This window comes from Anomalospiza imberbis, chromosome 21 (assembly GCF_031753505.1).
Source record: "Anomalospiza imberbis isolate Cuckoo-Finch-1a 21T00152 chromosome 21, ASM3175350v1, whole genome shotgun sequence".
NCBI classification, from domain to species: domain Eukaryota; kingdom Metazoa; phylum Chordata; class Aves; order Passeriformes; family Viduidae; genus Anomalospiza; species Anomalospiza imberbis.
Window position 1 is genome coordinate 391,361 of NC_089701.1, and position 71,201 is coordinate 462,561.

At 50.9% G+C, this 71,201-nt stretch overlaps 1 protein-coding gene and 1 long non-coding RNA gene across 8 annotated transcripts; one reads left to right on the top strand and one right to left on the bottom strand.

Annotated features, from left to right (window-relative positions):
- Positions 1-5,042: 5,042 nt before the first annotated feature.
- MVB12B (multivesicular body subunit 12B) lies at positions 5,043-59,469 on the bottom strand. 7 transcript variants are annotated; one of them, XM_068210873.1, is made up of 11 exons: positions 59,220-59,467; positions 54,032-54,116; positions 52,873-52,995; positions 48,015-48,122; positions 44,892-44,988; positions 41,901-42,030; positions 41,493-41,615; positions 29,130-29,227; positions 11,686-11,741; positions 10,286-10,345; positions 5,043-5,199 (listed from the first exon to the last, which is right to left on the bottom strand). In XM_068210873.1, exons 3-11 carry the CDS (start codon positions 52,981-52,983, stop codon positions 5,113-5,115), a joined length of 870 nt encoding a protein of 289 aa, XP_068066974.1. In that variant the 5' UTR covers positions 52,984-52,995; positions 54,032-54,116; positions 59,220-59,467; the 3' UTR covers positions 5,043-5,112. The 7 variants fall into 7 exon arrangements, with proteins under 7 accessions (XP_068066974.1, XP_068066972.1, XP_068066970.1 ...); XM_068210871.1 differs by having other exon boundaries at positions 54,032-54,148; positions 59,220-59,466; XM_068210869.1 differs by lacking the exon at positions 54,032-54,116 and having other exon boundaries at positions 59,220-59,468.
- On the top strand, positions 40,587-45,063 carry LOC137486017 (uncharacterized). Its single transcript, XR_011005550.1, has 2 exons — positions 40,587-41,239; positions 41,321-45,063. It is a non-coding gene; the product is annotated as an uncharacterized lncRNA (long non-coding RNA).
- Positions 59,470-71,201: the final 11,732 nt, after the last annotated feature.

A 71,201-nucleotide genomic window follows, 5' to 3' on the forward strand; every position in this document is an offset into this window, starting at 1 on the left:
ACTGTCTGGGGTGAGAAGATGCCAGAGGTCAGATTGTGCACCACTAGCTTGGGTCAAGTTCAGAAGAATAATAATTTAGCCCAAAGAAAAACAATTTTCAGTGTAGTGCAGTGTTAGCCTCCCCCTGGCTGAGCAGCCCATTTCCCTCAGGGCCTGCTGCCCCCAGCCACGAGGTACCAGCCCGCACTGCTGCCAGTGTGGCCACTGCAGCCCAGGCCTGTGGCCACGGGCTGAGCCCAGGTGGCAAGTGCTGCCCGAGACAGCACTGCCCTCACTGCTGCCAGCACCATCGCTATGCTGAGGATTGCTCTTGCCAGGCTTCACCCAATCCTGCCCCATAAAACACATTTGAGTTTGTTCGGACTTTGCAGCATACCTGTAGAGCAAGACATTTTGGACACATTTTCCAGTGTGCTTTTTATATCCAATTTCCAAGGAAAAAAGCCCACAAACAAGAGCACGTTCCCTATGGGGCATCGTGTTGCCACCTCTGTATTTCACTCTTCTGATCCAGGTCACTGTTTCAGTCAGAAAATTAAAACACAAAAGCACACAGAATTATCTGATTAAAACAAGTTTCATTTAACAAATTATATTAAGAATACAGACAGAGTTATCACACAATGAAACTTCCCTTTGTAAAATACAGGAGGGTCATCTAAAATAAATATAAAACATAGTAACATTCATAAGATTAATGCACAGTAAAATCACTTTCAGTAATCCAACCATCTTAGAAAACCACTTTGCAACTGCATAAAAGGTTTCTCTCTGCCATTTGTATGATGACATTTAAGCCTGTTGCTGTTAGGAAACAATTTCACAACAAACGACCAGAATATCCAAAGTGTTTGGTTTCCCTGTGGTGAATGAACCGAGCAGCACCTCGCAGAGCTTGTTTGTGAGCAGAGGAGCAGCCTCTCCCCCGCTGTACCACAGCCCGGGCGATAAGGCTGGGCTGGCTGACACCAGCACGCCCGGCTGCCCCGCTGCTGGGGGATTCCTGCTGCTGGGAGGGGTTCCTGCTGTTGGTCAAGGCTCCAAGGCTGAGGTAATCATTTGGGTGTAGCGAGGCGTGCCTGCCCTTTGGGAGGAGCAGGAGCAGCTCTCCGGGCTCCTGGGGCTGCCACGGGAGAGCGGCTGTGGGCACACCTGGGGACACAGACCCAGAGTCACCCGGGGAGCAGCGGGGAGGTGACGGCCAGCATGGCATTGGCCAGCTCTATCCTGCTTTCCCTCCTGCCAGGACAGTCCAGGGCCCCACAGAAGAGGAGGTGCCAAGGCCCGCGGAGGCATGCCCTTGCCACTAGCACCTACCTGGCACATGCAGTGCCCAGGACAGGAATTCTCCAGGCTCGGCAGCACGTGGGTCCAGTCTGGAGAGCTCAGGACACTGAGGGAGCAGTGGTGGGTGCGAAACCAAACAAGCCCAATGCTACAGACTACCAACAACCTCCCACTGCACAGGAGGCTCCCAGGAAACCTCCAACAAACTGTGGGGACACGCAGGGACAGTCACAGGAAAAGTCTGACACAGTTCACTGCTATGGAACTACAGATACGAGGTGCTCCCATAAGGGAAGACACCTGCTACAACTATTCACACTTGAATTTTATCACAAAGTTCACACTCTACATCACTTTCTGGACTAACTTTTTGCCTTTCCATGATCAACACAGCAGACAGCAGAGCCTGGCCTGGGTGGCCACGAGTCACCTCGGCACATGACCGGCTTCTTGCCGTGAGGAATCCAGGAGGCAGTGTGTCACTAGGAATTCACATCAGAAGGCGTATTTTACAGTAAGCAAACCCCTCACTGCCGCTTTTCCGTCTCTGTTGCAGATGCATAGTAATTTGGCAAACCAACTTCTCCATCAGCCACAAGATTAAACTACCTAGAGACCAGTTTTGTTCTACAAATTCAGGCAAGGTAGCCAAGAACATCTGGTAAAGCTCTGCAAATTCACTTCTGTTGCTTTGCACTGACTCCTCTCCTCCCCTTATGCTCCAGAAGGCTTCTCCACAGCCAGACAACATCCACATCAGACTCGCTGAACATTTATTCCCCGGGCCAATTCTTCCAGTCGCCTCTTGGACAGGGAGGGAGATGCAGAGATGCTGGTAGTGGCCATGGCATGTGCCAGCATGGAGGACTCACTGTAGGGATGCAAGGACCAGCCTTGCAATGAGCTGCCCTGAGTACAAAAGTTATGGAGCAGCCAATAAAACCTTGCAGTGGAAATGCTGACCTGACACCCCTGGTCTCGGGAATTCAGCAGTGCAATAAAAAAAGCTTCCTCTGATCAGTGGGCTGAGAAGTTGACACAGTTAACCACCCTGCACAGTGTCTTGCTGTGCTTCCAAGCACTGGCTCCGAGCCCTCTCCCTTTTGGAATCACCTAGTTTTCCAGCCTGCAGCTAGCAGGGCTGAGAGCTCAGCTGGCTCTCAGCAGGTGCAGCTTTATGTTCAAAACACCTTCATTGTATTTGTCCCACAGGAACTGCATCTGTCCTGTCAGTGCATTTGAAACAGGCTGTCCCTGCAGCGCCATGGTGCAGGACCACACCATGGAGAGCAAACTCATCTCTCAAGGTTCTTTGCAGGTGAGTCCTGAAGCAACTTTGCTGGCCCGGTGTTAGAGAGGGAGAAGTAAGTATACAAATATATCCTGAAGATGTAGATGCCTGTCCCAGCCACGTATCCTGCCAGTGTTTCAAGTATCCAGTGTTTCCTGTAGGTCACTGCAGAGCAAGCTGAGCTTGTTATCTCCAAGAAGGCTGAGCAAACCTAGCAGTTGTTATAAATACTAAAGCACTGATTTTCTCTTACATAAGGGACTTGAAGCTCTGCACCCACTTTCTCAGATGTACCCAGGGAGTGCGGCACTGAGCGTGGGGCTCGGTGGCTCTCAGAACCTGCTCCTTGCTGAGCCCCCCGTCTGCTGCACAGGCAACCCTGCCCTCACGGGAAGAGGAGGGTCCAGGAGGGACTCAGCAGCTGTCTCTCAATCTCCCAGGGGCAGGCACTGCCCCTGGAGTTCTGCAGGCTGTGCTGTGCCCTGTGCTAGTCCGCAGCCCTCGTTCCTCCACCATGAACAGGGAAGGTCAGCTCTCATCTCAAAGCTATGAGGAACGCACTGCTGCAGATGGCTCCTGCCTACCTGCCATGACCACTGAGCCACAGGAGAAGCTATAAACGGATGTCACAGAAAACTACAGAACAAATTACAAGCAGAAAAATAGAAAGACAAAAGATGGATGAGATGGGCACAGCACTACAGCATAGAGTGGATTTGAACTTGAAGTGAACCTGAGCCAAATGACCAAGCTGCCATGGTATGTTCATTTGTCGATGTCGGCATCATCAATCTGGCCTTTGTGAAGCCTGGCAGTGAGGTCTGGCTTTTCTTTACTGCAGGATAAATAACAACTAAAAATGGTGGTGCAAGCTCCAAGTAAATGAGCATTTCCAGGGGGTCACCCAAGGGCTCCAGAGCTGGTGCACAGCTTTAACTCTTTTGCCCAAAAACAACATACATGCAACCAAACTGACCTCTCTCCAACCACATGGCCACTCTGCAGAAGCAGCTCCAGAAAATTATTTACCTGATCAGAAGAAGCTGAAGCAAAGATCTGGACTCAGTCTGTCCCAAATGTATTTTGTGCTCTTTATCCAGCAGTACAGTGTGGTGCCTTAAAACCAGAAATGAATCTTTGGACAAGAATTATTTTACTTATGCACAAATAAAAAATATTAGCCTACAGTACAAAAACTGCTGTTAGTTACTGCTCTGTGCAACTAGCAAATGCCAGATCAATCCAAGGGAGTGCAAAGTAGGTCAGGGCACATGTATGACCCAGGCTGAGAGCAACAGCACTGTTACCGTTACCATGGCAATTGCATTTCAGTGGGGTCAGGGAACCAGTATTTTACAATACAGAAAGTTGTACATTTTAACTCTTACTCCAAAATTGCCGTTTTGCTGCCATGATGTATCTTTGTTCTACAGCAGAGACTTGAAAGAACAGCACAGAGTCAGATGGGCACTTGTAAATAACTTATTACAGCAAGGGACTTCTCCAAGACATGCATTTGGCTTGGGACTAAGCCCGGTCAGCGATCACAGGGAGGCAGAGGTCAGGGTTTAATGCATCCCACTCTCATCCTGTGCCACGTCATTGTTCAGTGCTTCCCCATGAATGCCCAGGAAACAGGCACATCTCTTTTGTTTTAGCAGCTAGCGGGGAACAGTTAGAGAGCTGTCCCAATGACGGGCAGGTGATGGCATCCCAGTTGTCAGCAGGTCCATAGGCAGCTTGGCCGGGGTCAGTGGGCCACAGCCAGGGTCTGCCAGGGTGTCGCTGCCAGCATCCATCCAGAAGAAACGCAGGATGCTTGCTGCCCTAGATCCGTATGGACAGGCGGACACCCTGTGCAAAGCAAAGGTGCTTCATCTCAGGAGCTGCAGTGCACCTTGGGCATCCTGCCTGCCCTGCCAGTGCCCAGGGAGAGCCAGAGGCCCTGCCTCCTCCAGCCTGCAGCAAATCCAGTGACCACAGTGGATCTGAGACTGATCCCAGCCACAGCAGAACTTCTGTGCCCAGACCTCGGCAGAGGGCTTGGCATTCACTGCAGCTGAGTTCTGCACTGGACCGAGGGGCGCAGGAGCCTCCTGCTGCAAGGGGTCGAGAGCCCAGCAGCTCCACGGCAGCTCGTGTGGCAGTGCCCAGCCGTGCCTTTCGTTGCTCCTTTCAGGGATAGGATTTCTCCACGCTCCGCAAGCTCCCGGCCGCGTTCGCAGAGGTTTGCTACAGCTCTGGATTCTGTGACTGTCCTGCAGCAGGGTCACCAAGGGGGGATGAGCAAGGGGCTGCCTCAGGCTCCCAGTCCTCAGTCCGTACTCACGTGGAGAGGGGTCGCAGCAGCGGGGCAGGGGGCTCTGCCGAGGGGCAGGGCCGCGGTGCCCAGGGCGGAGCGGTGTGCGCAGGGGCGGTGCAGCGCAGGGTGGCGGCGGTGGCCGGACACGGGGAGGCCTGCCGGGGTGGCTCCATCGCTGTGTCCCGTGTCCCGCTCAGTAGTACGCACGCACACCCGCTCCGGCCGCGGCCCCTCAGGACGGCGGGAGCGGCGGGCAGCGGGTGGGGCTGGGCGGCAGGCGGGCGGCCGCGCTCTGCTCCGTCCGGAAGCTGTAGTCGTACTGCGGGGCAAAGCAGAGAGGGGACCTGAGCACCGACCCACGCACGGCACCGCCCGTGCCTGCGCTGGGACAGCGTAAGAGGCAGAATGAGAGGAAAACCGGGCCTGACAACAGCCGGCCCAGGCAGGACCATGCCAGGTGAACCTGCTGGTTCCACCTGACCCCACATCAGTGACCTCCCCAGGTAGGGCTCATCCCCTCCCTCAAAACCCCGCATTAACACAAACGTGACCACACTCATCCTGTCCATAAATCAGCTAGTCAGAAACATTCCCCCTGGCAAGTTTACTCAAGCCGCTACCATCAGAATTAACATTTTTAGTTGGCAAGAGGGTGAAAATCCCTATATGCACATCCCCGTGCCCCGGTGCACGATGTCACTGCAGACAGGGGACGCCCCTAGAGCCGAGGGACATCCCTCGCAGCCTGCAGTGCACTGTAGCAGTGCCATCTCGTGGCACGCTGCGAGCCGCGCCCGCCGGCCCGCGGCCACCCTGGCCGCTGCCAGGGCACCCCAGGAAAGGCCGGGGGAGCGGTGGCTTTCCCGTGGCAGGCGGGTGGCGAAAGCAACACCATATGCTGGGGCTACTGAGGTAGGAGCTGCCCACGACCCTGGCACACCCACTGCGACGGCCCCGCACACGGACTCTCCTCCCATGCATCTCCCAGTGTCACATTTGTGGCTCCTGGAGTGTCACAAACACGTGCCCCTGTGCGCTCCTCACAGCCGGACTGGGATACAGGATGTGCTGCCAGCAAGGTCGGGGCAACCATCAACCATGCCGGCACCTGGGCAAGGCTGTGCCAGCTGTGCAGGGGCCGTGCCAGCTGTACCAGGGCTGTGCCACTTCCACCCAGCACCGACTCCCTTTTGATGCCGGCTCGGGAGGACACCGGGGCTTCGCTGAGCTAAGGGCGTCCCGCTCCTGCCGAGCACACAGGGCCGGCCCCGGCGAGCGGGCCCGGCGAGGCGGAGAGCGGCCGGCAGGGGGCGCCGCGGCTTCGTGGCGGGCCGGGCCGGGCGGGAATGGGGCACCCCGGGCTGTACCGGGAACGCACGGGGGCTGTACCCGGGGCTTGCCGGGGCTGTACCGAGAATGTAGCGGGGGCTGTACCGGAGCTGTGCCCGGACTGTACCGGGGATGTACCAGAGCCTTCACCCGGGGCTGTAACCGGGGGCTGTACCAGGGATGTACCAGAGCCTGTACTGCAGCTGTACCGGAGCCTGTGCTGGGGCTGTACCGGGGATGTACTGGGGCTGTACCGAGAATGTAGCGGGGGCTGTACCGGAGCTGTGCCAGGACTGTACCGGGGATGTACCAGAGCCTTCACCCGGGGCTGTAACCGGGGGCTGTACCAGAGCCTGTACTGGAGCTGTACCGGAGCCTGTGCTGGGGCTGTACCTGGGGCTGTACCGGGGGCTGTACCCAGGCCGTACCCAGGCTGTACCCGGGCTGTAACCAGGCTGTAACTGGGGGTACCCGGTGCTATACCCAGACTGTACCCAGGCTGTACCCGGGGCTGTACCCAGGGTTGTACCCAGGGCTGTACCCGGGGCTGTACCTGGGACTGTACCCAGGGCTGTACCTGGGGCTATACTCAGGCTGTACCCAGGCTGTAACCGGGGCTGTACCCAGGGCTGTACCGGGGGCTGTACCCAGGGCTGTACCGGGGGCTGTACCCAGGCTGCACCCAGGCTGTACCTGGGGCTGTACCTGGGACTGTACCCAGGGCTGTACCTGGGGCTATACCCAGGCTGTACCCGGGGCTGTACCCAGGGCTGTACCCGGGCTGTACCTGGGGCTGTACCTGGGGCTGTACCCAGGCTGTACCCAGGCTGTACCGGGGGCTGTACCCAGGGCTGTACCCAGGCTGTACCCAGGCTGTACCCAGGCTGTACCCTGGCTGTACCGGGGGCTGTACCCAGGGCTGTACCCAGGGCTGTACCCAGGCTGTACCCGGGGCTGTACCCGGGGCTATACCCAGGCTGTACCCAGGCTGTACCCAGGCTGTACCCAGGGCTGTACCCAGGGCTGTACCCGGGCTGTACCCAGGCTGTACCCAGGCTGTACCCAGGCTGTACCTGGGGCTGTACCCAGGGCTATACCCAGGGCTGTACCCAGGCTGTACCCAGGCTGTACCCGGGGCTGTACCCGGGCTGTACCCAGGCTGTACCCAGGCTGCACCCAGGCTGTACCCGGGCTGTACCCAGCTGTACCCAGGCTGTACCCAGGGCTGTACCCGGGGCTATACCCAGGCTGTACCCAGGCTGTACCTGGGGCTATACCCAGGCTGTACCCAGGGCTGTACCCAGGCTGTACCCAGGCTGTACCCGGGCTGTACCTGGGGCTGTAGCCAGGCTGTACCTGGGCTGTACCCGGGCTGTACCCCGGCTGTACCCAGGCTGTACCCGGGCTGTACCTGGGGCTGTAGCCAGGTTGTACCCGGGGCTGTACCCAGGCTGTACCCCGGCTGTACCCGGGGCTGTACCTGGGGCTGTACCCAGCCTTTACTCCCTGGGGCCACACCTCCCTGTCGTGATGCTGCAGCCGCTGGCACGCAATAGGCCTCATTTTTCAACACCCAAACGCATAAAGATGTCAGCTCAAACTGTTTACTAATTAACACTTAAAAAGACACAAATTAGATATGCGTGGCTAAGAGCAATTATAATCAAGACGAATCTCTCCAGTCATTGGGGAACTGAGGAAACTCCTAATTGCTGGAACCAATGTTTTAAAATCTGAAATCATGCCAGTTAGCAAATATGTTCATTTAAAGAACATTTCATGTGACTGCACTCAGGAGAATTGACTACAAACATGCAAACAAGGAAAAATATTTCTGTGTAAAATTAAAATTTTAAGCTCTTCTAGATTTACAACTTCTTCATTAAATATATTTGCAAAAAGCAGCCCATGAAAACATGTAGCAATTCAGTGGTTAAATGAACTGCCTTCCTTATCAGTTTAAAAGGAATGATGAATATTGGACGCTGCCTTTACTAATTAGACTCTCTCTAGACTTTTTACACCACGCCAAGTGCAAAAGAAGACAGGGTGCACCCTGCCAGCAGCCAGACCGCTGCCCTCGCTGCCACAGCATCTGCCACAGAGCTGGGAACAGTGACAGTGCCACCACCTTTGCTATCACCTGCACCTGCCCAGGTGCCCGCTCAGTGACTCTACCTTACCCAGGACAGGCAGGGGTAGCAAGGACAAACCCCCAGAGCCCTGCTGGGAGACGTGGCAGCAGCACTGTCCGTCCTACACTCTCCTCTCTGTCCTACATCCACCAAATTAGCCATGAAGTGATGGCACGTGCTGCTTAGACCTGCACTTCACCACCTCTCCATAGCCCAGCTCTCTGTGCACTCTATCCCCGGACACAGCTGTGCCATCCTGGGGCAACGAGAGCAGTTCACGTGCAGTCCAGGATTTGCACCTATTTCCATAATTTTCCTGACAGGGTAGAGTCCTGAAATTCAGCTGCCTGCAGCTTGGAGGATGGGTGCATACATCTGCAAATGTGGTGACAGAGAACAGTAATTCTTGGAATTCTTTGGGAATATTTTTTGCAAGGCATCTTGCTCCAGGGAGAATGTTCTGGCTGCTTTGGATATCCAGAAGATTTGCTGTAATGGTGCTATTGCTTGCAAGGGAAATAAAGCCATGCCGAAATTCACAATATTTATATGTGTAGCTCTCTATGTGCAGACAAGATGCTTCATCAAGGAATATGGGCTGCATAATCATACTTTTCATTACGCTGGAACGCACACAGCCTGCTACAGAGCAGGAGCTGTGGGAGAGCAGGCAGGGCTTGGCCTCTCCTCCCTGGCCCACACAAATGATTCCAGTGCTGGTGTCCCCCCACTCGGCAGGCCTGCGAGGGCACAAGCAGCCCAGCCCCCTCCAGGCAGCCCCCAAGCTGCCAGACCTGTCCCACACCAGGCAGCACACAGAGACGATGCAGAAGCGAATTCAGCACCACACGGATTCCCCTTTGGCCAAAGGGACCATCTGCTCCCTGGCCAGCTTAGGGCAAGAGTGGGAAAGCAGCCAGGCATGTGGAAGGGCTGCCAGCCCTGAGCATCCCTGCTCCCAGGGTCCCTCCTGACAGACACAGGCAGTCCCAAAGAGAGAGGTGGCATGTGTGCCACGTGGCAGACTGCAGTGCCTGAGGCAGTGGGTGCATCGGTCAGCATTGCCCCTGTCAGGCAGCACCTTCAGGTCCACTACTGCAGCCACTGCAGTCCCACGGGGCGCCTGCAAAAGCCCTGGCAACTGGGCCTGACCAACTTCTTCTACTCAGACAAAACTTTCAGGCAGAAGAGGGTGGATCTGGGCAACTGGACTCAACTGGAATAAAGAAGTGGAGAAGCTTTGAGGAATCTGGCAGCTTTGCAATGTCATCTTCTCACTCTCTCCCTTGAACCCAGCTAGATGGCACAGGAGGAGGCCTTTGTGACCAATGGTGCCTGAAGAAGCATGTGCTGAGACAAGTTTCTTCCTAGTCTGAGACTTCAGATCTGAAGTGCCCTTTGCAGAGCAGACAGCTCCTCGGCACCGTGCCACACACGTCATGCATGTGCCAGAACGCTCCCTCAGAACCACCCTTGGTTTGGTGGCTGCCTCCTCCCTGCGCTCTTCAAACATTCACTCCCACTCAAGTGCAGCCCAGCTCTCCCAGCAACAACTTCCCAGCATCAGCAAACTAAAAGCTCATCAAGATGTTTACCTGACGTTGCTGAGTCAGGTCCATTTGCCTCCCTGACATGCAAGAGGCACCTAAGAGTGTTCTGCCACTACCATGTATTGTTAATACATGAGAAAGAAAGGCTAACCAAGACAGACATCTGGAAATAAACAGAAGGCCCCACACTTTGCCATTAAATTCACCACCTGAAGTGTCTTCACTCATCACAGATCACAGAGGGCATCCCTGACCTTGGGCTTACTGCTTGACTTTATCCATCCTCTGTGACTTGGGAGAGACAAGAAAAGTATTTTCCATAAGGGAAGGGTTCTTTAAAAGAAGTGAACACAGCCCTCGTGATGTGCTCAGTGCCTGGCTGGCTACTTACCTCCTTCTCGATTTCTGCAAGGGTTTTGATTGTGATACCCAAGAGATCAACCGGCTGCATCTGGCAAGAAACAACAATGTCAAGTTCAGGGTCAGGCAGGGGGTGTGTGTTTGTTTGTTTGCTGTTTTATTCTGTTTCAAGTCAGCAAACACTCCATCACTAAAGATTTAGAGGCACCATCTGTAAACACAGGCACGATCCTGTTCCTCATTCCAGTAGGAGACTGGAACAGCAGACGGTGGGCTGGGGCTACCAGCTTCAACACTGCTCTCCCTCAGCACGACAGCTGACACTCACCTCGTGCTGCTCTGCTCAGGGAGACCTGCCACCTCCCCACGGCAGGACGAGTCTCCAACACCGGCTGGAATTCCATGGCTGCAGCACGAGGTGTGAACGGCACCAGCTGCAGGAAGCCCTGACCGAACTGACCATATGGTGGCAATGGTGTCTAAAGGATCTGCGGGGAGGATTAGCACGACCTAATCTCTCTGCATTTGTCCTCACAGCAGGGACTTCAGATTTCTGGGAATAATGGCCCATAAACAACCCTCTCAGAAAGCAAGGGATGTGAAAAAACGCTGTCAGCAGGAAGAAGAAAGCAAAAAGCTGGAGCACTACTGAAAAATCAGACACAGCTGATGGCCCAGTGTTTGCCTTAACAGCTTCCTGCAAATTGATTTTTAAAAAGGTGCTGCTTTAGGATCAGATGGATTCGGGAACTCCAAGTGGGATGCTGAATCTTTAAGCTCTGGATCATCAACCTTAAGAAGCACTGGTCCAGTGACACCCAGAGGTCATTCTGAACGAGTAGCAGTGTTTCTGTTTGGTGAAGCGGACGTGCCCTGCCCGTGCTGCTGCATGCTCCGCCAGCCCTGCAGTGCCCGCTGTGGAGCAGGCACCACCCAGTGCCCTCTCCAGCTCGCCCACAGCCAGGCAGGACCCTGGTGGCAGCTGATTGCACTGGAGTGCACTGTGCCACTACCACTGCCCTGAACTTCTGGAGTGACAACGGGAAGCAGTAAAGCTGTTGGCACTATGCCATCCTCACAGCAGGTAAATGCAGGAGAACTCCACCTCTGCAGCCTTCTTTACAATCTATGCTAAGAAATTAGAAATGCTTTCAGCACCAGGGAGTCCCATTGCCATTCCTATTTCTGATGGTAATAAACCTTGAAACCCCAGGACAATTCCATTTTAGAAGCAATCTGGCAAAAGCCTTTCCCATCTAACGGGCAGCTATCGTGACACGCAGCCTTGGCCCATCTCAAGCACTGGGTATGTATTTGGCCCGCACTGGGTATGTATTACCCCAGAAGCAGGTAATTTGTCTTGATGTTTTGTGATTGCTCCCCATGAAATGATGGATTTCAGACACTGGGAGAACAACAAAGGCAACTCACCCCTTCAGGAGCGCAGGCAAACTTCTCCGAAATCATAAAAGGCACTCCATCCATTGCTGAAAGGGACAAGACATCACATGTGACGTTTCCAGCTGCCTTCTGACATGCAACTTCACACATTCCCAGTGACAGATCAAGTATTCACAGCACTGACACATGACTGATTGCTCCCAAACGTTACTGCCAGCCTTTTTCTCCCTCCAAACTACCAGTGGTTTCTTTCCACTTAAGACATAGCTGGGTCAGTCCCTACCAAGCCAGGAATCCAACAAATTCTCCTTGCTCTATCCATATACAATTTCATGGCCTCAATTTTGCATTTTCCAATTTTGTGCACCTGGCAAAGCAGGACAGTATTTGAAACTAGAAGGACACATCTCTATTTATCACCTCCTCACCAAACCAGTTCAGCACCTGGTGGTGTCTGAGCAAGAGAATAAGGAACAGCTGGTTCAGGGGACTTGTAGCCCCCAAAGCAGTCAACACCACCACCTGTGTACCAGGCAGTAAGCTGCCACCACCTGGGTAGGATGATGACAAACACCTGGGGGCAAGCACCCTCCCTGGCCTGGCTGTTGCTAGTGTAAACTCAACAGTGAGCAGTGGCTCAAACACTTGCAAACCACATCTGGAGGATGTAAACCAGTGGAATATGAAGACAGACATGAGGACATGACACCACATGGCCCAGCCTCATGTCACATGGCCCAGCTTTTTCTGTAGCATAACCTTAATGGTACTCAGAGCACTGTTTGCCTTTATACCACCTTGTATATTCGTCCTAGTGCAATGATGTTCAGTGTTTGTGTCTTGCTATCACCATGTCACAGGAAGCCTCCCACAAGATGTGGAAGTACAAGGGAGACAATTATTTTTAAAACATGTAACTCAGCAATTTGCACAGAAGACTGAAAAGGGCATGTTTCGAAGGCAGCTCACACCCCAGATACACCCCCTTTATTGCACTTACACCTTTAACATCTGAAGTCTTTACATTTCAACTCTGAAAGAAATAAAGCTTCAAATTAGAGCAAATTTAAGCCCTGAGAGGCCCTCCAGTGATCTTCAAATAGGGTTTTCTTTCAGAAAGCATCTGCGCCCACAAACCCAGTGCTCCTCTGTCTGCTGTTTCTAACTTCTGCAGCACCACTGAGTTACCATGTTAGTGATTAAACAAGAGTCATTTAAGAATACTCAGCCTTTTACGTTTGCTTTGTCTATTTTCAATTTAAAACCCCCCTCCACGGGAGTAATTTTGTTATCAAAGGTGCTGCGTGGCAACCACAGCGCAAAGGAAAACAAAAGGAAACAGATGAAAAGCAGCATCACCGAATCCAGGAAGTTTTAAACCTGAAAGACCATCTGCACTTGTTATCCGACAGAAACCCTCTTTGATCAGCCACACGCCAGCTTTTGTAGAGTAATCTAAAGGCTGAGCTAGGGAGTGTGCGCGTCCCCCCGCCCCAGAGCCCCCCCGTCCCTGGGCCACGGCTCAGCCCACCCGGAGCTCAGCACTCCAGAGCAAAGCAGCAGATAAAAGCAGGGTGAGCCAAGGGCTCCGCAGCGCAATTAGCGCTCTCCTAAACAAACGAGCTTCAACAGAGCTGTAATTAAGCAGGCCTGTAATTAAGTATATGCCCTTTATCATAACGATCATGCTTAAAAATGGCACGATGCATGGAAGTGTGTTATTAATGCTGCACTCCCCGAGCGCGGGAGTGTGTGCGGAGCTGCCGTGTCAGGCCCGTCACCAGCCTGCTGCTAGAATGCATTAAAGGCAGAGAGCAGAAAACAAGGTGCTCGTTCAGTGTCTCCTTTCTCAGCCAGGCACCAGTGTCACGGGGGTTTAAATACCACCAGTTCTGGAAACTTCACAGAAACTAAGCCCTGGGCGTCCACTGCCGCTGCCTGCCCCAGCACCAGGAGGGCAGCAGCCCTCACCCCTTCACGCCGTGGCTGGGCCGGGCTCCAGGAAGCCCTTTGGCCACCCAAGGGGCTGCAGGTAGGCAGTGGGGACCCCCAAGACAAGATGCATGGGGAGCAGTGCTCCCCCCCTTGCGTCTGCTCCCTGGCTGAGCAAATGCCCTGAACAAAGTAGATGCTCTGGGGGCAGGACCCTTCTGTGCCCCCCACCTCACCTGTGGGGTCCCCTGCTCACAGGATGGGACACCCACTGCTGCTGCTGCCCAAGATGGGCTTTTTCACATTCAGAAGCACTTCAAGGTTGTGCTCTTCTCCTTCAAAATGGAACAAAATAAAATCAGGCCTCAGAAGGAAAACTGTTTGCAGTGGCTGTTTGCCGCCTCCCAGGATCAGCTCCTTCCTGAGAGTCACAGCTAATTAACTCAGGCACTGCAATTAGTTAAGAGTTGAAAGGAGCCAGCAGCCAAAACCAACCCCGCAAAGCCGAGCCCCAAAGGACAGTGTTCCCATGCACCCCTGGCAGCAGAAGTGGATGGATGCCTCGGTGAGGTGCAGCGGACATGCCCCTTCATCGGTGCAGGACCACTGGAACTCTCAACCACCTTCCACCTGGTGGCTACTTCTACACTGTAATTTACCAAGACTTGCTCTCAGGCTCTAGTGGGGAGGACACCAAGGCATGCTCTGTAATTCAACTTGCTAGCTTGCTTAGAAATCCTCTCTTTAATCTGTGAAAGTATTGTCACCCTCCTCTAAGCACTCGAGAGATGCTGCCTTCTGTGCTGCAGACTCCAACTAAATCTCAGTTGTCAAATTAGTAATTCATCTTTCTTGAATAACTATATTTTTAGCCAAGCTACCAGATTTAAATAATCAGACCTGCCAATGCTACCCTAATTTAAACATGCTGACGAACTTTCACAGGCAGCATCAGCTAACATAATGAGTTTCTGGATGACAAAGAACTTCAGACGGTAGTTCTCTACACTACCCAGCATAATAAGCACTTGTTCTTTTCTACAATGTGCACATAAAAGAGAAATCTAAATAATAGTTGCTGTAATTATCTTGAAAAATATGTGGTGATTAATGGTGATTATGAAAATCTGTATAATTGTTCACTAACACTCCAAAGATCAGATGCTCTCCTGAAGCAACCATCAGTGAAGAACTTGGAAACACAAAAGCTTCCAAGCTGCTGTCCGTGTGAGACTGGGATCACCGTGTGTCAGCTCAGCCTTTGCCCTCTCGTGACCTCTGCCAGAGGCCCCAGAATGTCCACGGTGTGACGCATGTGTCATTGTGGCTGAAAGCACCAAGTTCAACCTGTTATTTATGCAAATAATTAATTACTCTTGTATCCAACTCACAGTTTGTCATGACACATTAATGACTTGATAGACTTCTATGAACTAGTGAGCACAGGACAGCAGAGCGCTTTTATCGTCATTTAATTTAAAAACGATCCTGTGTGAAATTATCTAGTTGTGAGTGATGGAAGCATAAAGAACAGACTCAGCAAAGCTTCTTTTGGATCATTGCTTTATTAATGGTAACGTCAGGGAAATGAAAAATGCTAACATTGTCATATTTAACTCCTGGGTACAGATGAATTGCTGCCTCAGAGCCTGGCAGGCTCCGTTTGCACACTGCAGTGAGCGCTAATTCCTCACACCACGATTGTGGGGATACACAGCCACCAAAGAGTTTATATACCTTAACTCACAAGGAAATAACAGCTGTTTCTGCATTAAATTTTCACCATAAGCTTTTATAGCTTTGGATTTCTTTATTGCTGGTTTTGCACAGCCTTTTACACTAGAATTTTCAATTTCTGATATTAAAAATATTTAAATAAATAAATAAATCCCTTGCAAAATGTTTCCCTGCAAAACTGAAAATGAAGAACTGTTAATCCAAACCAACAAAAAACCCAACACTGAGAGCACTACCACCACCTTTAAAGTTTAAATGACCTTAGATTTTAGAAAGGGCTTTCTCTAATGCTGCAGAACTGTTCCCATTTTCCCCAGACCTGAATGCTAACAGAGTGTTTATCCTGCACCAAGAAGAGTATCTCATAAACCAGCCTACAGCAACACCATAAAACCAGCAGAGCTCCCCTGCCTAGAGAAAACTTGATTTTCAGCTAAATGGCACCAGAGGACTCTGAAAGCAGACTGAGAATCAGGGGCTGGCACGGAGCTCTGGCACAGCAGCACTTGGAGGGGAGCCATGGTCAGGCTGGAGGGACACATGAGCCCCTGTCTGGTGTGGGCAACAAAGGTGCCCACCAGAAGAGCCACTGAGCTCGGCGGCGGGTGGGCCCCAGCCCACAGGAGCTCTGAAGGCCATTCCACGGAAGCAGGAAAGCACAGCCAGGAGCAGTGTGTGCCCCAGCCTGGCGAGGACAAGGGACTGCTCTCTCCAGCAGCAGCACACCCCTGCATGGGGCAAGGCTGGGGCTCAGCTGCAGTGACCCAGCAGACAGAACATGCTGTTTCCTGGGCGCTGAGCAGCCATGGGGAGCTGGTGGCACAGCGTGGTGCCATCCAGGGCAGGCTGCAGCCAGGCCACCTGCCCTTGGTGCCCGCTTGCAGGCAAGGGAAAGCACACAGCTCTAGCTCCCACCCTCTGCTTCCCACCACACGCCCGGCGTGAGCTCTGCACTCCTGAGCTTCTGCACCCGTGCACGGAAGGCAGCGCAGGACACCCGCACAAACCAGGCACGCTGCGCCCTCAGCACAGGGAACCCACTCACAAGCGTGAAGAAATGTCTTCAATCAGTTTGCAACGCGTCCAGAGAAGGGTGTGAGCTTTTCAAACCAAACCAGCTCTCCATGATGCCAAGCCTCCTAGTCCTGTATTTCTATACACAGAGATTTAAACAGTACCCTGAACAGTGAGTGTGTGCGTTCTTTGCGCTACAGTGCACCAAGGCCCACATGGAACCGCACCAAATCACTGATGGCAAAACCTCAGGGCCAACACCAAAAGCAGCCTTCCCTGACAGCTCCTGCCAAGCCGGCTGCAACAGGGAACCTGCAGCTGGTCCAGCTGTGCTCCCCAGCTGCAGACACCAACTGCAACACGCATACAACTTTGTATAATGCAAAGAAGTGCAGAGTGCAGGCAGGAGCACAGGCAGGGGTGCAGGGCTCAGCTCTGCTTGCCCAAGGCACGAGCCCAAGCTCCTGAAAGCCCCAGAGCACTTCATGTGGCCTGTGGCAGCAGGGCTGCAGGTCCCGTGGCTCCTGGGCAGCAGGAGCTGCCCCCAGGGCTGTCATGGGGCGGTGAGGCAGCAGGGCACAGCCAGCTGGGAATGCCCAGCCCGGTGCCCAGGCAGCAGGATGGCAGCAGCACCAAACCACCCAATGCGGTGCACTGAGTGGGACAGCAGGGGCCTGGCTGGGGAAGGAACCTCTACTTTGGGAAAGGTTTACAGCTTTCCTGTTCCTCTTGAAATGACTTTGATTAAAAAAACAGACCTGGACTAAATTTTCGTTTTTGCTAATTTGATTGTCAGCCTTGATTTTCTCCGTTTCCTGCATAGCTCATGACATGGCACAATTAGTTCTTTACTGCTAAGATCAAGCCACGAAAACACTTGAAAAAGTACCCCTGGATTTGATTATTTTCTTTTTTAAATAAAGTGAAGGTTAAGTACTGCATGGTGACGCCTAAGGAGCACCTCAGCACTGTGACTCCATCAGCACCAGAGAACATGGAGAGACTTCAAACAAGCTCTTCAAATTGCAAGTGTTTAGGAGCTCTTGATTTTATTATTTTTTAATAAAATGTCCCCTTTGAAGTCTCTGCACCACACTAAACATCAAAGATCACACCTTAGCATGTGCTGTTTCCAAGCCACAACCCTTAATTAATTAGAGCAGAGCAGATACAAACCAGGGCACTCGCGTGGGGCTGAGGCAGAGCTGGGACAGGGTCTGCTTTGAGATGGGGAGGTAAAGACAAAGCAAAGGCAAAGGCAAAGGCAAGGCAAAAAAAAGGAAAGGCAAAGGCAAAGGAAAGGCAAAAAAAAGGGAAAAGGAAAGGCAAAGGCAAAGGAGAGGCAAAGACAAAGGCAAAGCAAAGGCAAAGGCAAAGGAAAAGGCAAAGGAAAAGCAAAGGAAAGGCAAAGGCAAAGGAAAGGCAAAGAAAAGGCAGAGGCAAAGGCAAAGGAAAGGAAAGGCAAAGGCAGGTACTCCTCCAGCATCCGCTCATGGCTGTGTGCTGAGGAGAAACCCAGACGCTTTTCCATCCCCTTCAGCTCTGGCTGTAATGACAGACTCCTTGGAAGTCATTAAACATGTAATGTCTGTCTGCCACGGCGGCCGGGCAGTGCAGGCTGCAGCAGCACTTGCAAAAAGCATCTCGGGCAGCCCCACAATGGCCGCAGTGTTCCCTGGCCGGCAGCTGTAAATTCCTGCTGCTTGATGAGAGAAACATCCATGCTTCCAGGGCTGCAGGGCAGGGGCAGGGGGTATTAAATCCACAGGCTGCATATTGTTACAGTGTCTGGCCCCGGAAGCTTTTTGCTTAGCTGAGCCACCTATGGTGTGAGGTGGGATTTGTTGCCACTGTGATAGACCTAGGCTCCCCAGACTCTCTGGACAGCAGCCAGGGCACTGCCAGGGGCAGATGCTCACACTTGCAATGATGCTGTGATCCCGCCCAGCAGCACCCCGCACTCTCCAGCAGTGCATTGAGTGACCAACATCTGTCCCACAGGACTCCCAGAGGAGACAATGGTGCACGGTCCTCTCTTTACATGGTTTTGGACAAAGAGATTCAAGCTATTTTTAACACACAGCAGCTTTGTGTTTCCAATAAAAGCAGGAGAAAGAAGCGAGATCAGCTGCCCTGACGGCACCGTGCTCTCCATTCTGCAAGCATGCCTGCAAGTTACTGGAAAGAAACTCATCCCGAGCGCGGCCAGGAAGGATGGGGGGATGCCCATCTTCTGCCCTGGAGCTCCCTGATGCACAGAACACGCTCCCACCACCCCACAGAGTATTCCCAGCCAGAAGAGCCTCGACACAGACCCAAAGCTAAGGCCTTCAGTGCTGCAGAGGGGGGTCCCTGACACCGTGGCTGGGGGGCTGAAGGCCAGGGGAGGTGCCCTCCTCGTGCCAACAGCCAGGCACAGAGCCACAGTCCTGCCGAGACAGAAGCTCTTCTGCAGGAGGACATCCACTGAGCCACGCGGGATCCACAGCTTCTAATGGAATTTAATTTTTAAGTGCTCAAAATCATTACTGGAACCACATATTTCTATCAGGTAAATTTCATTTGCATATGCAAATGATATCTAAATACACTGCACCATTAATATGATCAGTAATTACATAATAATAGTCACCAATCTCCACACACATCAAACTTACAGTTTTGTAGCCATTAAGGAAACTGTGCTTTGTAATTAAGATAATCCTCATTTCCAGATGCTAATTAACTATATAATAATTAGCTTCTTTTGCTAATGCAAATTAAGTATTTTCATCCTTATTGGTAAAAGAGTTGCTTATCACTTAAAAAAGAGACAACCTAGAAATAATCCCTCCTCCTCCTTAAGGTGAAAAGGTAACTCCATTTTTATCAGTCTCATTTGTGAATGTAAATTAGCCCTGATTAATCAAATCACAGATTAATGTGCCCATCTTGTAGCACGGCCAGTGCCTGGCGTGGCCCCCCGGCCCTCGGAGGATGAGGACTGCTCGTGGCCCACAGCAGCCCCCGGCTCCTTTCCGCTGGCGCTGCCCCAGCCCGCGGGGACCAGCCACCGGCCCCACGCTGGCAGGGACACGCTGTGCCACCAGCCGGGTCTCGGAGCACCGGGAGCCGTGCCAGCACATGGCTGGTGCCACCGAGCCCTGGGGTGCTGGGCAGCGGTGGCAGGTGCGAGCGGCAGCGCTGCCAGCCTGCCACGCCGGGGCCCGGCCTTGGCGCAGCACATTCATCATCTGCTAAACCAATCCACCCACTCTGCACCACCATTTGTCATTAATTATGCTAATCAGCACACCATTACTCTCCGATGACACCACGGCACTTATTAGCCAGTTATGGTTTTTCAAAAGCACAGCTCATTGTGTATGTGAGTGCTGTGCCTGCATTAGCCTACAGGGAAGAAATGTCCAATTATGAAAAGAAAAAATTTGCTATTATCTCCCTCTAACAAACCAATTTAGTAATTATAAAAGTCTCTGAACTCAGAAGGATTTGTTAAGAAGAGCTGAGTGATGAAACCAGAGAATTTTCTTTGCAATAACTTTCTGAGTTGGAATTGAAGTGACAACAGAGAATGAGCAGTTTTTATCTTAATTACAACTCTTGCATCTTCACTTTAGATGATCAAAAAGCAGAATTTATGCAAACACAGGCCCATAGTTGGCTCTTCCTTTAACCCATCGGATCTGTTTATTTTCACAGATATGCAGCCAAATGTGTGTGACATGTCACAGACCCCAATACGAGCCTGGCCAGTTCCCAACACACAGCTCTGAAGCGTGGATGTGACGATGCAGCAGCCACCCTCACAGAGCCACCCATGCAAAGCCACCCATGCAAAGCCACCTACGTGCCCGAGGCACACACTGGGGTGGGGACACCACCCCAGGAGCAGGGACACTGCCCCAGGAGAGGGGACACCACCCTAGGAGACGGGACACTGCCCCAGGAGAGGGGACACCACCCCAGGAGTGGGGACTCCACCCCAGGAGAGGGGACACCGCCCCAGGAGAGAGGACTCCACCCCAGGAGAGGGGACACCACCCCAGGAGAGGGGACACCGCCCCGTGCTGACGCAGCTAAAGGGATGGAGCCAGGCCCTGGAGAGTCCCTGGAAAACTGGCTTTGTTGGAACATCCAATTCCTCCACAATTCCTATGCTGGTTTGCTCACTGCAAGGAGACACCACTAGTTTTAGAAGCTTAATATGTGTTAAGAGCTCATTAATATCATCAGAGTAAATGGGCCTATTAAAACATCTTTAAGCAATATCTGAACATACATCTCCCTAAACTATATTTAACGACTGTACTTAAGATACATTATATGAGAGTCTTAATGAGACATCAGATAGCATTTTGAAGATTAAAATTAGAGAATCCATATAAAGTCTGTCCACTTAATTTAGCCTTAAGCTACACTGATGAAATACATTACCACCAAATTATTACTTCATTAGAACAAATATTTTCTAATAATTTCTGATTTATGCCATTAGTTGTCTACATATATATTATATATTCATATCTATATGTACATATAAAAGTATACACAAAACAATGTTCTAGTTCAAGAGGAGATGGGAGAAATTCTGAGTTTTCTAATGGCTGACTTAATCACTTGTCTTTTTTTTCTACTGAGTTAAAAATATGCACCCTTCATAACAGTCCATTTGTGGTGCCCCCACTCATCCATTAACCATAAGGTCATTTTTTAAACATTTGCTGTTCCGCTTTTCAAGGATCACTAAGATGCCTTGGCCCTGGCCCCGAGTGGCTCTCTGGGCCCTCTGCAGAGGTTGGGGCTGGTGGCAGTGCAGCCCCCAGGGCCGGTCCCAGCCTGGGGCTGAGCAGGACCCTGGTGGCCCGGCGAGGGCCGGGACCTACCAAAATTACCCAGGGCCCGGCAGGACCTGTGGCCAGACCTGCAGCAGTGCCCATGGCACTGTCCCACCTGCTCTGCCCACGGCTGGCACCCACGCTGAGCCCTGCTGCAGCCAGCCACGACAGCCAGGCCATGGGACACCTCCCGCAAACAACTGAGTCACTGCCAAAACAAACTGCAATGGACTTATTAGCAAGAGGGTTTTATGTGTGGTTTATTTTGTATAAACAGCTTTTCATTAGATAAATGAAGCCCAACAACCTTTACAAATGTTTTCAATTATGAAATGATGCCATTGAGATATCCGGATGGTGATAATCAGGGAAAACACCAGTGACATCTCCTGCTCGGAGCTGGGACGTGCTGCCTGGATGGCTGCTCCTCCCAGTGCCATCCCACCCAGCCACACCAGGCATTTACAAACTCCTGCTTTATTTGATGGAATCTGTAGCAACAAGACTATTTACATTTATTCTGCCCAAGCCTTCTGTCCAAAAGAGCAAACATCTCATTGTAACAATTTTGCATTTTTAACTGTGCGAATTAACCATTCTTCATAAATAACAGCCTGGTTTGCTGCACTGCAACTCCTTTTTATTAGCAGCACAGAAATGCACAATGAGCAATGTGTTCTATTATTCTTTGTCAAATCACAGAATGCTACATTAGAATAACTCTGCTGGTCAATGTAATATAGTAGATTAAATTCAACTTCTGTGCAAAACCCACTGTAAAACAGCATGATAAGAAGGCTATAAAAAATTTAATTTTACTCCAAACTCCATCAAAAAAAAAAAATGGTGTGAAAAGTAATTTTGCATAATCAGTACACGCCATCTGGAACAATTAACTGATTTCTATAGAACTATGAGGATCAGTCATATCTGCTTATTAAAGATCAGAAATTATACAAGTAATAAATCCTTGAAAAAACTAAGCGTACTCCTGCCTGTCAATGCTATTTTAACTTCAAATACTGAAGAACGCCTGATAAGGCTGAAAAGAAGAGATTAATATATGCAAATTACATCCAGCATTTAAAATCCCCAACAACTGTCTCTGGTTTTCTGTCCCTTATTGCTGCCTTTATGTTTTATTCATACACCAACTCACCTGTCACTTCATAAGCTATAATATTATGGGGGGTATTATTAAACAGCATAAAGCCAAGCTTTAATTGGAAAGCTTCATTGCATTTTCCAATTATTTGGAGTAAATTAAAAGCAGATGCACATAGTTTAATAAGGAGTCTAATATCAGTTCCGGGAAATCAAAATTCATTGTCATTACTATGCTGTGATAGTTTTGCAAACTGTACTCAATTTTGGAGGTTTTGAAAAGAAAATCTGTCTCTGCAATCTGTTAATTGTCATTCGGTTAATAACTGTTTAAATATCCAAACCTCTGAGCGGCTCCCCATTTAAAAAAAATTAAACCCTGGCACTCGGCAAAGCAAAACAAACACAGTGCAGGCCACCCCAAGGTTGTGCTCCATGGGAACGGCGCCAGTCCCGCAAGCTCATCCTCCCCCATCAGCCCCTGGCCTTCACCAGTGCTGCTGTGGGGCATGCAGGGCAAGGGCACCCCTGTCCTGGGATCCACATCACCTCAAGGGATCAGCCTTCCCTCCGTCACCCTGCTGCAGCCTGCGCAGTGGACGTGCCCCCAGCCTGTGCCCGGTACACCTGCTCATGCATATTTTATGGATGCAGGGTTACAGCCAGATAATCCTCTCAGCAGAGACCGAGCAGCCTCTGTGGAAGGTGAGCCGAGGAACACGGGTGAAGGCCATGTGCCCGAGCAGGAGGGGACACGGCTCCCACGGCTGCCGCGCCGGAGGGAGCCGGGACCATCGGGAGGGCAGGGCAGTAGCCAGGCGGGGCCTCCACCTCCCCTACCAGCACATGACAGGAGCAGAGGAAAACAACAAATGGCACTTTGGACAACAGCAGGTTCATCAAAAAATTGTGTGTATTAAAAATGTCACCTGGGTGAGAACTCATGGCTCCATCACCCCCATTTGGGGTTGCTGCCCCAGCACAGCCGGGTAACATGTGTGGCATGCTGACCAGCACACCTAAAGGGTCTGTACACCACGGAGGGGATCATGTCATAAGAAACACACTTTTTGAATCTCATTAAGTAGAGTATTAAGTAACACACTTCCCTTTCTGAAATATGCAGCTGCAGCATTTTACATGAGACTCCAGGCTCCCTGAACTGCTGGATATTAATAGAGTCTTTCATAGTTGGAAGATTATCCAGGTCTCTTAGTCCAAAGACTGGAAATTGCAATAGGGTAAAGAACGGGCTGACTTTAATCTCAGCTTCAGGAAAGAGGTTTCAATGTAGAATAAAGCTTGTGTCACAACGTGTCTGGCTTTTGGACCATCCTGATTAAAATTCAGTGTCACAAAATATATATTTAGTTACGCTTCTACTTTTAAGAAGCACCAAGAGAGTAAGTGAAGGGATGGGGGCCGACAGTAAGATGCAGCACAGGACCTCCCCTTCCAAGACTGGGGGTCTCAAAACCCTTGAACATTAGAGGTAATTGCAGAACCACCAGGAACTGTGCTAGAAGATGACGATAAAAGCAATCCTTGTGCACTAATCCAAAGAATAAAATCTCTCTTTTTTTTCAAAATTACCTGTTTTAGTGAAGTAAACACACAGCGACAAGTGCATAATTTAATTATCTACAAAAATAATGAAGCAAAACAATAGTTTGTAGAAATAAATTATTAACCTCTGATTAAAACACCTGTCCTCCTATACACAGAAGAGAGCTACTGTGTCTTTTAAAAGGAAACAGACGACTAAGGAAGTGGCACATGTGGCCAGATATCCTGGCATTTTGCAACAAGAAGGAAGTTGACATATGAGCACTGAAATATAACAACATCTGAATTTAGAAAGACCTCTGAAAAAGACTTCTTTTGTCACTACCAAAGTAAAAAAGAAACAAAATAGGGGGATGGGGGAGTAGATACCCCATGGCATTTCCAAGTTAGCCCCTCCTGAACAGGAGGAATCAGGAAGCAAACTGCTGTCTCAGGAGCGGCGTGTGAAGCAAATGCTTCCCACGCCACTGCCCAGGGAGATGACACCTGCCCCCCGCCGAGAGCCCCAGCCTGCAGTACGGAAAAGCAACCCGGTTTCCTTTCCAGGAATCCACTGGCTTCGATATTTTTCCAGACCATTAACATCAGTTTCCACTCTCTCTGCTGCCTCCAGAGAGCTGGGTTAGAAACCCGCGTGGAGTGAAGGGCAAACGTCGCTGCAGTGCCTGCAGGAACAGCCTATCCTCCCGCAGACAAACCCAGCTCAGCTCGACCTCGTGCCACGGCCAGACCCTGCTCACCTCGCCCTGGCTGGGCTGCACCAGGCTGAGACCCTCTGCCCCCTCCCCAGCGGGGCTCTGCCCTGGCCTTCCTGCTGGGAACGCTCACCTGTGTCACCCAGCAGGTGGAACTTGGACTGGAGCCTCTGCTCACAAGGGTTTCCCTCTCCAAACTCTTAGACCACAGTTTGCTCTGACCTTTCACAGAAAGTGTCTTAAAGAGGGCAATAAATATTTAAACATCATAAAAAACTATTCCTGTATAAATATAATAAATACTCATTTAAGTAAATATTTACCTCCCTAAGGTAAAAAATACTGGTGTGTGACTCCAAAATAAACAAGGCAGAGCTGTGGAGAAACTGGCACCTGGAAGAGCTGCACACAGAAACCTCCTCCTTCATGGCATGCTGGCACACACACTGCACTGTGAACGCTGGCAGCCGGCCGCACTTCCCTTCCCTGGTGCTCAGCCCAGCTTCCCACAGAAAAATACTTCACACAAGTAACTTGAGATGTATCAATGAAGTGTTTGAAGACCACAAAACAGTACCTTTAAGGTAGGAAATACATGCAAAGGCATTTCAGCATCAAATGACTGTTGGAAAACCCATGGCTCCTCAGCAAAACAAACAGCAAGTGCTGTGGTCTCGGTCACAGCACGGGCGTGGCTTTATTGGAAGATAAAGTGTGTTGTGTTTTTTGGGATCTGACATCTAAGCTCCAACCCAGAAGACACGGCTTTTCTCCTCTTAAAGGGGATGAAAACCTTCACTTGCAGCTCAGCAAGCTCTTGAACTGCACTGAGAATGCTCCGGGTAGCGAGAGAAGCTGCGCTTCTGGATCCTGTTCTATTTCTCAGGATTAACATGACTTGAAGATGGATGCCCAAACTTATGGATGACATATTAGTATGTGCAGCTAACGCCATTTCTTAAGGTACTTGCACAAATATTTTGACTGTTTGGGGCTGAGAGCTGGCAAGTGTTATTTGAAAATACTACCAACAAACATATACCGAAGTATGTTCTGCTTTTGTTCTACTGCTTTCCCAGCAGAGTTTCCATAGCTAAGTGTTCAAAAGATGAACCTCGGTCCTACCCAAGGGAAAATGGTTATCTTGTTATCTCCAAATTTCTGCCAGAATAAATATCCTTGGAAAGGTTCATATGACTGAAGTTGGGCTTCTGGCTATACAGCCAGCTGCAGCAGGATTTGGAAGTTCATAAAATTGTTTCCTGCACAAAACTGGGGTAAAGAGGCTGTAATTGCTTTATGTACACATTCTGATGGGGTTGTACAGACTGATAGACTCCATACAACACAATTTCTATCCTGATCTGAGAACAGGCCAAGAAAGGAGGTGAGATTGTTCTGGAGTCAAATTACACAAACTTGCCTGCTGCTGCCCCAAAACACATCTACCTGTAATACAACACTGAAGATGGCTACAGGGAAATTTCAGGGGAAAAAAAAAGACAACCCAATTCAGCAGAATCCACAGATCATGGGCAGCAAGGGCTGGAACTGCTTAGTAACTTCAGAGTGCTGCCGTGGTATTAGAGCCCATCCAATTAAGTGAGGCCTGCAGAATATTTACACTCCTGCATCTCTTGGTTCCTGAAAGGGTTAAAGCTTATTATTAACATATAATTTACAGGTCCCTTCTCCCAGGAAAGAAATAATGCACAGTAAATGCCACATTTGTTTTAATAATACATGTTACAGTCTGTGCCCAACATCTGCACAAAGGTAAAGCAGACAGATTTTTTTGACATGTCCCACTCTGCCATTGAAACACAGGCTTTTTGTTTTGTAAGTGATGGAAGGTTTAATCAAGAAAGCAGGCAATTCATCAATCGAAACAAGGCTGCTCACACTGCCCTGACAGCACACACATGGTTTTATACAGAAGAAACCTGGCCACCTGTCAGCAGCACCTTTTACATCAGGATATACAAATACACTGGGTGATCAATCCTCCAGCTCTTCCCATTCATTTCTTCATTTTCTTATTGTATTTTTCTTTATGCTAGATGTTGCCCTCATTCTCTGCAGGAATAGATGGGAGACAAGGCAGGCTATGGCTGTTTATACACTATCATAAAAATTTATATACCCTTAGAGTGACTTATTTCCCTTCTATTTGAGTACCATTATTATAAATAATTTTTCACTTCATTGAGGAATTTTCCCTGTATGTTATTATCTGTGCCTGCCTGCGAGGGCTGCCTCTCCCTTACTGTGCTTGTGCCTCTGATAAGCCAAAGCAATATGCTGGCAAAAGATGCTCAAGTCTGAAATGAAGGCAGTATGTAGTCACAACAACATCTTAATTAAACTGAAGGCCATGAGGAAAGACTGCGCTGTGAAATACTGAGCCATGTCTGTCAACAGGTCTGTCTGGAGAGAGGCATTCTTCTTCCAGCAGCTGCCTGCCCCAGCATGCACATTAAACCTGTCAGCTCCTCAGCATCCTGCTCCCAGCAGCACCCACAGACGCTCTGCACATCGGCTTAGAACTAATTCTGCCTTTTGGTCTGGGTGCATGGTGTGGGGTGGGACGAGGGAGGCTGCTGGGCACAGGGACGATGCCAGCAGTGCCAGGGCTGCGATGCCGTGGCTCGTCACAGGCTCTGGGCACTGCTTCCCTATCTGCACCCTGCCAAGAGAAGTTTCCTTACATTTCTGGTCACCCAGAGCGTCATGGCCAAGACTGGCAATGACTAAAGACTGGTATAAAATTGTAATTACTGCTTTCAGGACCATTTTTTCATTGACTCCAGTTTTGTGCAAACAACAACCGCATTACACAGCCCAAGGGGTAATGGGCAGTTCCAGTGAGGATACAGTCATTCTGCCAAAATATATTTGTGATACAAATAGAATCGGCAGCCAAAATTAATTTCATCTTCTACAAACATGCTGAACCACAGCTGGAAGTGTTGTTTTCATCGAATAATGAGAAAATGAGAAAATCATGCATGTTTATAGAGAGCAAAGAGAGACCACGCTGCAGCTCCTCATGCTACCCCCATTACAGCCCTCCCTTCCCAAGCAGCTCCTCCTGTGCCCAAGGCAGACTGAGGCCATACTGAAACTGGAAGAGACCGCTCATAATGGCTTTTGTTTCCCTCAGCAGCCCCAAGAACCCCTCTTCTGGCCTGAGAGCCAAGAGAGGGAGCCCACAGGCCTGTCCACAGGCAGAGAGGGACCCTCTGTGTGCTGGAGGCGGTGTGTGGGACCCACCACATGGCCCCTGGCCACCGCACACCCTGCACGCACCCACAGCTCGGCACAGGAGCCCTGGCAGCAGCCCAGGCGTGGCAGCCTGCTCCTAAATCTCCTGTTGCCATGGCACTGCAGCAGCACTGCAGATAGCCCAGACTGGCTGCACACGACACCGATGGAACAGGAAACTTGGGAATGGCTTCCAGAGTACGTCTGGGGGCTAATCCACCTCGGCAAGGTTTAAGCACACAAAGAGGACTGTCACGGCACCTCACTGCAGCTGCTGACAAGGCAGCCGTGGGCAGGAGCTGTGCACGAAAATCCTGTCAATGCACAGGATGTGTCATATGACAAGACCCTTTCTTTGGAAAGAACTCACAGCTGTAATAGCCATTACAACACATGCCCAACTCATAACAGTGTTTCTGGAGGAGAATGTGCAACTGGAGGAAAAATAAAGAGTTATACACATGAAAATCTGCTCAGGCAAACATGAAGAACTAATGCCCTGTCCAGTTCTACAAGGCCTTGTTTTGTGCTTTGCCTGTAAGGATCTGGTAAAGTATTCAGGCTCTTTGTGAAGCAGGCACCTCCTCAGGCTGCACCACGAGCAGAAGCCAGCACATCCTGTAGCAAGGGCAGTCCCACTAACACCCACACAGAGCTGCTGCAGTTGGCACATTTGGTGCTTTCCCAGGAGAGAAAGCACAGCTTCCCATCCCCATGCAAAATTGTCTCATTAGAACACAGGAATACACCTTCCCTTACATTTCCAAATGTATTAGGGCAGAAGAGTAAGAAAAACGAGGATTGACAAGGATTACGTAATTGTTACATTCCATCTCTTCAGGAACCTGAAGCTGCAGTTTCAGGCAGAGATTACCTTTTAAATAACCCTTTGATTATGGTACATGAATTAATGCCATGTTCCCATGTTACAAGTGTCACTCACTATTAATAGGAGGAACCTGTGAATGGTACATTTCTGCCATCTTCTCTTCCCTGATTATGCACAAGCAGTTTCAACTGCACAGCCCACTGAACCAACTGCTGAATTTCCAAACTGTCCTAAAATCTCCTTCAGCCAGATGATGGGACTAGACTTTCATTAGGCTTTGACAGAGTCAGGTTTAAATCCAGTATCTTTTTCCTCTTGCAAAAACAACATAACAGAGCAAAACCTGAGCTAAGTGTGATTCCACCGTGCCCATGACAGTGTTTGTTCAGGTGTAATAGCACTACAAAAACCCCTCCAGGAGCAGTTGTTGTGGCCCAGCAGGAGTGAGTGAGGCAGAGCAGGGCAGCGTGGTGGGCAGCGTGGTGGGCAGCTCACCTGAGATGGCGTACAGGTTGGAGTGCTGGTGCTCCAGGTCCAGGCGGGTGCTGTGACTCTTGCCCCGAAAGCTGGCTGGCAGAGTCAGCGAGATGTGCCTGAGGGAAAGGGAGGAAATGGCAAATGTTACTATGGGGCAGAAGATGCTGCTCCTGTCAGCTCACTCCAGCCCAACGACTCCAGTCAGGTTAAGCAGCAAACATCAGTTCTAATATTGCTTCCAAAACTGTCTAGCAGCTGTTCGGTGCAGCCCCCTCCACCCCTTGGAGGCCTGGGCACGGCCAACAACCAAGGACTGCACCAGTGGCCATCCAGCCCCAGCAGGACGTTCAGCCCCAGCCAGGCACAGCAGCTGCACCCAAGGCAGCACCCACAAGCAGCTGTGCCCCTTTAATTCAAATCTGATTCTTCCAATGCAGAGCCCTGGTCGGTGTGAATTCTAAGAAGATGTTATCATTCATCTTCTGGACTGCGGTGCCACACGTAAAAAAGATGCTTCCTCTTCACAGAGGGGCTCAGTGCAGCACGAGGCACAGGGAGCAGCTCCTGCCTCACCTGAGTGAGAGCTCCTGAATCTGGGCAGATGCTGAGCATTGCCCTCCTGCCAGGAGAACCCGGCAGCCTTTGGGTCCTCGTGGATGCCCCGTGTGTGAGACAGGGCCCCGTGTATTCTCCAGCAGTGCATCACACCCATGTCCTCAGCCAGCAGATTTTATCTAGCACACCAATCATCTGGAAGTTATCCGCCTTCAAAAACAGGGCATGTTTTGGGAAGAACAATGTATTTTTAGCCCTTGATGCAGATGATGGTGAACAGCACAGATAAAATAAGAAAAAGCAAACATCAGTCTGAGTTTGCTTGTGCTTTCCAAAGCTATTTTTAACCAAAAAAAGATGGTGTGAAAACATGTTTGAATTTGGCTATCAGTTTGCTGTTTAAAACACAATCCACATGAGAGTCTCTGGAGCAGAGGCATGTTTTTCATGAACACACTTTAAAAAAAGGAGACCACTGCCTGTGGGCATGACACGCTTCTCATTTGATTTTTAATAGAAGTATTCAAAAATATTTTCCAAGGCACCAAAGGCAGCCAGTAGAAAGACTGAATTTCTCTGCCCTCTATGGGGAACTGCTTTCCTCTCAGCAGAAATTGTTCTGGAGGTAAATAAACCAGGTCTACTTAAAAAGCCCATTTCTAAGGAGAGTATTTTTTAGAAGTTTGTACCAACTTGTGCTGCAGGAGAGGCCAACCCTTGGCTCCAGACAGCCCTTCAGCACAGCCCACGGCCACTCCAGGGAAATGACACACACCCTCAGCCAGAGGGCTGGAGGGACCATCCCACAGCTGGCTCAAGGTGGGCACTGCCCGAGTGCCACACTGCAGCCCTCGGCTCTAGCAGGCAGGCAGCAGCCTTCCAGCACTGCTCCAGCCACCTGCTTGCAGAAGGCTCTGCAGCACAGCCCCGTGAGCCAGGCGGGCAGGCAGCTCACGGAGGGCAGCTCAGGGAGAGAGGGTAGCTCATGGAGAGAGAGGGCAGTTCATGGAGAGAGAGGGCAGCTCATGGAGAGAGAGGGCAGTTCATGGAGAGAGAGGGCAGTTCATGGAGAGAGAGGGCAGCTCACGGAGGGCAGCTCAGGGAGAGCGGGCAGCTCAGGGAGAGAGGGGGCAGCTCAGGGAGAGGGGGCAGCTCATGGAGAGAGGGCAGCTCATGGAGAGAGAGGGCAGCTCATGGAGAGAGGGCAGCTCATGGAGAGAGGGCAGCTCAGGGAGAGAGGGCAGCTAATGGAGAGAGGGCAGCTCATGGAGAGAGGGCAGCTCAGGGAGAGGGGGCAGCTCAGGGAGAGAGGGCAGCTCAGGGAGAGAGGGCAGCTCAGGGAGAGAGGGCAGCTCAGGGAGAGAGAGGGCAGCTCAGGGAGAGCGGGCAGCCCTCGGGCCAGCTGGGCTCTGCAGGTGGGCACGTGCCAGGTGTGCCATGAGGACAGATTGCTCACCTCACTGACCACACACACCACACCGGGCCAGCCCTCGCTGCCCAGCTCCACGGGGATCCTGTCTGCTCTCCCTTCCACACGGATCGACCACATGAGGCCCGCTGTGGCAGGGGGTGGCAAAGGTGACGTGGAGGTGCACACCTGCAGCCCCACCCTCGGTGGGCAGCACTCCCACCACGGCTCATGCCCATCACTGGGCTCCTGATGGCGGCTGTAACAAGGGTGTGTGGGAATAATGGCCTGCCTGCCTGCTCCAGGGCCACTTGCTATCCCTGAGGCAGGACAATTGGGCATTCCATTACTCCAGCTGCTACAGACAGCCAGAGAGATGTCTCCAAGAAGAACATTAGCTGCACAAGACAGGGCAGTGACTGCTGGATGGAAATCAGCTCTCCCCTTCCCTCTTTCTTTTTATAAAAGATTGTAGGGAGGAACGGGAAACAAAGCCTAATTTATTTTAAATTAATGTAAACTTTGGCCAGGATCAATATAGCTTATACCTACAAACTTGATTGCATAATGCATTTTCCTTATGTGTTGTGAGAGCCAAATCATTTTGCATCGTAGAAGACAAAAAAAAAGAGGCTGCCATTGAAAAGCAAGAAAATCCCAATTACAAAGTCCCCAAGTTCCTAAACACATATCGTGAAAATATGTGCAGTTCTGTGGCATATGGCAAATCAATTACTAGTTTAAATTTTAAAACAAAAACATGGTAAATGTGTTGCACAAATAATCAAGAACAACGGTTTGGTTTAGATTACAGCGGCCACTAGAGTTTTGAATACAATTAATCATCATTCCAGGCACCAGGAAGCCATATTGACACTTATTCCTAATTTGAATATTTAATTAGGGTGAAGTTCTTCATCAAATTATCACAGAACTGGGAGGAAAGCCTAAAAGATTTAAACAATTACTACTTTAACCCTTACCCAACTGCTCACCTGTGAGCACAACAATCTCTTCCTTTTCTGCAAAGCTGGAATATGATCAGGCAATGTATGTAAAATGCACTACAAATATCCTGGAAAGGGGAACAGACACCCAGCATCCCAAAGGGCCTCTCTGGAGAGGCCAGGCTGGCACAGGCTCGTGCTTCTGACTGCTTGTGCTCCTTGACCTTTACCAGGGCAAAGCTTTTGGGCTATATCTCTATTTCAGCATCAAGTGTGGTTCCTTCCTGGGCTTTTTTGGTTTGGGGCTCGTTGTTGGTTTCGTTATTTTTAATTGAAGAGCCTGTCCAAACCAGGCTCTTGCTGCCCACAGCTGACCTGGCACAGCCACTTGCTCCTGCCTGGGAGGTTTCCCAGCCCTGGCCCTGCACCAGGAGCTCCTGGGATGGGGCTGGACCCCAATGCTGCTCCAGATCTGCTGTACCTCCAGCACCCCATGGGCATCCTGGCTCTGCACAGCCCTGCCTGAAATCGCTCAAACACCCCTTTATGTGCTGTATTAATCCATATAAGAAAATCTCTTTTAATGAGGAGTGATATACTTATGAACTCTCTAGAGTCATAATTAGAGCAAACTAATTGAAGTTGTGTTTTGACACACTTTCCAAATTCACGGGTACTGCATGACATATTCACAGCACTACTGCTGCACACCGTGGTGACAGCAAAATCATTAGGCTAATAACACTTATTTGCATTCTGATCATGCCAGCAGCGGCCGTTAAATGCTGCCTCAACCAGCACTCGTTTACTCAGAAAGTTTCCACTGAAAGATATTAACAGTAATTATTAGTACTTTAGTGAATCTCTGACGTTGAGGAATAGCAACTCACAAAGACTATCCCCATGCCAATTGTCTGCCTTCTGAACTGTCACCAGAAGCAGCTTTCCTCCTCCCCAAAGACAAGCAGTGAGGCAGTTTGGCGCAGCGGGAGGACGGACAGTCCTGGCAAGGCCAGGCCCAGGGCTCCAGCCTTTCCCTCCACAGCTGGAGTCAAACCCTGCTGCTCCAGCACTGCTCCAATACCAAACGTATTTCTCCCCAGCCTACGATCATTTCAAGACAATTCAGAGCAAGTTTAATCACTCTCTTCAGTTGCTCCTTTATTCAGCAAATCCATAGAACAAGTCAGCATGTGATGAGGAGATCCTTCACGTGCAGGCTGAGGGGATTTGAGGTCTGTGCACATTATGGCCACTTTTTGAACATTTTTGGAGAGAAACTCACATAAAACAGGCCCAGGAATGCCTGACAGTTCCAAACCTGTTATTAAGAACTGTCTGCAGGCAGGTGATGAACTGCTTTTGAAGTAAGGGGGCAAGTACTCATAAAACAGAACAGAGGACCACAAAGGGAAGTGCCAGATATCAAAGGATGCTTCATAAGTCATATAAAAATATCAACAATATACAGCAAAAGCCCAATGGTAAGTTGGGCTTTGGACCCAGCAGTGACAGACTGGGTGGTGCAAGTGTGACACCCAGAGCAGCATCTGAACCGTCAGGAAGCAAAGTTTGATTTTTTTCACGACAACATGCAGAACGCTGCTGCAGAATCTCAGGGAATAGCTTTCAAAAAAAAAAAAAAAAAAAAAAAAAAAAAAAAAAAAAAAACCACCAAAAAAAACCAATGATCACGCAAAGATCATTCCTCATGAAAAACTGAGAACAGAAAAATTAAATTTCACTGAAAACACACCTAAAATGAGTTAATATCAGGCTGCAGCTCTCAAGAAATGTAATCCAACATGGAAGCTTTGCTTATGGAGACTGGAAAAGGCACACTTCTGAGAAAGAAACTGCTGGGGTTGCACCGGAGGACTTGGCAACCACCCCCTGTAGCAGGAGGCATCTCCCAGGCAGCAGCCTGCAGCCGCTGCCACAGCAGGTACCTGTGGTTCCAGCAGTGGCGAGATCCCAGCTACAGCATTTCTTCACAGCCCTTAACTTTGACTGTGTTGGGGCACTGAGATGCCAGAACACCTACCTCATACTCCAAAGAACTGCAATGAAAACCTAAACTGTGAGGCAAGAATCACCTCGGGTAATGGACTTCATTCCAGACAATCTATTCTAATCGTGTAAACCAAATATTTAAATACTTTTTAAAACCTTCCTGACCCTTTCCCTAAAACAAGCAACATATGGGCTTTGCAAGCATTTCATCTCATTCCAAGCTACTAAAATATCCTGTTTCCTAAGAGTCAATGAGAACTGGGGGTGCCAGATTCGGATTTTATAAAAGCCCAATGGCAGGAGAGAATGAAAAGGAGAGTGAGCGATTCTTTCCACATTCAGATCTCCCCACTTGGCTTTCCCAGCTGCACGAAGGGAGGAGGGCAGCACACACCCCTTGCACTGGGGGTGCCTCTGGCAGCCCCTCCCCAGGTGCCTGCACCCCACGGGACACGATGCTGAGCCCCTCTCTCCAACAGCAGCAGCTGCTGGCTGTGCACAGCCCAGTGATGCTCACGAGGGCACGTGATCTGCTGCAGACCAGCAACCCCGAATGAAAGGCCTAATGCAGAATGAAGCTCCTGCAGCTTCCTCTACGTGGGGATTAATTCAGATCAGAGGACTTGAGTAACTAGGACAGAGCAGCTGCCGAACAATAGAAAAAACCCCAACAAGTTTAATTTACGCCGCTTGGAAGTCTGAGCTGCAGCCCATTAAATCCTTACAGGCAGAGGCTGCATCAAAGAGCTGAGACCTGGCACTGCAAGCATGAAGTGCTTATGAAGTGGCTGTCTCAGCTGAGCAGCGCCGTGTCTCGGGAGGCTGCGGCGGCAAGCACGCGGCTTCCACATCCTTCACGAGCTGCTCTCCAGAGTCAGGAGTTTTCAGATAATGAAGCAGTAGGGAAAAATTGCCAAACAGCAGAAATACTCCAGAAAGATAAATTACACATGGTGTAAGCTTCCTGGGTTAGGATTTTAAATTCTGTCCAATTAATCAGCACAGTGCAGCCCAGGCTCCCGGGCCAGACGCAAAGCCCCGCTCAGAGAGAGCTCCTTGTGGGGACGGCGTGGCTGCCCAGGCAGACCCACTGCCCCGGAGTGCTGCAGGCACAGCCCGGCCACAGGGACATCCACGCCTCCCCTGCAAAACCTGTTAAACAAATATCCCACATAAAGACTCATTTGGGAAGAGCACACTGTCAGCACTTTGCCAGTAATAAATAATGGCAGTCCAAACACTTTACTAAAAGCAATAAACTCAAGAAGTGTTTTGGAAAATGGTGAAAGTGATTGATTTAAAGGAAATATCTGAACACAACCACATGCATTTCAGGGTGAAAGCACAGATTACAAATCAGCAGTGGCAGAGATCATATTAAATAGCAGACAACACACAAGTTTTAGGGAAAAAAAAGCTCAGTTTCCCTGCAGGGCTTATTTAACAACCCAGAGCACAGCTTCTCCAAATGGATACCTCCGGTTTGGACTTAACAACCCTATGCTATGCCCCAAAGAAAACATGCCTCCAGAAATACTGCTATAGCAGGAAGAGGACTCTCTATAAAGAAAAATGGCTCTAAGATTGAAGCCTCTTCACTCAGAGCACTCCACAAATTTTTCAGTGCATTCTCAAAATCGGCCAAATCCATCAGGCTCCTTCTAATTACAGTTCATGGCTTTCCTTCTCGGCTGCTGCAAGAGACTCTTGTGACTGGAAACCAACCGTACTGTTTAAACATTTTTTCCTAATCATCATTTTCTACCACTAAAACATACTGGACTGTGACCAATTTTTGCACGTCTTCATCCAGCTGGACGCAAGCCACATGGTCAGTGCTGTTTCATAACAAATCCTTTATGGGAACCAGACTCTGGAGAAACATGTGCCAGCCCCACTCACCCACCCAAACCATCATGTTCAGATCTGCACAGCCTATACACAGCATGGGCATTTCATCCTTACATTTCATTTCTTAGCACCCTCACCAGAAAGGATCCATGGAAACACTCCCTCCAGGCTCCAACTTACTGTTTCAGCCTCACAGTGTTTTTAATCCATCGCTGCTGAGATGTGACCTCAGCCCTTATGACATCCTTGGCTTCTGGGAAGTATGTAATTTAAAAACTAGGAATATTGTGCTGTGTTTCATGATGCAAGTGATTTGAGCATTCAAGCCACATAGTATTTTCAAAATATAATAATTAGTAACTACTTTTTTACTTGCTTTTATAGGTATTTTCCAATGCAAATGATTCGACAATTAGTGTCAAGTCAGAAGGTGGTTTTACTTTTGAGCTCTCCTGTTGAAACAGTTTAAAAAATACAATTCCATCAAGAAAGCAACACTCTGCATAAAGGATACCACTGGCAACATTTCTCAGAACTGTTTCCAGTCATACCAGCAATATCCATCCCTAAGTACTCCGTACGTGGCAGCATTTAGTTCAGATGAGGGATTTAAGGCAGACCCCCACCGGGAGGCATTCTGCCCCTCACATCACCACAGTGGCTGCCCTGTGCAATGGCAGCTTTCTCAGGATTTGGCTTCTCTCTACACCAGAGCAGAACAGCACTGAAGCCTTGGAACCTTTTCCCTTACAGATGCTTCATAAAAATCTATTTTAAATGACTTAAATAAATTATTATAGCTATTTCTAAATAATAAGGTAGCTACTTAAAAAATAGGAAAGGCAGAAGGCTTCCCTTCCATTACCACACTGCAGAGTCAGGCTGGTGCATCCCAGCCCCAGCTTGGGTCTCCACACCGGCTTGTTGGTGTTGCTTTATGACCTGCCTCGATTGCACATCATCAGCCTGCAGCAGAAAGCCACAGACTGATCCCTTCCCAAGCTTACACCACCAATTTCAAACCCTGTTAATAAATCAATTTGAAAAATCAGACTTCTCTGCCTAACAAAGAAATTCCTACATTCCTCAACATGAAACTCCACCGGGAGCAGACAATAGGAACAAATTGTTTCCTTTTCCTAAGGAGGGGCCAGCTTAACTAGTGAAAAGGTAACTGGGAGCTCAGAAGGAAAATTCACACATCTTGCTCTTATTCCAGGTGTTTACGTAGAGCAACTGCTATCTGTGTATCAAAGCCAGAGCTGCACTTCCCTGGTGCAGTGCTCTGCCAGGGCAGTGCTCAGAGCCCTGAGCACTTGGTAGCACAAACCGACCTGCTCCAAGCAGGGAGGGAGGCAGGACCCACAGCTGCCAGGGCTGAGCTGCAGCAAAACCAAGCTGTTTCTGTTGAGTTTCAGCTGCACAGGTCGGGCTAGAGCCCCAGCACGGCAGCTACAGGCTGGCCCCGGGTCTGGCGTGGCGCAGCCGCTCTGCAGCCGCTCTGCAGGGCCCGGCCCAGGACGGGCAGCACCAGGGACAGGAGCACACGCCACTCTGTCCTGGCCATCGTGCCAGGCTGGGGCACAGAGGCACCAGCACCTCCCTGGGACTGGCTGGCACGGGGCCCTGTGGCCACGCAGGAGCTGCTGTGGGACCAGGCAGGGTGGGACAGAGCACCTGCTGCCAGACATCCTGGGAAGGCAGCTGGAGGAGCTCTGCCCTTCTGAACCTGCACACCGACTGCTGCACTAACACAGCACAGGAATGTAAGTGGATTGCAGCCAGATCTTCCCTCTCCAGGTAAATCATGAACCTGCTGGATGACAGCCTCGCAAACCAAGCGACTGAACAGTTCCAGGGTCAGAGCAAATCTACGTTCCCAAAAACTCACATCAACAAGTGAAAGTTGTGACTCAATCCCGGTCTCTCCAAGAGGAAGATTAAATGCCTGTGACACATCATCTGCAATCAGAGTGCTCCTCTCCCCAAAGTATCCATCACAGATTGATAACATCCACACAAAAAGTTAAGTGCAATTATGTCTGTCACTGTAAAACACACTTCGACAGCACTGACTGACATCCTGCTTGCAGCTGACAAACTCTGAGCGGGCTGCTTGAGTGACAGTGGTTCTCAAGCTGCACCTTGAGAAGGGATGCCGAACGTGCTCCCAAGCCACAGAAGCCAGCTGGACTCATGGAGCACCACAGCGGGATGGAGCCACCACACAGGCAGCTGCAAGGCAGAGCGGCTCTGCGTGTACTCACAGCAGTCAGGGACTTGCTCCCAAAACGCTGGAACCAGACTCCAAGAGGAGAACGTCACCCACAAATCCAACAGAGCCCGAGGCAAGGCAGAGCTGAGCCCTGAGACCCTGCTCAAACGAACTGGCAATCGTGGATGCACGGGCTGGGTGAAGCAGAGTGTGCCAAAGGTCAGATGAGGTACCTGTAACACCACCTCCTCTGGCAGAGGATTACCTCCCTGCTCCCCACAATGATGCTGCCATGCTGCACAAGCCTCGTGCACAGAGCAGAGGTACCGAGAGAAGTTACATCAAGCTCCCTCACATAACTCCAGTCTACAAAAGCCATCCTTCAGCAGCAGGATGGCAACCTGCAAGAGCATTTCTTCAGACTGCCGTTAGTGCCAAGAAGCTGTTCCAAGAGTTGGAGAGAAAAGGCAGTAAAGCAGCTTGATGACCTGCACAATGGCACAGCCATGCTCCACGGCACAGCATGCCACCCTCACCGGGACGTGCCAGGGCTGCTGTTGGAGGCCACTAAGCCAGATGCCTGTAGAAGAAAACATGAAGGAGAAGAAATGGCTGAAAAACACCATATGAAGTCCTGAACAGCTATCAAACAAAGCCTCGCCTTGTGCAGCCCTGACTGTGAGCCATAAGCCTGTGACATGAGTGGCAGAAGCAGCACTGCTGATGTGCACCAACCCGTGGGGGTCACACCTCTGATACATGACAACTCTGTGATGGGCCACCATCCACTGCCATCAGCACCTTACACCACAGAGCAGAGGGGCTAGTGCAGAAAAAAATATATCCCACAGTAAAAAGTCCTTCCATTTTAGGTTAAGTTGTACATAGGGGGTTAGTTTATATCCAGGGTTAGCAATTGTTCTGAAGGCCCCTCTTGATTCAGAATTATTCTATAATGCAGACACAACTGAAGAGAGCAGCTGAGATACCTGACTAGCCCAACAGCAGACTCTCCACAGTGCTCTGTGCAGCACTGCTCACCAATGCTCCCTCATTGCTGAGGCAGCTTCAGAACAACCACTGCTAGTCCTGTCAGGATATATCCACATGGAATAAAACTGCAAACTGGCTGCCAGTGTAACCTCCTCTCCCTATGGTGACATGAAAATAAGAGATCACTTGTGACTACAATCTTTCACAAACACTGTGCTGAGTAACTCACCACATTGCTGACAGTGTTAGAAGAGGCCTTCAAGTTGTCTGTGTTCCCTGTAATAATTAAATATTTGCAGGATGCACCTTTATATACATTTCTATTTCTTAAAAAATATATTGGATAATAAATAACCAGAGTAAAAAAACAGACATGAAAGATGCTTTGAATGATCAGGCTGGTGGTATAAAAGTTACCTGTAAATCACACATGGGGTGTGAGAGTGGAGCTGGCTACAGACAGGTGGGTTTTACTACAAGGCATTAATGTAACATTCAATTATTCCACTGCATACTGGCTGGTTTAACTCAGCCAAATTAGAATACATTTTATATTGACTATTTTGACATTTGCTTTATTTGGCAAGTAAAACAAAACTGATCCAATTTCCTTGCAGCCATTGTAAACCATAAACTGCACAACAAGAGGTTATAAAATATATAAGCCTTGTAAACACTTCTTTTCAGACTGTCACTGATGCTTTGAGCTCTAATTTTGGCCCTGTTCCCAACAGCTCTGACGCTGCTCTGCAGCCTTCCCTGGTCAGCTATAAAGTGACCCTTGCACATTCAGTGATTAAGCACTGCCGTTGACATTCTCTTGCTATGATAATTTTTTTTTTCTTTATTGTGGAAATCTGCCCAGACAGAACTTCTTGCAGAAAGAAAATGAAGATCTGTGCTCTAAAATCAAGACATCTTTCTTTCTGATCTCCCATGGCCTGGACTGGCATGTAGCTTATGTCCAGCAGAGCTTCAGAATAACATCTCAGGTCCTAGTGGGACAGACCGGAATCTCAAGAAAACTGCTGGCTTTTCATCTCTTTTGCCTCCATCTCTGAGAAGCATGACAGCATGTCTGCCTGCAGCACACCTGACAGTACACGACAGCAAGCACTGTGCCAGGGCATGGCAGCTTACCAAGCAAAACTCTCAGTGAAAGAAACACCCAAATGCTTTGGAGAGCTCAAAGAGCTACCACAGAACAGTGGATTTCAGTCTGGGTCATGGGTGAAGGCTCAAATGTACACACCTGCCTTAAGGAGGTACCAGACAGCTTTCTGGGGAACATGCTGCCGCACTTTAAAAGCGTAACTCTGAAATGACCTATGAATCAAGACTCTAAAGGACATAAGCAATTTCCACCCATGTGATACAATGACCTTTGTACACAAAATGGACCTTGGAACTCCTCTCTGCTGTCTCCTTTGAAATTCCAGCTCCCACTAGTTACTGTAATCCTGTAAAGCTATCTGCAGTGTAGAAAATACCTAGTGCAAAAATACATGTACACAAAATAGGCAAAAGCACAAAGGGACCCGAGGAGAATGTGCTGTCCCCTGGCAACAGCCTGGCCCAGTCTGTGAGCCTCAGCAGCAGGAGCACAATTCACACTGGGTGCTGTGCTTTCGGAGGGAATGTCAGGAGTGCAAAGTTCTCGGTTTCATCACTGTCTGGCTGCTTTGTTGCTTAACAACACCTCTTTTTATCCAGAGAAATCCAGCAAGTTAGCTGTCAGTACAGCACTACTGGTATATGAAAGTCTGCACAGTAGCACATCTGTTGATACACACACAGAAATTTTGCCTGTAACACAGGGAGAACAGCCTGGACAGACACCACAGCCCAGCAGTGCTGCTCCCATCAGTCACCACAAGATGAGCAGGCTGCTGTGCACGCTCATGTCAGCTGCGTAACTGGATTCAAGAAAATAAAAAAACAAGAACCAGTACTTCAAACCACGAACAGACTGATCCTGGAGATGAGCAAAACCTGTTTCCCTTCTGAAGTCTGTAGAGACACTTCTCCCTCCCTCTGGTTAAGGAGAACAATCGGCCTGGCTGCAGCTCTGGCTCACCCTTCTGAGCTGACCCACATGTATGTGTTGGAAGCCACAACATCCTGCATAGTTTAAAGCAAAGGAAAGGTACAGCTTGCTGTTTCCCTTCCTCTGCAGGCATTTCCTTTCTTCTGGCTTCTTCACCCATTTTTCTTTACACAACAACAGGCAAAGGAACTTCCAGTAGGCAAATACTTCAACAAACAGCACATTCCCTTATCAGATGGTGACACAACCATTCCATGCCAATGCAGCACCCTGGTCTTGGTTTCCCAGGCAAGGTCAGTAACCACAAGACATGCAGCATCAAGCAGAAGGAGCTGGAATGCAGAAAACCTACCTTGGCAGGTTGGGAGCGGGCGTTGAAGCTGGTGCCTGGGCGGGAGGAGCCGCAGGCTGCGCGGAGTCGTGGTTGCGCGGCACTCTGCCCATCCGATACCAGATACCCATGCTGTTCAGCTCCCTGGAAACAACACACAGCACCAATGCTGATGCTGCGCACACGCACGAGCATCAGGCACTGACGTGTTTCACCAACACCTTGGGCAGTGAGAACAAGTGTAATTAAAAAAAAAGGAGGGGTGAGTTAATTCCTACATCAAACTCAGTAACATTTGCACTCACTTGGACTTTTCCAATGATAAGCTTCACCTCTTACAAGCTGCTGCTTGGTAATTACAGGAGCACAGGGCCCTCGCTTTGGTGTAACTGCACTCCTGACAACAGCCTGGGAGTGAGTGGTACTTACCCTATGAACGTGTACTGCGGAGGGGCTTGCTTGGATCTCCCCAGGATTCGGATATCGCAGATCGCTGCCTCTGTAGAATCTCGAGGGATGAACTTAATGCACAGCCTCTTCTTTCTGAAAGCTACTTCTTCTGCAAAAGCAACCCAAAATACAGGGTGGGGTTTATGCAAGATTAGAGTATAAATGTTATTCATAGTCTCTCCAGGTATTAGGCGGGTAATTATGGCAGAACTGGTGCCAAAGAACAGACATATGTCAACAAACCAGTCAGTGCAGTGCCATTCAGAGGGGAATGCTCTATCAGATGTGATGTTGGCACTGCAATAACCAGCTCTCCTCCAGCCTGCTGCAGAGATCAGTTCCCACGTGTGCCTGGTGCTGCCCCACAGCACAGAACAGCAGGTGACTCTGCCAGTTCCGCTTGCCTCTCGCTCTCCCTTGCTCTTTCCCAGGTAATGTTTGCCTCACTGGCCTGGAGAGCCATATCTAAACATTCCTCCCACAAGCACTGCCTCTAGGAACATACCTGGAAGCTTCTAATACAACCAGTCAGTTCATTCTGCTACGTGCTTCCAACCAGCCACTTCCAACCCACTGTGAGGAGGAGCAGGCAGAGCCTGCCATGCAGAGAGCTTGAGCGTAAGAGCTGTCTGTCCAAATCTCACACATCCCAAGTGTTAGTGCCATCTCCTGATCAAGTCAGCAGAAATGATACTCCCACCATGTTTGCCCCGGTTCTTTGCAAGGACAAACCAGATTTACAAAGCAGTAACTGCCAGAACCTCCCACGAGGCAGCTGTGCTGCTCTGACCTGTGCTCTGAGGGTGGATGAACACACTGCACAGCCCTTTCTGCTACGTGTCATAGAGCAATTGTTTCCATGTAATCCATTGTGAAAAACTCAAGCCCATCACAGCTAAGGCTTATCTGTATAATGAATTCACAGATCTTCAGGCTGTTTACCAGCACGCAGACACAATCCGCAGCCAGTGCTGGTGCTGTCTGTGACCACAGCTGGCACTGGCACACAGACACGGATTTGCAGTGCTTGGAAAACAATGCTCCATCTCACCCTAAGGAATCTCAGGGTGAGCAAGGTGAGGTTCCTGTTTGGATGCAGGCACTTGGAAAGCAGGACAGAAGTCTACTGAAATACTGAAAATCTAAAGAGCAGACGCTGAATGAAAATCTGGAAACAACCAGCAACTACAAACAAGTGCCTGCAAAATAAAAACCCTTCATCTTAATGTGAACAAATATCTCCCAACTTAAAATATGCTGTCACTTCAACAGATGGCAAGCAGCCCTGTCTCCATAGGCTCCTCCTGTTTCATAATCCACACCTTGGGAAACAGCAATCCATTCCAGCCTCTGAAATGTGCTGCTGCACTAGCACAAATAACCATACAGACAGTGTGAGGTGTGCCAACAGAGCATCTGTGCATGCAGCCAGCAGTTACAGTGGTGTGTTTAGAGATGGTAAATACCTGCGTCCCTGAAGTCTAGTCTTCCCCTGCTTTGAAAAAGTAGGGCTTCTGTTTGAAGTCCCTAAAACTCATTTTAGGAGTCTAGGGTTTAAGGCTTCCTGAAAATCTCAAGACCTACTAAGGAGTGCTATATTAAATGTATTAACTGCGAGTCAGCTGCCATTTTGAGGAACACAGAGACACCTGTAACCATAAATCTAACTCTGAACAAAATCAGTGCCTCTTATTTGACTTTCTCTGCAAGTACAAAGCTGGCTACTTGCTTTTGTCTATGTTCTCTTTCTCACCACTTCCTTAGTACAGGCAGTGCCTCTGCTTTAAAGACGTCACAGTCACAACCCAATGCATTTCAAATGACAAAGCCCCCTTCCACCTTTCCACCAGGACTTTCACAGAAGTTGAAGCAGCACACAGTAAGGTTCAGCACTCCCAAGGGGTCAGCAAGGTAAGCCAACAATTCTACCTCATACCACATGTGCCCAAGAATTTTCCAGAAGCAGAGGGTGACCTGGGAGAATAGTCTTCAGAGTCTTTCACTTCCAGGCCACAGGTTCCAATCAGAACCAGATCACAGTGACTGAAAAACCATCCTCATGTGCTGCAGCCCCAGATGAATGACTCCCTGCACAGCAGGTTCATGTAACCCCTTTCTGCTCACTCCTAGGCTGGATTTCATCACGGACATGCACTGACCAGCCCTTCTGTGATGAGCAGCTGCGCGCCAGGCACCAGCGCCAGTCCTGCCATCCTCTCACGCTCCACTCCCACAGGCCTTGTCCCCTGCCAGCCCAGTGCCCTCGGCGCCTGCAGCACAACACAGGCCTGCCACCAGACGTGGCTCCAGCTGCTGCTGGCACAAGTCCCAGGGGAGCTGAACACACTGTTTGGGAACTGCTCACTTACACGTTGCAGTGAAGCAATTCTACCTTGCAGAAACGAGCATGATATTCCCCCTGGACACTGCACTTGTGCCTTGTGTCAGCAAGCACAAACATAGCTGACACCCCTCAGTACTTCCTGGCAGGACAGGAGCCCTTGTTTTCCCACAGCAGGAGATGTACAGTGGGTAAGTACAAACCCACTTCCTTTCAGTGCCTTTCTGAATACTCCTTGGCACAGCAGCTCTGCTCCTGCTAGGCCCAGTCCACTCTTCAGATTAAAAAAAGAAACTCTCCCTTCCTGCCCCAGAGACATGGGACTCTAGCAGGTGAGTGAAGACAGACAGGCAGCCCCATTAAACAGCCTGAGCAGGACAAGAAAACCAAAGGCTGTTTTATTGCAGCCCAGAGCTGCCCCTAAATGTGCACATGCCACCCCAGAGAGCAGAAATGCCAGGAGCAAACCTCTGCCTGGGACACGGCCCTCCATGGCCCGGGACACGGCCCTCCATGGCCCGGGACACGGCCCTCCATGGCCAGGACCCTCCATGGCCTGGGACACAGCCTCCATGGCCAGACCACACAAGCACTGGCAGAGTGGGAGTGAGGAACAGATGTGAACTTACGTGTATCAATGGTCTCCTGGATGGGCATGAAGCCTACAGGTAAAGTGTCCTTGATATCAATGAGCTTCATGTCGACCAAGACGTTGCCTAAATGACTCTTTGGAGAGAGAAAAGAAACAGCAGATTATGACAATGTCACCAAATTAAACCCCAGATCTTCCCACCTGCTGAAGCCTGAGATGCCTTGTCATTGTATCTGAGCACAACTTTAGAAATGGTAAGAACGTACCAAGGCAACCCTTGCATGTGTCCTCTCAGCAGGAACCAAACAAGGACTGACTAGGAGATACCAGACAACTTTCAGCAATTAAAAGTCTAACACCTCATCCACTGCCACACTTCCGCATCTTTGGAAGCACAGCCAAATTCTTCCTTTTGTAGGCACAGCAGCCCAAAGTACTACTTTCACCAACCCATCCACTGAGCAGGTCGCCTCAGTTCTTACACACTCTACAAGAGCAACATGACATTTCCATGCCAGTAACAGCAAAAAGCATTACAGGATGATGGCTTATGCACACGGAGCCAAAGTTACTACATGCATTAGCTAATTAGTACTGAATAGACAGGGTTCTAGCTCCAAATGCAGCACACTCCAGAAGCACAGGCCATTTGGAACAACAAACTTCATTTAGAGTCCATATGAATTCTGAACTCATGCCTTGTCCTATTAATCAAGGCTTGAAGAGCTCAGAGCCCAATTCAGAGTGACAGCCTCCACAATGGTTTAGAGACCAGATTTTCTTTGTGGTTTTTGATAAAACCAGCACTGCTGCCAATAATCTGGGGCCACATATAAAAGAAGAAAACATTTTAGGTACTGCACAGCCTTTATAAAAAGAAACACAACACAGAACAATTAAAATTTAATCCCAAGATATCAAACTGTGTCATTGAGTTTTACTGTTACTGGTTGCAAAGTACCTCCTTTAGTTTTTATCTGGCAAGAGTTTTCCAGACAAACCTGTACTCTCTGATTATTTCACTGAACTTCTTACAAAATATTTAAATTTGCAGGCTCTGAAATAAGGGGAGGTCAGGTGTGAGTTTATTTTTGGAAGGTCCTGCATTTTATGGTCAGCTCCTCACCAGAAGGGTCAGCAGACCTGCAGCCCTGTCCCACCAGTCACAAGTGCGGCACACATCCTCTGCTCACGTGAAGAGGTCAAAGCCAGGCAGCCCCCACATACCTCTGACCTCCCATGTCCAGGGAATTTTGGAGCAAGCAATGCTGGATGCTGCCAAGCCTGAATGTGTCAGTTAACATGGTCCTGGCACAGCAAACAGCAGACAAGGTAGTTGCTGCTGATTCATCTTTCATGTTTTATTTATTTCAGCTGTCTGTGTGTTACATCAGTGGCAACTTTCTGCTGAACCACCAATCACTCCTCAGTCAGCAGCAAGAGAGGTGTCTCCAATGAGCTTGTTAGCTGCTGGAGCCCTGGGAGTCAGCTCTGCCACGTGCACAGGAGAAAAAGGGACAGAGCCCCCCAGCCTGTGAGACCCAGCATCCAGGAACTCCCCACACTCAGACACAGCAATGTCAGATGCTGTAAACTGTGGAGAGTGATGATTCTGCTAAACAGGCACTGCAGACTGACTCTGCTCCAACCCAGATACCTGAAGTGCATTAACTCTACTAACTACAACATTGTTCTTCAGGAGAAAAGAGTTCCCAGCATTTTGCTAAACACAAAAGGAACCCCCAAATGGTAAAACTTCCAACCCAAAGTGCAGCAACACATCAGTGTCCAGGGGAGAGAGAGGAGCCTCTCACCTCCCTTCCTCCCAGATGAGGGAACTGAGGCCCCTTAGCCCCAGATGCCCCCATCAGAGAAGCACATCATATATCCCATGTAGCCAAGAGGACTGAGGGAAGGGGAAACTTTTGCTTTAATTTATGCCTCATCAATATGAAGAAGGTACTCCCAAACCACGGTGACCCCAGGGTTCCAGCCAAAAGTCCAACAGGCACCACCTGCGGGTATTTACACCATCTCTGCAGCCAGCAGCTGCTCCTGTCCTATAATTATTTCTGACAAGTTCACATTTCAGGTAGCCACAGATAAACCTAATACTCAAATCAGCACAAACCTATTTAATAGCCTTCCTGCCTATTCCAGGGCTGCTATTCCTGCAACTGCACATTCTTCAGGATGAAAAGCACAATTACTATCCATCCACCCCGGGAAGTGGTATTTCCCATAGCTCTGGAGCTTTACTTTCATCTAGACGCAGGCAGGGAAGCGGATGGAGTAAAGGTCAAACGCTGGGAACTGGCAACCCCCAGCTCTACTGCCAGGACCCGTGAGCAGCCCCTGAAGCTGCCATCACTTTTCTGCTCCCGTCACGGTGAAAGCACAAGTACAAAATGGTACTTCCAGACCCTGCCAGTTGAGTGGCCGAGAATTTCCAAAGCGCGACCAAAAGCAGGATTACCCACTAGATGGAGTGCATTCATTGCAGAAGTCAACAGTTCCTCTAGAAAAAAGAAAGTTTTCACAGTAGCCTCAACCAAAACCACAGCAGAATGCACGAAGCTCTTGCTGCACACAGTCTCCTCTCCTCCACAGAAAGTGTGGGCAGACAACTGCTGCTAATCACGAAGTAACTCATACTTAATAGTCAGACCAGATTACAAGAATGTGGTAGCATATGCACAACGTGGGCACATTTTCAAGAATCAGCACCAAAACCGACAAAGAAAGCAAGCTAATCCTGCAATAAAATATCTGTGATGGCCCAGGATTCAGAAACCAACATTTCCTTCACCACCACTGCCTACATTGTTTGTTTCTTGAGGAATTTGGGTTAGACATCAATCAGGACCATGAGTGTGCAGCACCCATTGCTGCAGCAGGTAATGAGGGTGAGAGGCTGCTAAAATGCAAACGCTCCCTTTTGTTCTTCTTTTATTGCAGAAGATTTTGTCAGCAATTTCTTTCCATGAGAAACACACACAAAATGCAAATATTCTGCCATTGCACTTTGCTTCCTTACTCACCTGAACTCAGCAGAACGCCTGCTTGAATTATAATTGGCTCCATAAAATGAATCATCATATGGGTAAGCGCATACCAGGCACAGATGCAAATCAGGCAGACACTCAACAAATGGACTTACATTTTCTTTCGAAAATGATCTGGTGAAGCACAGGTACCGTGTGACCTTGGATTTAAACAAGCCATCTTTCCACAGGTCAGCATCCAAGCCATCTGCTGTTTGTGCAACCTGCAAAGAAGAGACAAGGGAGAGAGGAGACATGTGAGCCAAGATAAAGTTAATACATGTGCAGTACTTCTTCCTCAAACCTCTCCTAATTAACAGTAGCCCAAACTTTCACAGCATCTCATTAGTTTCTTTGCAAGGTGCAGTCCAAAGAACTTTCAACAGGAGGTATAAAAATAAGTTCTAAAAATTCTGTCTCTCAGGAGACCCTTGATTAAAGATGCTCTGACAAAGGCTACTGTAATGAGGAAACTGCAACTTCAGTTACAGTCTCCAAACAATAGTTTGGAAAAGTCAGCACATTGAGGCATTCATTACCACCCTACACGCAAGGGCACACCAGGCGTGCTGCGAGGGTCCATGAAGACAGAGTACCGAAACTGACCCATCTCAGGACTACTGTGATGGAAAGCCATCAAGGAATTCTGGCTCCCAGGTCGAAAAGCTGCTTCCAAGCAGGCTGGGGAATCCCTGGTCACTGGTGGATTTTAGCAGCAGCGCTGCATGCGAGAACACACCCTGCAAATATCCCTCTCCAATGCAACCCTGCATCCAGCCAAAATGACATCACACAGTGGTGCTGGGTAAGGAAACAGACCCTGGACCCTCCACAGGACAGACAGCATGATGTGCACGAGAATATCTCACTTCTAGCTGATTCAAGGAGTGGGCAGGAGGCAGCACCATGTACTGGGGAAGGGCTCTACTCTCAGCAGCTGAGCACTCACCACACACAGAGCAAGATGGTAAGAGCCCTGGCTCCAAAACGTTTGTTGTCAAGTAAGAGAGGGGGCAAGAAGGCAAACACAAGGAGAAGGGTAGAAGAAACAAGATTACCCCATCAGACTATCACCCAACTGGCATCTCCAGCAGGAGACTTCAGCGCGGTCTAAGCTCCAGAGAAGCTGAACTTCTGCCTAATGCCTCTCAGACGGGGCAAACTTCTCCACAGCGGCTCTTGTAATCACACCAAGCCAGCCCTTGGCCCCAGAGCAGCCTGATAACAAAGAGCTGACACTTGTCACTTTTGCACCCATGTTTAGTTGAGCAGAGACTGCGCACAGGAAGCAAGAGCTGTGTGCTGACAAGGCCTCCAATTACCCCGAGTGCAGCAGATAGACAAGAGACAGTCTGATCAAAGCAGCAAAGTGCACTGACTGCTCCCTGAATTTTGGCAACTGCTGCTCACAAGCCCCAGATCAGGTCAAGCCATTGTACAACACGCACAGCTTTTGTGTTCAGGCTCTGCAAAGAAACGTGCCTGATTTTTAAACAGCTGCATTTTAGAATAGGATTTCGGTGAAATTTTTTGCTTATCTGAATTCTTTGAATTAAAATCTTTCCTGAACTGATAGTTTAGGAATATGTAAAATCTACATGCATCTTCCTCTGTGATGGGTAAGTCAGTTCTGGTGAAAAGATATTCAGGAAACTGTCTGGGAAAACTGGTGGCATATAGGGATGGTCAACTTGAACTCCAAGCCAGGACAATGCAAGCATGAATGAACTTGTTAGAAAACACATGGGGAAAGAAAACAGAGCCATATAAATAGGAAACTTCTTGCATCACCTGCTGGGCTCCTGCAAGCAAGGAGAAGCCCCAGCAAATCTCAAAGCAGAGCTGTGCCTGATCAGCACGCCCTCAGGACAGGAGCCAAGTGGGAAAGGCCACAGCAGACCTGGCCAGCAGGACAGGCACTCCAGAGCCCCAGCTTGCCCAGTCTTTCCTTGGCTGAGAGGCAAGGAACGTGCGAGACAGAGGATCTGGCACCTGGCACTGAGCACGCAGCGCCCCAGGCACAGGAAATGGTCCTTCTCCTCATGAGGCTGGGGGGAGACACTCCTCACCCGTGTGCTACAAACAGATGGACCTGACAGAGTGCCACCCGCCAAGGAAGTGACACCCAGTACGTACAGGGTGATCTGCTGCTGCACGGCAGTCAGAATGGGGTTACTGCCACCACAGTCAGGTCTTCGGCAAGCGGGTCCTTTAAACCTCCTGCCCCACAGGCTGATCTGCCCCTCTGGCAAACTCAGGGCTGCTCCTGCTGGGTCTGCAGCTTGCTCAGGCACTGCCCCAGAGCAAACCCCACCATGGAGCTGGTGTTCAGCCTGCAGCAAAGAACACAGCTGCACAGCAGCCACACCTCCCTCCTGTCCCAGGCTCCTGCCTCCTACCTCTCCTCCCCACCCAGACACTCAGTCTTGCCAGTTTGGTTGGATTTTCAGGAATCTAAGTTCAGACATACTGTATATTTTGGCAAAATCAAGTCTTTGGTGCTTTAGCTGTGAAAAGGCCTGGCCAGTTATTCCAAGTGCCAGTAGTGCATTTGTTTTCTAAGCAGCCACAAAGGCAATAGAGATTATGGAGTAAGTAAAGTACTTCAGAGGAAAAAAGGCCTCTGTCCCTTTTGCCAAGACACCCCCCCAGGCACTGGTGCCTGCCATCTCCAGCTGGGCAGTAGGCTGAGCCCTGTGAACCTGTGAAATGGACCTGGACATCTCTAGGCATTTAATTTACACCTGGCATGAAGCACCCGCGTTCCTGGAGATTTCTTTAAAAGAGAACAAAAGAGAAAATGAAGTTGTTAATTGAAGGATAAAAATGAGAGGGAAACTGGCAATGCCTATAAATGACATAGGTGTCTCAGAAAGAGCTGGTTACTTCATTGCAAAACTTGAAACCATCAGAAACTACATGAGGAAATACTTTCCCATGCAACTCTGAATCCACCTGTAGAACTGAATGCTGCAAGATGCAATAGTGACACACAAAGCCATTGGATCCCTAAGGAGACTACAACATCCCAAGAAACACTGCTGTTAATGGTTCCCAAAAGATGAGTGTGGTTCTCCTTTCCAGGGTGCAGTTTACACCTCTTACTATGAGGGCTCTAGGGAGCACACTTCTGGGATGCAGCTGCCACAGCTGCCTTCCTCAAGGCTTTACAGCAATCAGCTGTCAGTGCCTCATTAAGGAAATTGCATACCTGCAGAAACACAGATCCCAAGACCACCCAGGTCTGCACACTGCCCATGTCTCAGACCACGATTTCTCTGCTGTGCTGAGCACTGCAGTTGTGCACATTTAGCTTTTGGGGGGCCAGACCAGGTTCCAGAGAAGACATGAAGAAGTGACAACCCGGCATACCACACAATGCTTCAGTGCACTGACTCACAGACTAGCCACCTTCAGAAACACCCAGGCAAGAGCAGCACACTCGTGCATGCCACTGTCCCCTGTCACGTCAGTGTGGCACCCAGCATGGCCCCTTGACAGCAGGTGCTGCACGGGGTTCAGGACACCAAGGGTGGCTGGCAGCACCCAGGCACACTGCTGACGTGGTAAGCTGATGTGGTAAGCTGATGTGGCAGCCGTGCTGGGGGAGGACAGCAGAACAGCAGGCACTGCCCCACGCCCGCTCCAAGGGCAGACAGTGCTCCTTGTGAACAGACAGTGAGGCAGCAGAGCCAGAGCAAAGGCAGCTCCTCACTGTGCCCTGAGGAGACAGCGACCCACATTCACCAGCATTACACCACCACCATAATTGGATTACACCACAGGAAGACTCTTTTATCTTGTTTAGTTTAAACTGCGTTAGCGCTCCAACTCCCCATTAAGCCACAGGCAGGCTATCTGGGGTGAGCGTGCTCTCTGCCCAGCCATTTAGGCAAAATGCAATTCTGTTATCACAAGTCTCACACTGTCCCGTGCTTCTTTATCAGGGCAAGCAGCTAATTACACAGCCTGGCTCACACAGGTAATGAGCACTTGGAAAAACACAGTAAATGTAAAAACCTCCCTGGTCTTTAAGGAGCCTTTTCACAATGCCCCCCTTGTGTCCTTACTTCAGCCTGATCCATTTTCTTTCTTCACACTGAACAAGGTATGAAATCATCCAGAGCTGAAGAGGCATGAGCAAAGCCTCAAGTCAGCTGGCTTCCACTCCTACCACACAAGCTGTGTGGCTCTGGAAACCCACAGTGTAATGTAGCACAGTTGGAGCAGGACACATAGAAAGGCAAGCAGATGAACTACAGACCAAATCTTTCTCTGTAGATCTCTGCAAGGTCAGTATTTTATATTTCACAGTTCGGGACACTGATCTATGAGTAGAAACATCTTGCTTTTGGTCACACAGCAACTAATCCAAGGAACAAGCAGCTGTTGAACAGCGACCTCCCTTTATCTGTTCACACATTCATCTACGCTGTACCCAGCTGCCTTTTCCTGCTGCCAGTCTCCTGCCAAACCTTAGTTTAGAGGTTTGCATTCTGCCTGTCAAACTCATCCTTGCAATTTCAGCTGGATGCAAAACTCTTTGATTCCCTTTCTGGAGCTTCTCATCATCACTGTGCAGTGCTGATATGTGGGATTAAACAGCTGATGCGGGATTCATTTATTTAGAGATATAATTTGTACAATACTTAGGACTTCTTCAGGATGAATGTTACTAGGATTATTAAATTTGCTTGCCATAGTGGCCAGCTGTTTCAGTAAACCCCTCCTCTAGGAAATTAAGCTCCTCTGGAGTGGCAAAGATGAAGTGGCACATTTGCACCCACAACCCTCTGGTGAAGGAAAGCACCAAGTGCCGTGCGCTGAAAAGTGGGCAGCTGGCTACCGAATGACTCCTCACAGCACAGCTCTAAGACAGGTTCTCTCTGAAAGAGATGCTGCTCCCAGCAAAGTAAAGGCTCATTAGTGCGGAACCAAAGCATCACCTGTAGCAGCTCAAACAGCTCTACTTACAACGTCATATCCAGTGGGTGCTCGGCTGCGGGACGCGAGCACACCAACGCCTGTGATGGGATCCATCGGCAGGTCAGGCAAGGCATCGGTGAGGTCTCGCACCTCAGGCATTATGGACTGATCCTGGAAGAAAGGAGCAGAATTAAAGGGCTGCTGGGCACCACACCCCAGCAGAAGCCAGAGAACCAAGAGCACACATGCATGCCACAGTGCCTGTGCTGACACACCACAGACGGCCAAGGTAAATACAGGATTAGGCCAGACACACCTTCTGCACTTTAATTTGCTTTTGATAAGAGAGTATACTTGTGCAATGCCAAATAGGTTTGAAATTTGTGCTGGCAGCCTCTGAGACTCGTTTTGTTGCTTCCGTGGGCTGGTCTCCATCTAGCAATGACAGGAAAACCAAAGCTCAATCCCTTCTCTTCCAAAAAGAGAGCAAATTTCATCCCCAAGTCAGGTTGGTTGAAGCAGCTCTGTCATTTTAAACAGCAAAAAATCTGCTCCTAATGGCTTTAGGGGGAGGTTCCCCATCCACTATGGGTGTTAAGACATGCTGGGGGTTCCCCCATGAGTCCTCAGTCCCATCACACGCCCCTCAGCCAGACTGATTTCAAGGAGCAGCACAGATGTCTCTGGCGCTGGATGCAGAACCGCACTGGCTGCAGGGAGCCTCCACATCAGGGAACACAGAGGAAGCACAGGGTGGGCTGGCACAAAGCAGAGAGGCCTTGAGGAGGCCTGAGCATCTTCCAGAAGAGACACACCACCAAGAACATCAAGGGAGGGAGATATGCAAAAAGGACAGAAGCAGGTAAGACCAACTAATTTCGGAGGGATGCTGCTGCAGGAAGCAGGAGGAGAGGACAAGAAAGGGGCTGAAACAACCGAAGTGAAGGATGGGGAAAGGTGCCACTGCCTCAGCATGTGGTCTCCTGCAGAGGCAGTCAGTTAAAGCAAGTCTTCTCTGGCTTTCAGGCAGGAATGCCCCAGGAAACCACCCCCCACGAACCCCAAGACAAAGGGCAGTGCTTTGTGTAAACAAGCATCACTGCTGCAGAGCCAGACAAGCCGTGAACCAGAGCTGCCTAATTCAATTCCCTCCTCAGAGCAATCAAACCCCAGCATTTCTAGGCCATTTAGATGGCTGGTTACTTACTGCTTCTAGAAAGGCAGAGGTGAGTACTGGTGCCAGTGGGACCTGGGTTTACACTTCACAATGCCCAGTCTGAACAAACATCGTGCTGCAGGCAATAAAAAAGAGCAAGTCTGGGCCCTAAGTAAATAATAATAATGTCACATGAACAGCCAGACTACTTGAGGAGTCCAAAAGAGGTGCTAGTGACCAGTAATGGTGCAAACACCATTGCTGATGAACCAAAGGCAGAGAGCTCTGCTTTAGCACCAGTGTGCTGGACACACTTCCAGCACACAGAGCAAAGCGAAGCCTCTTCACTCCCAAAGCAGCTCAAACCTTCGAGCATGACGGTAAGTGCAGCCTGAGCCCCAGGGGCTCACCCTCCTCTCCCAGCAGGCTCCCTGTCCTCAGGGTGGGTGAGGAGCACAGGACCCTGCTGCAGGAATGCCGGAGGCACTGGCACAGCCACGACAGACCCTGTGCCAATGCTTGTGCCACCCCACAGCTCATCCAGAGGCCTCGCAAGTAATGCAGAACCTCAAACATGCAGCATGGAAGAAACATAATGTGAATTTAACAAAGAGCTTACAATCTGTTCTTCATGAAAGTTTTCTGAAACTTCAAGTCACTCAATAGTGTGGTGACTTATTACTACATATTGGGAGGAGGTGGGAGGTAATGAATGCTGACGTAAGCTTCTCTTAGGCCATTCTGAACTGAAATCCAGGTAAGTGATGATATTCCCCGGCATGCTAAGAACACACACAGCAGGTTCCCACACAGCTGCAGCGGCACTGCAGGGAAGCAGATCTGCTCACATGGTGCCTCTGCGCTCCACCAAGCACACCCTGATGGAGCGCCTGCTGCTGAGCGCTGCCCAGTCTCACCATGCTGCAGGGAGGCCCGGCTGCCCAGCAGGAACCTGAGCAGCTGCCAGCTCAGCCTGGACAAGGCTGAGGACGAGGGGCGCCGGGGCACCAGCACAGGAGGGGGGGTGGGTGCTCCAACCCGAAGTGTGGTGCCTCCCCCTCAGCCCGCAGGCACCCTGTCCTCAACGAAGGAAGAAGGACACCTTTGTGGGAGCCATTTACAGCCCTGCTCTCACGGCAGGGGGAGGGGAAACAGCATCAATCCTCACTTTGTGCCTCTTACACAAAGCCCCTCTATGGCGGCAGCGCTGGTTGTAGAGCTGTGCGCCTGGCAATGGGACTGTCCGCCTGGCCGTGGGGCTGTGCGCCTGGCAATGGGACTGTCCGCCTGGCCGTGGGACTGTCCGCCTGGCCGTGGGACTGTCCGCCTGGCCGTGGGACTGTCCTCCTGGCCGTGGGGCTGTCCGCCTGGCCATGGGACTGTCCTCCTGGCCGTGGGACTGTCCGCCTGGCCGTGGGACTGTCCGCCTGGCCATAGGACTGTCCGCCTGGCCGTGGGGCTGTGCGCCTAGCCGTGGGGCTGTGCGCCTGGCCATGGGGCTGTGCTCCTGGCCTGGCCATGGGACTGTCCGCCTGGCCGTGGGGCTGTCCGCCTGGCCGTGGGGCTGTCCGCCTGGCCTGGCCATGAGGCTGTGCACCTGGCCATGGGGCTGTCCGCTTGGCTGTGCTCCTGGCCTGGCCGTGGGGCTGTCCTCCTGGCCGTGGGGCTGTCCGCCTGGCTGTGGGGCTGTGCTCCTGGCCTGGCCGTGGGGCTGTGCACCTGGCCGTGGCGCTGTCCTCCTGCCCGTGGGACTGTCCTCCTGGCCGTGGGGCTGTCCTCCTGGCCGTGGGGCTGTGCGCCTGGCTGTGGTGGACGCCACAGGGTAACACGGCACAGCACCAGTGTAGGGCCCTGAGCAGCACCTGCTGCAGCAAGGGCCACCAAGCTGCCCCTGCCCAGCGAACCCAGCACCTTCCTCTGCCCCGTGCCTGCAGCCAACAGGGATGGCAGGCACAGCACCCGCCCAGCAAGCAAACCTGCTGTGGCCACTGCAGCACGGCCACGCTCTGCCACACCAGGCAGAGCGAGCTCTGGGCAGCTGCCTGCTGTGCAGGTGGCACTGAGGATGCATCTGGAACAGATATGGAGCAGCAGAAGTCAGTTGCACACTGGGATAAATGTTTTTGTGAACTCTGCACAGGTCAGAGGGGAGTCTCTGGCTGGGCAATCACAAAGAGGATTAGTTAAACTGCACTTCTCCGTGAGAGTGTCAACAAAGTTTGGTTTCTCTTCTATTGCGCCTTTTAACTTAAAAATGAAAAAATAAACAGTCAAAGAGGAGATTAAATTAAGGAGCAGGATTCTATAAATACTTCTATTAGGCAGTTTGTTATTTTAATTCTCTTTAGCAACGTGAGTTTGACCTGCATACCACCTCCCACCACAGTGCCCAGCACTCAGCCCAGGATATGGCCCATCAGCATCCTGCAGTAAGCTGCCTGTGCCTACTTCACTGCAGGGCTATTCCGGGAACAGGCCAAAACAATGAGAAGAACATTTTTCCCTTTAGCTGGGAGCTGGAAGTTGCTCTCAGCTGTGGGGCAGCATCCAGTCCCCAGCACACCCCAGCAGCCAAAGGAAGCCGGATGTGAGCTCTGGGGCACGAAGAAGCTTCAGAACACTGTGGGGCTGCCCAGACAAAGCCAGTGGGGAAAGAACGTGTCTCCAACCAAAGTCCCTGCACATCCTGGCAGCACCAACCCCAAGCAGCACGCAGCAGAGGAGGGTGGGATGGCTGCAGGTCAGATGGACAGGATGCACTCTTGGACAACCAGCCACCATGCTGCTGGCTCTATCCCGAATGCTTCCCAACCCTTGAACCAGACATGCCTCAAGGCAGGAGGCGTAGTGTACCAGGGATCTTGATGCCCAGCTGTAGCAGAGCCCTTCTGGGACTCCACTGGTTTCTGGCACAGCCTTCTTCCCACAAGCCATGCCCACAGTCACACATACCCTGTCTGCCAGCACTGCCAAGTCTGTCTGTTTATAGCCTTTTTGCTTGTTCTCTCCCATTTCCTTGTTAGCTCATCCGCCTTTATTAGTTTATCCTAGGCATATTTTTCTGCTGGCTCCACTGAGGAGGTGACTGACCACACACACTGCTGGGCTCTGGCTGGGATACATATACAGCAGAAGTACCCGCTTTCAGAAATGAATGCGTTATTGTGAGTTTCTAGACCATTTTCTGCTCTCACTGTTCCTTTTCAACAAGTTCAGCAAGTTCAAGAGCTGGTGGGTATATGACCAGATCAGGCCTTTCAATGTGTTTGCTACAGAAACATCATGCTGCCAGCAAAGCGGGTCAAGCTCTGAAGTTAAATAGCCAAGGACTTAGACAGAGAATGGTGTTATTGTTTCTCCCTCCAACTACAAGCCCTGCACTTTGACACTGGCTTGCTCTTCCCACAGGCAGAAAGGTATGAGCTCAGGCAAAACTGGAAAAAAAACCAACTACCTCACGGCGTCCCTGCAGTCTGTGGGAAATGGTCCCCTAAACCAAGCAGACATGCTGCTCAAAGCCTGGTCTGCCTGCTTGGCCTGTCCTCCATCCCTGCAGGAAGGCACTGCTGGCACACCGTGCTGCCCCGCAGCCACAGCCACGCTGCCCTGCAGCCCCATTGCCCCGCAGCTGCAGCCCCGCTGCCCCGCAGCTGCAGCCACGCTGCCCCGCAGCCGCAGCCATGCTGCCCATCAGCCCCACTGCCCCGCAGCTGCAGCCCCACTGCCCCGCAGCCACGCTGCCCCGCAGCCACGCTGCCCCGCAGCCGCAGCTCTCCCGCACGCCCGCGCACCGGACACGGCCCCAGCCAGCCTTCTATTTCTGTTCAGGGAACACGACATCGTCTCCATCAGAAAAACAGGAACCCGCAGCAGCCATCAGCATCGGGGCTTTGGAGGCCACCATCACAAACAGGAAGAATTTCAGTTTCACATTTCACCACCATCGAAGGTATGCCTGGAATCACCACTGCACACAGCCTCCTTTATGAGACAGTTGCCCTGCACCAGCTGCAGAACCTACGCTTTGTGACTGAATGGGATGGAAACAGGAACTTAAGTGAACAGAATGAGCAAAATCGAGACCATGTATTGCTTCACAGCACTTCTAACTATGGATACATATTTCTGAAGTGTCCTGTTTCAAACCAAAATAGGTTTCCATACACAGATGACCTTGCACCAGGGCAGCAAAACTGAAATGACATTGAGTTCAGTTATTTCTATCTTGGCAGAGGTATGAACAGGTCCCTGAGGGTTACCGGCACCCTTAAGCCCAGGATTCACTTTGTCAGAGATGCACGTGGTACAAGAGTGAGATGTTGTCTGTTTTTTCTCACACCTCCAGAAGTCAAGTTATGCCTTCGTCTAGAAGGGAAGGCCATCTCAGCTACAAATTATAGGGATGACACTACCAACATGCTGCACAACACACAGGTTCCCTTAAAAAACAGATTAGCATGTTCTCACTCAGTTAAAATACAAAATGGAGAAACCCAAGCTTTAGCTCGAGCAGCTACACACCTGCTGATACACAGCCTGGTTTCAGTGTTAGTGTGACCAAGCTGAGAATGCCCCAGCTCTGGGAACCTGCAGACAACACTGAAGATTGGTTGACCTTTGAAAATCGCTCCAGAAACCTCAGAGAAAGCTTGCAAGCCTCCGTGATGCAGGGCACGAGTACTTAAAGCACAGGCAACTCTGTGTCGCTGCTCCAGCCAGGCTGTAAGAAGTCAGCCACTGCCACACCTTCAGCCATGCACTGAGCACAGGTAAGAAACGGGCAGTCAGGTAGGCCCATGCTACAAACGCAGCAAAAGACCACATGAAACAGAGGGGGGCTTTGTTATTTCCTGTAACCGTCACCAAGAAGAATTTACAGTAAATTCCGGAGCAGGTCAAGGTCACCGGGGCTGTACCCCAGGGCTGGTACCCGAGGCCGCTCCTGCAGCTAGCCCAGCCTCGGAGGAGCTGCCGGCTCTCACGGAGGCCAGCGGGGCGCTCCAGCCCCGGCCCGGGCGCGAGGTCCCCGTACACGGCCGGCCCCGACAGCCCCCGGCAAGCCCCGGCCCGGGGGGCTCGGCCCGCCCGCCCCGCCCGGCGCCGCGGCCGCGTGAGCGCCCCCGCCCGCTCCCGCCGCGCCGGGCCGGCCCCGCCGGGCCGCCTCCGCAGGGGCCGCGGGAGGCCGGCGGGCCCGGCCCGGCCCGGCCGCGGGGCCGCGGCGGCTGCAGGGACACTTAACTGTTGCCCGTGCGGCGGGCGGCGGGTCGCGGCTCCCCCGGCGCAGGCAGAAGCAGCTCCTCATCGCCCGGCGGAGCCGGCGCGGCGCGGCCCGGCGGGAGGAGCGGCGGCGGGGGAGCGGCCTGCGGGCCCGGGCGGAGCGGCGCGGGGCGGGGAGCGGAGCGGCGCGGACGCCGGGCAGGCCCAGGCCCGGGGCTCGGGCTCCCGCCGCCGCTCCGCGCCCACCGCGGCCGGACCGCGGCGCGCAGGGCCCAGATCCCGCCCCGCCCGGCCCGGCCCCCGCGCCGCCCCGCGACCCCCGCCCCGAGCCCCGCAGCCCGGCCCGGCCCACGGGACACTCACCGCGGCTGCCGCGCAGCGCTGCCTCCTGCCGCTCCGCCCGGCCCGGCCCCGCCCGCGGCCCCGGGCACCGGGCACGGCCCCGCGGGGCCCGGGGCCACACCTCGCCAAAACCCCCCTTCCTCGGAACTGGGCAGTGCCCGGCCGAGCTCCCCAGCGCGCTCCGACCAGCCTCCCGACCCGGAGCAGACGGGAAGTGCCCGGTGGAAATGGCTGAATATTGTGATTTGGACAATGTAACCTCCTTAACCTCCTTCCTCCTTCCGAAACGGGCTGCATCCAGAAGATGGGCAGCAGCTGCTGTGGGCTGAGGAAGGGCAAATGCTGTCAAGCAAGCTGGTTATCTTCTCAAGAAGTCCCCGAGGTTGGGAGGGATGAGTGGTTTCAGGACCTACTTCAATTCATTAAGATATTTGATGCTCTGTCTAACCATGGCCTGGAAGACAAAGATATGGTCCAAAGTAGTCAGGGTTTGCCCGGCTGGCTGGGTGACCAGCAGACTTCGGGTCCACTCACAGCACAGAAAACATCCTGAATAGAGGGTCTGCAAAGGTCTGGTTCTACTCAACCTTAACACGTGCCAGTGTTGAAACTGACAACACACTCATTGAATTAGCAGGTGATGTGAATCGCAGCATATCGTGAGACAGCAGCATGGTCCATAGCCATCATTACATGAACCAATCCTGCAGCTGTCCTGCGCTGGCTTTTGAGCACCTTACCTGAGGCAAGGTCAACAACAATCGTCTGGAGAGCAGCAAGATGGGTGTAGGGGCTGACAGCAGCAGCCTTCAGTGCAAGACAGAGTTGGAGCTGCTAATCTAAAGCAAAAGAAAAAAATCCTGGGGTGAAGAATGAAATAAGGGAGGGAAGGAAACTCTTTAATGTGTATGTGAATTAAAGAGAAGGGCAGAAACCTGTTCCCCTTTGTGAGAGGCTGAGTAGTGAAGTATGTGAAGTGCAGCAAGAGATTCTGTGAAGATAATGGTGAAAACTCCAATACCAAAGAGTTAAGAATAGCTTGGAGAATTTTTGTTAATGGTCAAGTCTCAAGCCATCGAAAACTCTTATCAGATATTATTCAGTCATTCCCTCGGAGCAGATGGTCTCCCCTATTCTTTATAGATCCGGTTTATTCTATTTTCCATGACACCAGTGTTTTCTTTGTGTGGGGAACTTGGCCTTTGTGACTTAGAAGAGGAGAAGGATTTCACTCAGACACCCAAATTTCCTCCCATTGACTAAATCAGGTACCATGTGGCAGGGTGGTGCATTTACCAGAGGGTCCATGTCCATGGTCATAGGGCTTTTCCTTGTCTGATATTTTGCCTTTAACTAAAATACTAATTCCCTTTTTTTTCCTCCCTCCCCCATTGTCTTTTTGCTTGATTTGGTCATCTTTTGAGGAGTTCTGTTCAGCCTGTTCTTTTCTCACCTAGATAATGGTTTGTGTCTTCCATCCTATTTGGACTGTCTCTACATTGCTTTGGCCAATCTGAGCCAAGCAGGAGTGGTTGAGCCAAGAGCCTTTCTCTTTCCTTTCGTGGGTGTCTGCAGGCTGGTTTTGCACCTCTCTGGCTCTCTCTGAGGTGGACAGGAGCTCGGTTGACCAGGCGTTTCCCACTGGCCCAGCCGTGACTGGGCTGTCGGTGCTGATGTGCCTGCAGGGCTCAGGACCAGGGGAGCTCTTGGGTTTGATCCTCAGGGCTGTTTCAGCTCCTTGCTCTTCATCCTGGTGTGGTCAGACTTACTACCAAGCAAAACACTATGAGCTGTGATTAGTCAGTGTTTGAGAGGTTTGTCTGGAACGCAAGGTACGCATTAGTGGTTTTGTGTTCCTGTCCATAAAGCAAACAACAGAAACTGGAGTCCTGCTTCATCCTGGACACAATCCTGGGCTGGGACCAAGCCTTCCTCCTGTTCTGACTGGTGCTTCTCTCCAGTAAAGCGTTTTAGACTGGTAATAAGTATTTTGAACAGCAACTCCGTTCTCTCCCTGTTTGACCAAGGCTCTCTGGCTCTTACTGAGTACAGCCCTGATGGCTGTTAGTGGCTTCTGCATCCAAAGATTAAAAAAAAAAAAAAAAAATATATATATATATATTTTGAGTGATAAGGAATACAATGCATTTTTTTTTTTATTTGGAGAGTAATTTAGAGAGAAGAAAAGATGATGCCTGGTGGAAATGAGAAATATATGTCCCATACATAATATATGCCCCAAATGTCCTATTACAAATACAAGAAGATTTCCTGAACTGGAGAAGTTGTTACACATTACAGTGTGCTAATGCTCCCCCATGGAGATGCTGATACTGAGAGAGTCTTTAGTGTAATAATATTAAAAATCCGAGAGTTTCAATAAGATCCTCCCTGCTACAATGGTGGTAGGGAATGAATTGATTCCAAAGGAAGACTCTAATTGCTGCTTAGTATCCACAAAATATTCAAAGATTCACTGCAAGCATACATCCCAATGTGTCTGTGGCATGATCTGCAATAACGTGTTTTCCAGAGAGAGTCACTTCCCAGCACGGTTTAGCTGCTGCCCTGGAGTGACTGGAGCCAGCCCAGGGCAATGCTGGCACCTCTGCCCGCAGGCACCTTTAAACCTCGGCAGGTTTGGTGGCTGGGAAAAGCCCTATTGTTCTCTTCCACGGGGCACTGCACGGGCTCTGAATCAGCAAATACTGGGTGTTGGGTGCATGAATCATAGCTACACTGCAGTTGGTTAATCTATCTGTGTAAAGTTACTCAAAAGCATAAATATTTGCAAGTATAATGCTTTCCTATGAATATTTTACATCCATCTTTTTCAAGATCCATTTATTTACTCCTCTTTATTTCAGAACATGTCTTTTCTCATGAGTTCTGCAGTCCTGTACATGCTGTCCAGTTCATATCAGTGTCATCTTTTCAGGACACCTAATAGGGGGAATTTTGGTCAGTCTGTGGCTGAACAAATATGGCTTGCTTATCCCTGGGTGGATGGCTGCCAGGAGTGCAATAGTACTGCACATTCCGTGTTTTCCATGCTTGTCTTTGGAGGAAAATAAGCCCAGAGTTTCATTTCATGCTGGAGTTGCTGCAGGTCACAGCTCAGCTGCTGCCTGGTTTTAAGGTTTCTTGAAGGTAGGCTTAACCTGCTGCCTCTAATTTGGTGCACCAAAATATCTCTTTGCAGTCAGAACTTCCCTTCTATATTTCTAGTTTACACCTTGATTATTCTAAAAACAAAGTGAGGAGGTCCTAATCTCCTTTAACTCAGACACCCACTCTGAAACAGAGGAAGCAATTTTCAAAAAGCAGTTTCTTGATCTATTTCCCATTAACTTTCCTATCCCATAGCTGTTACTAAGCACTAGACAAGTTGTCACATATGTATTTCAGTTATGATGTACAGGACACCAACGTACAGCAATCCTACCAGAGATAACTGATTTATGTAGCACCCAGTGGTGGCTTTGGCCAGGACAGGGGTTCAGCCCCTAAAGAGGTTCAGGGCATCCCTCACCTGAAGGGATGGTCCAGGAGGAGAGACTGTCACCAGCTGCCTCCACAACAAGGGAAGCAGGGCCCAAAGCATCCCGTGACCTGCCAGGGTCACAGGGAGCCTCTGGCTGCGGGTGCACAGGCACTGGCACTGTTTAGTGGTACAGGGATGAAATCTGGCCTCGTGAGTCCTGTTTCAAGGCCCCACAGCCAGGACCAGCCCTGTTTGTTCTGTGGAGACACCCTGGGACTAAAGCACAGCTGCTGTTCCACCAAATGGAGGGCAGAGAGAACGCCGTGCGGCTAATTACCAAGGAGAGCCACGCATCCAGATCCTCAGATTATGAGTAATGGCCACAGCACGATGGAAACCTTTGCTTGAACAATTTTGAATGATGAACACATTTGAGGAAATAATGTTTTCTTTGCAGGCCTCCTCTGATGAAATGCTACTGCTTGCTTTGCTTTCTCACACTTGGGGTGGGTGCTGTCCCCACAGCACCCAGCCACCCGCTGCTTGCTGCCAGTCCATGGCCTTCCCTGTGGATATGTGCAGGGGAAACCCATGGACGTGGCTGCCAGGGCTGCAAAGCTGCTGTTCCAGGAACACGCTGGCAGCAGACAGCATTCCAGTGCTGGGTGTTTGCACAAAGGAATTCCAGGGAGTCAGTTAATAGGTGACCATTTGGCAGTGTTACTGGGAAGTTTGTCACAGTTCAGCTGCCTCTGTAAGACTTTGTTTAGGTGCAGCCCCTTCTCCATTTAGCTATGCAGGACCTCAGTTCTGGTCTTCCAGCTCCTGAAAGCAGGGCCACAGGCAGCACCCCTTGTTCCTTTTAAACCAAAAGAAGTAATTCACACACTGGTTGAACTGCAGCAGCCAGGGATTTTGCACCCCTATCTAGCCCCAAGCTGTTCCCCTGTGCAGCAGCACCAGGGAATGCCAGGGGCCCCATTCCCTCCTTCAAGAGCACAGTGACTCCCTCCATGGCAATTCCCAGGCCAGCTGGCATCTTTAGACACTGCTGTTTGGCTCCTTGGCTACTGCTGCTTGTGCATATTAGTACCCCAGCAAGTTTCCCATCCATCTGACAGGACCCGGTGTGGATAACGATGCCAAAGTCGGTCGTAACTGGGCAATTACTGTATCACTAGGAGACCAGAAAAACTGCAATCCCAACATCCTTAATGAAGGGTCATTGGGAACAGCAAGATGTTCCCCATTCTCACCTGGCTGTCCCCAAACAGAAGGTCACTGACCCAAGGGCATCACAACACCCTTGGGCAAGGGCAGAAACCAGTCTGATCAATCCTACAGCTGAGAAATTTCAATTTCTTATGGCCAGAGATGGGGGTACGAGCTCAGAAATGGGGTCTTCATGAGATAACCTAAATCCACCATGGCCAGCTGTCCCATCCAGCCCCACATATTGCTGTCTTCATCTCCTAAGTGACAGTAAACACCATCCATATTACAGTGACACTGGCAGAAAAGCTGCTGTGGGTTTGCCTCCTGCTTTATGCTTTTCAGGCAGAGGCCAGCAGCAAGAGATCAAAAACTGTTTTTCTGTTGCTTCAGAGCCGTGTGGGCTCAATGAGCCAACAAACCCTGCGGCGCCACGGCCCGTGCTGCTTAGCGCCCGAGCAGTAAATTACTGACAGGACGTGCAGCTGAACCTGCAGCGCTCCTGACCCACACACTGCCAGCACTAAACCTGGAAGGCACCAGTCTCCAAAATGCCACATTGGCTGAAATATTCATGTTGCAAATACAGATGGTATAAAAACCTCCAGTGGGGTTACAACCTGCACATTGGCATGTGTCAGCTCCAGTGCCACGAGCAGATGAGTCACAGCCGCTTTATTCAATTCACCGGCAATGGCAAAGAGGGGAGCAGGGTGTTGAATGGGCTTTGGTGACACCAGCTCCTTGCATACATTACTGATTCCAAGAGAAGCCTCTCCCTGCTCTGGCACAGCATTGACACCGCTCTCACCATTGCCCTGCTGGAAGCCAGGCAAGCCTGCGGCATCATTTCCATGACAGAAGGTGCAAGAGCAAACGGGCATTGATCCTGAATAACGGATCCAACAGTGTCAGGGACAGGCCTCTCCTGTTCCTGGAGAATGTGGAACCCCTGAGAAGGCAGGAGGGCCCTGGCCACAACAGCATTTGGAGCAGTGCAGCAGAACTGTCCCTTGCAAGAGTTAAATTCTGCTCCACAGTGGGAGAAGAGCCTCTGTCCCAGGAGAGGAGGATGGTGGGAGGAAAGGCTCCTGCAGGGTGCTGTTCCCTGCCAGTTTCTGAACCTGCTTCTTGAAGAGCACCTGCAGTTGCTACCCAGTTTGGAGTCCCGCAAGCTGAGGCAGCAGTGCACAGAGTAGCAGGGCTTTCCCTGCACCCCAAAATGTGCAGAGGTACAATTCCCTCAGTGACCAGACTCCCATGATTAGCCAGAAACCTTCCATTTATGTGAAAGCAAAATTTTTCCTAAACCCATGATCATCTGACAAAATGAGGGAACAAATTTCAAACTGTCTTGCTGAGATCCAAGGCTGTGGATCCCTTCCTGCTGACTGAGTATTTGGGCAGAGAAATGGTGGATTCAACCCACCATTTCTGGGTTGAAATTCATCCACCAGATCTGTTGCAGTGTGTTGGAGCTGGGCCAGTCCCAGCTGGCACAGGACTGCACACTGGAGTTGCAAGATCAAACTACCTCTTCTACCAGCTCCCAAGAGAGTTTGATGGAAATGACGAGTGGCAAACTGAGGATACTTCCACCCAATGGGTTCCCAGGTTTAGCAAGGATGCTTGAGAATGCATCCAGCCACCAAGAGGGAACTCATTGCACACGGGCTGCCCTGTCCACCCGTGTGGTGTTTGTGGGGGTGAACGGGGCAGCCCATGTGCACAACTCGGATTCATAGGGGGCATGGCAGCTCCAGCTGCCTGTGCCTCACTGCCCTTGTGCAGTTGTCTGCCAGTTGTGTGTGCCGATTGCTATGAATGCCACCATCTGGTGTGCCACGTGGACATCATAATCTTTTCTTAATTACATTAGCAGTGCAATCAGTTACTGCATTACAAGGCCGGCGATGAGCTTTTAAATCTTGGTGGAAATCATAAATAATTGCACTAAGTACCAGGCGCCAGATGTGAGTGCCAACTTCAGTTGCTCTAGATAAATAGTAACCTTACAACAGTGTTAGATAACAGTCCAGTCACTGCTTTTCATGGCTTAACAGTGACTGCACACCCATTTTTTTTCAGGCAGGATCTATCCCCAGTGGTAGATTTAAGAAAATAGAAAAAAACACAACCCATAAACAGGATTTTTTAAAATGTGGAAAATAGAGCAATGTGGAAGAAAAATATGTTTTGGTTTAACATGTTGGAGTGGATGGATGTCAGTCCCCCTCACAGAGAGCCCCTCATGACACTGCTGGAGTGTGATGAGGGTCGGCCAAAATCCAGCAGAACTGAGGGATGCCTGGAGGTGCAGACAAGGCAGCAGCTGCAGTGAGAATGGCCCCAGTGGATTATCCTGGGGTGAGATGGGCTCCATGGGCAGGGCTGCTCAGGCTCGCCCTGGCTCAGCTGTTCCCCAAGGCCTTCTCCTTTCAGGAAAATCTGGAAATTTTTTTTGTAAAAAGAGGAGTCTTGAGTCACTGACAAACATTTTGCCAGTTTCTTTGGAGTCAGGTAATTCACCGAAATTCACTGTAATGATCCTGCTCATAACTAGCTGGACCCAAAGGAAGAGCCTCACACAAGCCCCTCTGTCCCTAAAGGGCCCCCATCCCGCCGTGGAAGCGCATGGATGGCAGCGTGTGCCAATGGCAGCTTTGCCGTGGCCATCCGTGCCCACTGCCAGGAAGGAGCGTGGGGCAGCCGGGCCGGGGCAGCAGGAGGAGGCGGCTCCTGAGCATGGTGTGCGCCCCAGCTGCCAGCCCCGTGTGCCCAGGCCGTGCGGGAGCCGCATGGGGCCCGGCGCATCCCCAGGAGCTGCGGGCTCCGCGCCAGCCCTGCTCGCGCCCAGCACAGCGCCCGCTCGGTGCGGGCAGCTGCCGCCTTTGCAGCATCACTTGGAGACGACACAAATGCCAAGGCATGGGTGTGACGCTGCTGCCAGGGTGACACAGCCTGGCTGCAGGGGCTGCCATCCCCCAGGGAGGGACGCTCATCCCTCTGCTAGATCCTGGGGGCCACAAGGGTAGAGCGTCCGGCAGCATGTCAGGATCCATTCGGAAGGAGAACAGGAGCTGGTACCCTTGCAGTGTTTAAATAAGCAAAGTTTTTGCGCAAAGCAGAGGTTAATGTACTTTATTGTTCAATGTCATGTTTATAGTGGATTGTTGGAGGAAAAAAATGTGATTAATTGCCCAGAAACCCACGGATCTACAATTATTTGGTTGTTGTGAACAAATAAAGGGCTACAATATTCATCATATTCAAATGAGGCAGTAAAATAAATGATGGCATGCCGTTTATGAACAAAACCTCGCCATGTTCCCTCACAATCTGAAAATGTACTCGAAAAATTGTAAATGAGATACAGCCATTGTCGAGGGCTCACTGGTGATTTGTCTTTGTGTAATGTTTTGCAGTGCTGACCCATCACTTGCCTGTTTTAATTTATGTCACAATATGCACCTTCATTATGCACTTTATGAAAACGAAGTGCCAATTTGTAATAAAGACTTGTTTTCAATGAAATCTCCTCTTTTTGGTAGGTGTTCTGCTTTTCATTAGCACCCATTTCACCAGGCCTAGTTAAAGAGCACAGGTACAGACTAAATATGTCCGATCATTCATCATAATTTTGCTTTCCACTTTGTCACAGCTTGGGTATTTAAGGAAGATAGATGATACAAGATGTTGTCTCCTTTTCAGACTCTTTATGCTCTGGTAAGTGTGTCCGATGCAGAATTATTTTGCCACTTTATTATTTTCCAGTGAGTGTTTGTCACAGCCCGCTCTGCCTCCGGTGCGGTGCTGGTGTTTGCTGTCACTCACCGCCGGCCGTGCGGGGCTCGGGCAGCTGCTGCTGCCTGCCGGTGCTCCGGGTGGAGCTCAGCAGAGCTCAGCTCAGCAGAGCTCAGCTCTGCACTGCTGCTGGTGCTGCCTGGCCATGGCTGAAGCCGAAAGCTTGGTGCTTGTTCCTTGGGGACCCGTTTCTGCTGACCTTGGGCAGCCACGTGCAGGTGACGGTTTGGGCAGCTCTGCTTGACGGAGTGTTCTGTGGCACCAGGACTGCCTGTCGAGGCTGTGTTCATCCTGTCCCCTTTGCTGCCCAGTGTCCTTCCCAGATGCCTTTGCTGCCCTTCCTTTGTGCTTCCCTCTGACTCTGCACTGCCCCGGCTGTCACAGATGAGGGGATTGTTGGTGGTCATTCCTCTCCAATGGTGCTCAGGTGCCAGGTGCTGGGATTTGCACCTTGGGGTGCAGTTTGGTGGGACCTGGAAGACAGCACAGTTTCAGGCACCGCGGGGGTCAGAGCAGCCCCAGCCCCAGGCCCTCAGGCCAGCCCCCACAGCTGCCCAGCGGTGCTAACGAGGAACAAATGTCTCACTGCTACTGGCAATGAGACACACCTGAGCACACCTGAGCCAAAGCCCCACTCCCCCTGCCCACCTCTCTCCCTGGCTCTGGCCTCACGGGTGCCACAGCACAGGGAAGGGGCACAGCCAGGCATGCTGCACTCCAAAAGCTCTCCCTTCCTCTCTGGCCAGCAAAAGCTCTTGGCCTCAGCTGCCAAGCAGAGTGTCGTGCCTCGCAGAAGCCCGGGAGGACGGTGGCTGCGGCTGCTGCTAGATGCAGGGCTGGCTGTCTCCACGGCTGGCACCAGCAGCGGTGGCCAGATGTGCAAGTGCAGACAGGGCTGCAGAGCAGAGGTGCCAGAAGGCTGGTGGCCGTGCCAGGGCTCGTTGAGCTGCAGCGGAGGCAGTCTGGGACAGGTCAGGGGATCAGCCACAGCCTGCTCAGGGCAGCAGAGCTGCTCTGCACAGCTCAGCTCTGGCGGCTTTGTGCCTTTAATCCTCTTGTTGCCACATTCCTGTCTGGCCCTTCCCAGTCTCTGCTTCCCAGGCACGTGGGCACAAGCTTATTAGGACTCATGATGCAGCACTAGGTATTTTCATCCATCCCAACTATCACCATAGCATTTTCTTTCAGGAACCCTGACTTCACATGTACAGGGGCTCTCCCCAGTCAGCAGAGGCAGAAGGGAGGGAGCCAGGGCTCCTCAAAGGATTCTCCTCATATCTGGAGCCCTCCTTAGTATTCGGACATTCCCCAGCAGAGGCACAGGCAGTGCCCCTGGACAGGGAACAGCATTTACTTCATGGCAGAAAGGAGAAGGAATTCATGCAGCCATTGCTTATGGTTTCTTGGGCAGCAAAACCAGAAGATTCGTGTTTAACCTCCTGAGCCTGTCCAGGATGATCCCATAGAGCCCTGCCAGCCTGGGCAGGGCCCCGCAGTGAGGGACACTTCAGGATCATGGGCTGGTGTTTTGTTGCCATACCTGCAAGGATTCCTGCACAGCCCTGAGCAGATAGCGTGGGTAGGAGGGACAGGGGGACAGCTGGAGGGACATTCTGCAAAGGTCACACCAGGGACCCAGCCCTATCTGCACAGCAGGAACAGGACTCTTTTAAAGGTGATGCTTTGAGCTGGATGGGTGTCACCCAGGGACAGGGGCAGTTGCCAACCTCCAGGATAGGTTGGTTCCTCCAGCTCTGGCAGCTCTGGCAGCTCCTTGGTAAGGGAGTACTGACTGCGTGAACGTATTAATTCTATTTCTAAAAGTCTGAGAAAACAACCACCATTAGCACAGCTCCCAGTTCTGCTCTTTCGGTATCACATAATTTAGATTAACAGATATTTTGCAGGTGCCACCAAACTTGACAAGATATAATTCTTTTCAACAAGAAAAAGTTGGTTTTTTGGCTGCTTTATGGATGCGAGGCTGTTCCCAAACAGGGATCCTGCAGCGCGCTGTGCTGAGCTGTGGTAGCTCCTTCCCCATCTGCAGTTTGTGCTGATGTTTGCGACTCTGAGGCTGTCCTTGAACACGCCCTGATGCCATCGTGGGACAGCCCCTTCCCAGGTGCCAGAGTGGTGCTGGCTGCTCGCTCTTGGGCTGCCGTGGCCGTCCAGGATGGAGCAGGCTGGGCACCGGCAGGGTCAGGCAGAGCCTGGCACCTGCCAGAGCGACTTCAGGGTGACCCTGGAGAGAGGAGCTGCGGGGATGGGGGGGTGTGAAAAGAAGGGTAAAAGGGAAGTGCCCCCCTGCAGCACATCCCAACCGCATGAGCCTTGTCTCTGGCCTCTCTGTCCCTATGCGGCCTCTCCCTGTGCCCTGCAGGCCTGTGTACGTGGGACACAAATTCCCTCGGATGTCCCAGGCGCCCCCAGCCGAGTGTGGCCCTGCTCCCCCCAAGTCCCCAGTGCCTCCCGTGCTCCCTCTTCGTCCCTGCGTTCTCCACCCGCCCCATCTTCTTGGTGCTCACCGTGCCCTGAGTGTCCCTGGTGCCCCTCGTCTCCACGGTGCCTCCCTGCCCCGTGATCCCCGTGTTCCCCTCTGCCCGCCGTGTCCCCGGTGTCCCCCCGTGTCCCCCCGTGTCCCCGGTGTCCCCCCGGTGTCCCCCCGTGTCCCCCCGTGTCCCCGGTGTCCCCGGTGTCCCTCCGTGTCCCCCCAGTGTCCCCCCATTGTCCCTCCGTGTCCCCGGTGTCCCCCCGGTGTCCCCCCGTGTCCCCCGTGTCCCCCCGTGTCCCCCCGTGTCCCCGGTGTCCCCGCGTGTCCCCGGTGTCCCCCCGTGTCCCCCCGTGTCCCCCGTGTCCCCGGTGTCCCCCCGGTGTCCCCCCAGTGTCCCCCGGTGTCCCCGGTGTCCCCCCGGTGTCCCCCCGTGTCCCCCGTGTCCCCGGTGTCCCCGGTGTCCCCCCGGTGTCCCCCCGTGTCCCCGGTGTCCCCCCGTGTCCCCGGTGTCCCCGTGTCCCCCCCGTGTCCCCCCGTGTCTCCCGTGTCCCCGGTGTCCCCCCGTGTCCCCGGTGTCCCCGGTGTCCCCCCGGTGTCCCCCGTGTCCCCGGTGTCCCCCCGGTGTCCCCCCGGTGCCCCCGGTGTCCCCGTGTCCCTCCCGTGTCTCC

Bases quoted from the DNA above. Each gene is read 5' to 3' on its own strand.
- MVB12B (XM_068210869.1), bottom strand. From the start codon at position 59,282: ATGAGGAGCTGCTTCTGCCTGCGCCGGGGGAGCCGCGACCCGCCGCCC. The intron at 10,346-11,685 runs GTGAGTTGCCTT...GTTTCTTGCCAG, and splicing joins TTGCCTGCGCTCCTGAAGGG to ATGCAGCCGGTTGATCTCTT. The intron at 5,200-10,285 runs GTAAGTAGCCAG...TTTGCCCCGCAG, and splicing joins TTGCAGAAATCGAGAAGGAG to TACGACTACAGCTTCCGGAC.